We start from the raw sequence: 72,089 nt of genomic DNA, 5'->3' as shown, positions 1-72,089 counted from the left end.
TCTGCCTGGGACCATTGTGAAAAGCTTACGAGTCCACTTAGGCTTACGCAACTGAAAGGCAATCATAGGTGAATTACGTAGATAAGAATGTGGGACTTTGTAAAGGACTTTCTAAAGGACTAAATTGCATATATGTTTGTACATTAGATTGGGTTGATAAATTAATCATCATCTAGGTAAATGCTCAATTTGGAGAACATAAAGAACCGAGAGACAATAAGACATTAAATGCCAAATTGCTTTTCTCAAAACATGAATCCGATGCCATCATTTTCTAATTTGAATAATATTTAATTTCTATGCGTGTGATTGTGAAAAATTCCTTCAATTTCTCTTATGATGGCCAACTTTATTGCTGAACCAAGTAACTAAAACTAATTATTTACTAAAACTTTATTATTCACTCTCACTATTATTAGTTAATGATAATGGGTTTTTGTTGAACCCATGAAATGTTTGGTAGTAACTAAAAAAAATATAGGTATACCTTTTACATTTTTGCCCTTTTTCCTAATTCTTTTTCTTCTAAATTTTATTCACTCTTTCAATTTGTTCTAGTATTTTTTTAAGTTAATATTATACTGGTGTACATGACATTTATAAGCGTATGCAAGTAATTAAAAGGGTTATTATCACTTAACCCCCATAAATAATTCAATTCAACATGTATTTACATTTTTTATATATAATTGGAAATAAAAAGGTTGGAATGGTTATTCTTCATTCTTTTTACTTTAAAAGATCCCAAAACATAAAACTAAAAGGGTTTTTTTCGAATTTATTTTTTCACACTTATTAATACTACGAAAAGGAAAAAAGATAGGAAAGAAAAAAGTAGAAAATTAGATTTTGCAAAGAAAAAATATTAAACAAGATTCTAACATTATTGTATTACTTTAAAGTTGTCAGTATTATGATTGGAATTGAGTGATAAACAGAAAAGTAAAATGATGTTAAAATAATAAAAATATTTAATTCTTTCTTATTTTTATTTTTTGAAGAAAGAATTGACCTATCTTTCTCTCTCTCTCTCTCTCTCTCTCTCTCTCTCTCTCTCTCTCCCCCCTTCTAATCTTTATATATATTTTTCAATATTAATAAGATTACGAAGGAAAAAGAGATTAATACTTGTCACTCTAAATTTTTTATTATTCAAAGATAAGAGTATTTTCTTCTAAAATTTTTGATTATTTTATCTACAATCTCAATTCTAGTTTCTTGAAGTACTATGTTAATTAAATTTATGATTACTCATCTACAAATTTGATATTAATTTAGAAGTCACCATGTTACATATAAGATTACTTATCTAATTTCTAAATTTAAATTAAAATCTACTAGGTCAATTATGTCATGATTCTGGTTTCTTGAAGTACTGTGTTAATTACATTTATAATAAATCATCTATAATTTTGATTCTAATTAAAAAGTTAATATCTATTCAACATATAAAGTTAGAGAGATCACAGTTAGTGTAAACTTTTTTATGTCATTTTTCCAAGTTTACTATTTTATTCCTAAAGAAAAACTATTTTTTGCTCTGACTACTTAATTACATTTTGCCAATATAACTACCGTAACTACTCTAAACAATGTTTGTGTTTTAAATAATGTGTTGGTTCTCACCTTTTTACTTTATCGTCAAGTGCATTTGTTTGGATATGTATATTAGTTTGAATATCAATGGCTGACACAACCCGGCACCTGACATCTTTTTTTTTTAAAAAAAAAGAAATTTGTCAGTCCGTCACCCATAGATTAATACACGGCCTTTGTCAGAGCCGTAACTGTCTGACTTTTCTTTTTTATACCAATATTTTAATCAATTAGCCTTTATAAAGTCCCACATTCTTATCTACGTAATTCACCTATGATTGCCCTTTGGTTGCCTAAGCCTAAGTGGACTCGTAAGCTTTTCACAATGGTCCCAGGCAGAGTTGTTATGATTGTAGTGGTTCTGCCCATGGGAGGAAGAAATTCCCACTTTGCACACTAGAAGCAACCGTCACTTATTACACTTCTTTTTTTTTTTTGGTTTTTCGTGAAAAATTTGGTTAGGTACCGGGCTGACACAGCCCGGCACCTGACAGCTTTAAAAAAAAAAAAAAACACTGACACAGCCCGGCACCCATGGGGCTTTTAAAAAAAAAAAATTGGGTGTCAGGTGCCGGGCTGACAGTAATTTTATACACCCCTTCTGTCAGATCCGCAAGTGTCTGACTTTTTTTTTATACCAATATTCTAATCAATTAGCCGAGATTATCGTCCTCTTAAGTCAACCAAAATTAGGCAATTATTGTTTGCTTCCAGAAACTGTAAAAGTTCTAGGAAAAAGAAATATTTTATTGATTTTGTCAATTCTATGATGAAAGTTCTTTTCACTGGATGAATATCATGAATGTAATTAGTTTTTTTCTTTTTTTTTTTTGGGGTTGGGAAGGGGAGAGGGCAAAAGGTCATCTCTTCATTTAGCTTACTATTGTACATACCTTAAGGGCCTCAAGAGGAAAGTTCCATAACACGAGTTTTGGGATTGCAAATGAGTTGAATTGAATCAAATTTTGATCTAATTAAATCGAGTCTCGACGTAATTGTACCAAATTTAAACTTGATTTCGAGCTTGACGAACTCTCAATTTAAAGTTTAAACTCAAATTCGTGCCAAGTCAAGCTCGAACTCGAATTTAAAAAAATAATTATTTTATTTTTAAAAAATAAATAAAATAGTAATTTTTTTAAACAAATAATAACATATTATAAAATATATGTAATTTCACTATATATATGTATATAATCGAATCAACTCATAAATTAACAAAATTTGAGTTCGAACTCAATTTAATTAGTTCGAGTTTAAATTGAAATTAGTGTTAAACAAGTTCAAAACAAATTTTGACGCGAACTATTCGCGAGTAGCTGGATTTGTATGCAGCTCAAATGAGCTGTCGTTTGCTCTCAACGCTAACGAATGAAAAAAGTTAGGCAATCAAAAAACATTTGCAATTTTTCTTGAAAAGATGATTACTTTGTACTGTATGCGTTACTTTTTCTGTCTGACAAGCTGTCAAGTAAAAAGTACTTTTTCTTTCTAGTTAGCCGATAACTTTTTCTTTCTAGTTAGCGGATAACTTTTTCTTTTTCTTTTGAGACTATCCCAAAACTATTTTTTTTTCCCAATTGTCGCTGAATCAAAATTAATGCTACTCCACACAAATTATGCAAGTTGAGCAGCAGAATAGTGGAACAACCACATTCACAAACCCGTGATGCCGTGACAGAAAATGACAAATAATTTGTCGACAAAGGTGTGCAAAAGTCTCATTGTTGTCCGGACGACGCACCCTGATTTTTACCTTGTCCGCAATTCTCTAGGATTAAAATTAGGGTAACCGCAAGTTGGATGCTCGCTCCATGCATTGTTTTGGGTTCAGTCTTTTTTTTTTTTTTTATCGTCACTCCACCTGTATATTAGCATATATCCGATAACCGAGTACTCGCTCAAAAAGGATCGGGTAAACAGTACCCATTCCATACTCATTTATTATTTAATTTTTTAAAAATAGTTTACACTAATTTAATTTTGTAAATAGTACCTAGTTTAAATATATATTCCACACCAATTAAAATTTTACTAAAAAACATAAGATCATAACCTCTAAAAATGAATTTTATAAACTAAAATTTTACAATTTGTTTAATGAAATTGCTCAATTAGCACTAAAAATATTATTTTGTAGTATATGTATAAAAATAAAAAAAATAAATAATATATATGCGGGACAAGTTGAGTACTCGCAAATTCTTAATCTTGTGACCCTAATTCGTCTCACATATAAGTGGATACCCTACCCTTTTTTGATCCAATCAAATACTGTGGATTTTGGTACCATATTTTTCAGATCCAATCGGATCGAATATGATTGGTTTTCGAGTTAGTGGGTATTTTCGCCCACCCCTAATTAAATGATTAAAATACTTATTTGTGGGTAAAATACTTGGGAGTGTTATTTGAAATAATATTTATAAGAATTGCTATAATAATTTTTATGATGTAATATATATGACTTGAAATTGTAATTAAAAAAGTAAAATAGTATTTGTGATGCGAATACAAATATTATGTCAAATGTTACATATCCAAACAGACCAAAGATGATCAAATCATAATTGCATTAACAAAATCAATCAACCTAACTATAACACTTGTAATAAAAAAAAAATTATAACACTTCCCAATTGGAAGGAAGCATTTTTCCATTTCTAGACTTAAACCATCAAACCATTTGCTTTTCTCTGGCTAAGTAAAATACTATTGCATCAATAATTCCCCCATAACAAGAGTACCTTATTATTTGTAGCATGATGATACCATCTAGCTCGGTGAAGTTATTAAATACTTCTGTAAACGAAAAAAAAATAAAAAATTAGGTAGTAAAACCCGATGAGGGTATTCAATGCCATCCTAAATTGGTATCCCACAGACATCTTATATCTTATCCATAGAGATTACGAATTTTGGTGGCCAAAATGTGGTTTCCTATATATATTTAGATGAGGATGGTTGAGCTACGTATGCTAGTTCGGTAGCAATAACACGCTAGTTAAAGGGCAGGAGCCAGAGGTTAATTCGTCAACAATAAATATTAATAATCTACGAACCAATGCTGCAGAGTAAAAAAAAAAAAAAAAAAATTCTGATCAAACTCTACTGATAATCTCTCCACCCTTAAATTAGTTCCTTGAATCCTATACTAGATTCAAGAATTTATGATATTACTTCAAAAAACCCCAACTAGTGCTTGAAATCAAATAAGCAATAATAAGTTACCCTTCCCTCGATGGGAAATAACTCTACAACTTATATCAATAGAATAAAAAAAAAAAAGAAATTTCATGGGACTAATAGGACAAATTATATCAGTAGTATAGAAAAAAAAAAGATTTCAAGTTTTTTGTTGATCAGACAATTAAGCATTAATAAATAGCACCATTCTTCGCATGAATAATAAGTAGACAAGTTATATCAGTAGGACAGAAAAAAAAAATTTCAAGGTTTTTTTTTATTGATAAGGGGATACTCGAATTTGAACCCGAGATAACGACTTAGATAAGTGCATGTAACTCACAAATGCAAACCACAAAATTTTGAATTGTTACAAAAGTTAAGTTAGAATTTTTTTTCTCTTCCTTTTTGTAGAAAAAAATTAGACTCACTCTATTGTCTTTAAATTTTCCAAATTTCTGATAGGATAATATAAAGAATGAAAGAAATTTGAGAAGATTTAGAAGGAATACATTTAAAAAGGTAAAGGGATTATTAAAAAAATTAAAAGGGCACAAATGTAGGAAAAATTACTAAAGGGATAATTTTAGAAACCTCTCCTAAGGTTTTTGACAATTTCACTGTCTTTCCTTAAGGTTCTAAAATATCACTGACATTCCTTGAAACCAATTTTCTTGTAACAATTTAGCCCAATTAAAAAATACAACAATAAAAAAATGATTTTAGGTGTGAAAAGATTTATTTATACCAAAAGTCCTCTCAACTATTATATTAGTTAGATTAAATATTTGATCTAACGTGTTAATTTACTTATGGGACCATTACTACACATGGTCAATAAAAAAATTTTCATCGTCCATAATAAAAAGTAACAACTTTCAAAATTTAACAAAACAATTTTTTCCATACCTTAAGATTCTTGCTATCACTACAATTATAAGAAAAATTCACCCAATTGAAATCTCTTTATATTTGATTTCTTTTATTTATTAAGTACATAAATTGGAAAAAGGATGCCTAGTATTGGATTCTTTTTTTAGATGCCAAATTAGATTTTCTTTTTAACATTTCAAATTATGGTTAATTTAGTTTGTAAATGTCTTAATTGTTTCTTATGTCTAAGTCCTTCCAATTTATCAAATGCATTACATTCGATTTCTTTTATTTGTCAAGTATATAGGAATTAAAAAAGAAACACCTAACATTGGCTTTATTTTTAGATGGCAAATTAATTAACCTTTTACAATCCAAATTATGGTTAATGTAGCTAGCAAATGTTTAACTCTTTTCCTTCACATGTATGTCTAATTATTCTAAATTATAAGGATAATTGAGTCCTTTAGTCATTAGTGATTGTAAGCATTGGATTCCAAATGACTGATAGGGGTGATTAGTGAAAATTTTAAAGCTTTAGAAGAGGACATTGAAATTGTCAGAAACCTCAAGGGAGGTTTCTGAGATTATCCCTTAATAAAATTAAAAAATTTTGCTAACCCAATATATAATTTTTGAAGTTGATGGACGTCAATGCCCCGCACTGATTGACAACGGCTCCGGCCCGCATCCAAGGGCACTGACATTTTTCACGTGGAAACTTGCAATCGTGCACGACTTGACTTTGTACACCCTTTCCTAAAGGTCGGGTGAAAAATGGTAAAAGATGTGGAAATTATCTTTTGCAATAATTGAGCGGGAATCACGATAACTTGTGGAGCCAAAGTTTAGCACGTGCGTATTAAACAGTGATTAGGTAAGAGCTATGGCTTAAATCGTGATTAAAATTGAAGACGACGTAGGAATTAGGCAATTAGGATTCATTAGCGATGTTTCTTGTGCTCTTTTTGCAGGTAGGCAGAACCCACGGCCTTGCACCTTTCACATGCATGTCATTCATCTGGGTCTAGTAATGTTTGACGTCTTCCAGTTAATTAATGAAAAATGCCATATAAGAGTGATTTTTAAGGACTTTTCTAGCCGGCACTTAAATTATACCTAACATATCATATGCATGCATGCAGAAATAAAATAATTACCTTATATTGCATTTATAAATTTGTCTTATTTAATTTTATATTTTAAAATATTAACACTTGAATTACATTTTAACAAAGATAGTTATGGCAGCTGATGGTCCATTGTAGTAATTTGATTGCCACACCACATTTTCAAATGAAATATCGAATTTATACTTTATAATCAATCAGAAGAGTTGCATGCGTGGCAAAATTCAAAAGTTTAGTGGGATTGGATTGTTACTTGTGAGTCGCGACAATCAAATTACTATTGTGGTATTATCAACAGTGGACGAGTAGACAGTTGTAGCTTTCTGAAAAAAGGAAAAAAGGAAAAGTAGGAGCTAGTTGTTCTGCACAAGTAGTCTAATAATCCAATTGCGTTTTATTGCAGAAGGGCACTAGTACGAAGTATCACATGGCATGGTTCCAAACTTTCAATAGGTAATTATACCATCGTACGAAGAATTTGCCAGGATTAATTTTTTTTTGCCTCGTGGAGATTAAGCTCTCTATTTGCTTGCCAGCCGGCCTTACGGATAGAAAGAGAGAAACTGAAAGAAACAAGGGAAAAGAGTCCACCGACCTTCGACTCTTTCCCAGATAAAGTTTTAGCCTCCGATAAAATTTTAGCCCTCCAATAATTAACAATAAAAGTTTGGCCCTCGATCTAATAAAATAATAGTATATTCGTGGTCCTTTTATCAAATCCAGCAGTTAAATTTAACCGGAAACATCTTTTCGTGAGACACGCGACCAAATATCAAGGGTATTATAGTCTCAATGGTTTACCAAGCACCTCTGCCCCACCGACCCCTCCGGCCTCCACCACCCACTACCTGTGCCACCGCCACGGCTGCCGTTGCTCTTGCTTCTCCTCACGATAATAAGCAGCATGACTACAAGGATGATTTCTTTGTGAGCCTGGGTTTGGTTGTGAGGACTCTAAGGGAAGACCTCCCTCTGTTCTTCGCCAAAGACCTCAATTTTTTTAAAAAAAATAAAAAGGCTAATTACCTGTAAGAAGTATTTAGTGTATTTAGTGGCGGCAGCACTAGCAATCCAAGGCCAGAGATCAACACACTCCTTCCCAATTGGCCCAGTGATAGCATATCCTTGATCCCCTTCACTGAGTTGGAGAGCCTACCCTTGATCCCCTTTCTCTTTGCCTACCTGAATCTGCCATCTTGGACACTGAGAAGGGCTCGCCTATGACGTAGCAATTGATAGCCAGCGCTGGCAACAGAGGCTTAGGAGGCAATTTCCCAGGTGGGTTGCGCAGCGGGGAGGTTTGCTCCTCTCTCGGGGTTGGAATTGGGGAGGACCCATGAGTAAGAGATGTGTGATCTGAGGAAATTGATGATCCCTCGGGTGATTAATCCGGAGAAAAAGCTTAATTGAAACCTAACCTGTATTGTTTAGTGTGAAGAAGCTTCCGAGCACCAAATATATCAGAATTTTCAGTCGGGACCTCATAAAGCCGAACTCCTGGATCAAAATTGACCCCTTTAAAGTGGTTCCTCACAGAAGCCACTATGACTTGAGCAAATCTAGTAAAGGCACTTCCCATTGGCTTTTGGTAACGATATTTTGAGAAGCCCGCGACCAAGATGACGATAGAGCAAAACATTGCCACAGTTGGAACCGCAAATCCCCAGCTCCAGCCCTTCTTCACTTGCACATAAACTAGAAGAGTAATACCCAAGAGTGCACCCATGTTGATGGCAAAGAAAAACCAATTGAAAAATGAATACTTCTTTTGAGGAACTGGGGAGGACCCAAGGCCGAAGACAACGACGGTTTTGGCACTCATGCTCTCGAAGACCACGACAGATAGTAGAAAGGAGCCTGTTGAGCCTACCCTTGATCCCCTTCACCGAAATGATGTAGAGCTTCTTTGCCCTATTGTTATCGGCTCAGTTCACCGTTGCCGTCACCGGAAGACCCAGCGACATCCTGAACTTGTTCCCTGGAAAAGAGATCATAATACCCTTGATATTTGGTCATCCTGTCAATTTTAACTGCTGAATTTGACAGGAGGGCCACAAATATACTATTTTATTAGATCGAGGGTTAAAACTTTACCGTTAATTATTGGATGGCTAAAACTTTACCTAGGAAATAGTTGGAGGGCCATTGGGACTCTTTTCCCAAGAAATAACTTGTATTGTATGCATTGAACATCAGTGCTATAGTGCCTATAGTTATGGTAACGATGTTAGGAAAACCTGTTATTACAGGTTTCTATTACCTTTAGTGACAAATCGAATTTTTTAGCGACTTTTTAAATATTATATTAAAATAATTAATATTAACTTTAGTAAGTTTTTAATTAAAAATAGTAAGTATATGTCTAAAAGATAAGTTTTAGTCAGAAATACAAATTTACGCTTTGAGTAATTTAATTTACTTATTATTTGACAAAATTTACTTTAGTTTAAATTAAACTTACTAATACTAAAAGTAAAAAAATTTCATATTTTAGTAAAACACCACCGATTTCTAAAACGGTTTTGCCTCACCAAAGTTGGTTGCCTCTCCAAACGGTTTCGCACCTTAGGACACGATGGAATAGAAATTTTTTCCTTGCAAAATTTTTCAGTTCACACTTTCCATCTCTACTTCTTGATCGATCGGGCATATGCAGACCCAACAAAAAGGTTGAGAATTTTATTAAGGCTGGGTGGTGGTATCAAGCAAGAGAGCGGATAAAAAATATCAGCCGAAAGGTTAGACTATCATGTTGCTTGAAAATCACTTCATTATATTGCTTTAATTTGTTTATCTTTCATTTGATTTGATTGTCAACTTGAAAAATGTATGGGAAATGACTTAGACCCTGTATGTGAAACATAGTAGGGTGTCGGCATTTATGGCAAAAGCAGTTAATTCTGGAATGTGATTAATTTGGGAATGCATATAAGATGTTTGGTGAAATGTCAAAGAGAAATTTGGGCTAGCTATCAAATGTCCGTTTGCAAAAGAATCAAGAAGTCCAAGTTTTTTTTTGTTTTAAGGCCTTAATTAGACAGCATGTATTGTTTCTAGTTAATTTCCAAGCGTCACCTACAACCTTCATACCCCCATTCAGCTTTGAGGATCATTTTTGTAATTTTACTGCAGATTTTAGCACGAAAACATGGCAAGAAAGCAGAGAAAACTAACTATGAAAAGACCTTACCTATATATATATATATAAGCATCCTTTAACACTTGTCGTGATGAAGTTTCTTGGACTTGCACGTAACTAAATTGATGTAACATGACAGCCCATGAATTGTTCGAATATATATACATATATATGATGTATATAAACATCAAACTCTTGCATGTAGATTATAATTGCTTAAGAAAGAAAATTAATTTCTTGGGTTCAAAAAAAAATTCGTGACAACTCAGTAATTTCTAGGATCAGTAAATGGTACTGATCAATTTTTTTTTTTTAAATCTAGCTAGACTATGATCGCAAAATCTTTTGACTCAACCGTCGGTAGATTCTCTACAGAGGCATCTTGCTTAGAGCTTTACAGAGGTTTAAAAGTAAGTTCTTTTCTGAAAATAGTAAATGGGCACTTCCAACCAAATTACAGAGACTCTAGAAAGCACAAATTTCAGGAAAGTAATAGGTTGTCAGCACAAATGCAGCGTTCTAGGCACTGAATGATCTGTCATCATGTAAAGAGCTGAATAACTCAAGTGAGAAAAAAAAAAGCAAAAGAAACAAAACCAAAATTGGATTAAATTTGGTTTTAGTCCTGCCTTAGATAGGTACCATTCAGAAGTTCACGCACAAAGTGTCCCTGGATGAGAGTCAAATGATGAGATTATACCAGAGAACAGATGTTACTTGTATTTACCAGAAACACGATAAATTAGGAAAATGATATAAAATAAAAGAAATAAACATGTTATGTGTATCCATATAGACAAACAGTAACAAATTTTGCACTGCAAAGTTTTCAGAGGATCCAAGTAGTCAATCCACATCCTCTTACCAGTAAGTTCAGCTTGCCGTCGAAGGTGGAAGAGACGTTCTTTATTAGTTCCTCTCTTTATGGTCTTGAAGCCTTATCGCAAGTTGAACCACAGACTTTGAAACCCTGTGCTCCCCATTCTTGCAGCCTTTCATTAAGTTCCTTTTGGTTTCTTGAACATGTGTATATTGTGGCTCCAAATCCTGCTAATTCTTGAACATTTTTATGATAATTATTGTGTAGCGTTATACTGAGTGATCTCACCTTTAAAGCACAATGATTTTGATGCCAGATTTCAATTTTACTGTTACAAGTAGCGTCTCCTGTTCTGCTCTATGATTTTGAGTGAACTAATTTGTCGTCTCCAATCATCCATTGCACTTATTGCAAATCATTAGTCACTGTCTAATTAGCAAAATTTTGGATGTCAAATCGGTTTTTAAGAGCCAGGGGGCGCACATTAATTGGATCAATATGGAGATTTCTCGGCAGCAAGTTTTCACCACATGTTAGTATAGATTTTTCTATGTAGACTGTATGCCAGAGAGTGATTGTTTTAGTTTGAACTTTCCTCCTCTTGGTGAAATCCTTAGAATCTGTAGTTCGTTTGGCTACAATTACATGACTGGTCGATACACCAGCCCCTTTTTTTTTATGTATCCTATCAGACAACAAGGATTCTCCCTCCAATATAGAGTTGAATTTGTGAGCCAGCTTAATCTGCATCTGCTAACCCACGATTTTGTGCCTCATCCCAGGTGTGGATTTTAAGATCTCACTGTTGGTGGGAAGAAGTTGAAGCTTACAATTTGGGATACCGGTAAGCAGATCCTATCATTTATAGTTTTGCTAACTGTTTATGGCAGCTTTCCGAATTCTCTTTATGAAGTTCTTTTGTGCAAATATTATGATACACCTTTACTTTTATTTGTTTTTTTTTTCTATCATAGGCTCAAGTGGTAAATCTCTTTGGACATAGAACTAGCTGTAATTTCACAAAATACAGCAGGACATTTTGTGCTTTACCTAGTACAAGTCAAATGTTTGTACTTTCTCTACTGTTCTCAACATGCCGTGCCATCGTAATTAACATTTTCCCCAGAAGTTGTTATTATATGTAAATCTTCTTATCTGTCAGAAGGTTTCGTCTTGCCATCGCAGCTGATCATGCAACTTCTTCCTCCTTAAGATTAGAAACTGACAATCAGTACTACTTCACCATGATCAGACCCAATTTGGGTTTGTATTCCTCTTTTTCCTAGTGCTGCTAATGGAAATTTATTGTTGGGATCCTTGATTCATGACTTAAAATAAGCTTAGCCTCCTTTTTCATAAATAATCCAAGCTACTACTTTCTGATGATAGTGCGCCCCTCTGGCTATTTATTTCCACTGTCCTATTACTGTATATTTTGTTCTCCGTGATCTGATGGGCTGATGACACCTTTTGCAGCTGGACAAGAGAGGTTCAGGACCTTGACAAGCTCATACTACAGAGGTGCTCAAGGGATCGTTCTTGGTATGTCATGGATAAATCACTATAGATTCTTTCATGTTTATGAAGCCTTTTTGTCATCCTGCAAAATAAGTTATTCTTTTAAGACGTGATTGATAAGATGAGATTTTGTTTATTTAATTGCATTATCATCGTTCTCGGATTTCTGGTCAATTTATGGACTACTGTTGCTTAGAAAAACAGAATACACATAATCTTTCTTTTAACTTTTTTGCATTGGCCATTTTTTAACATTGCTGAACTCTATGCAAAATTTGCTGTTTCTCTTGTCGGAGAATTTCTTGATCCTTTTCCTTTTGCAACATGGTTGGTAAGGTTCCTTCATGCATGTTTCTTTGTTTGCTTTAAGACCAGACTGCTGCCATCCCAGTCCACAGTCCAGAGTTTTCCCATTTTGTGGGAGACTCTTCCCAGTTGAGTAACTTCCATTTTGTCCATAGTAGGCATTGTCTATGCAGTCAGTTGGTATTCTGCCCAAAATATTGTACGTTACTGTGAACCTGTAGGTTTTTATAGTACTGTTTCACTAAGATGATCATCTATATGTGCTCTTGGCACTTCCTTTTTGTAAAGGAAAGCACTTGTAAGCATTTTTAGAGCTTGAAATTAAAAGAAGCTATGAGTCCTAAATCATGTGAGCATGATAGGACCAGTATATTTGTTGAAACTGAAATTTTTGTACACATAATTTCCAGCTCGAGCATTGTCAATCTGTTTTGGAGAAGTGTCATGCAATTATTGATGAACTTTAGTAACTTTTTAATTAAAACTAGTAAGTATATGCCTGACAGATAAGTTTTAGTCAGAAATACAAATTTACACTTTGAGTAATTTAATTTACTTATTATTTGACAAATTTTACTTATGGTTGAATCAAACTTACTAATACTAAAAGTAAAAAATGTACATATTTAAGTAAAAAAAAATGACCAATTCCTGAAAACGGTTTTGGGTTCCTGAAACACTTTCGGGTATCACCTATCTCTTTAAAGTCATCTGCCTTCTTCTTATTTAGTTCTCAGTTCCAACGATACGATTGAATTCCTAGGCCAAGGTTTCCACTTTGGTCCACACTTTCTCTAGATAGTATATTTCTCCTTCCCCTCTTAAATTCTAGTCGTTCCAAAGGAATTATGCAAAGTCTTTGTGCTCTAAATTCAGTTCTTGGCCATGTAATTTTGGCATGCTAGCATATCTATATCTAGTAACCTGCCGCCTTAATTCTGGTGCGTAAGTATCAGTTATTAAAAGTTAGTAAATTATATAAAATCTGAGGTTGCCATTCTTTGTTTGGGCCAATTTGCATAAGATGGACCTTTGTTTAGTCCAAGTACTAAATAAATTGGTGAGTAGATTATTACTGATGCTCAAAATGAGCCGTTTCATCCTATTTTGAAATACCAGTTTTATATAAAATGTCGTGAGGCATGTAGAATTTTGATGTTTACTTCAAATTGGACTGGCTTACTTGATTTGCAGAACTCGAAAAGCAACATTTGTACTGGTGTTATACAATACTCAGCACACGATTTATTAGGCTTTAAACTGGATAGATCCCGGAAAACTTGAAGATGTGTTGTGGAAGTGTTGTGACTGCTATGCTATACTAATAGTCTGCAATTTCCTTCTAAGAAAAAAGCACGACATGAACTTTCCCGTGGCGTTTTTCGCTCTGTTAACCAAGTATCTGTGTGTTTATAGCCATCTGTATGTCTCCATAAAGCATCTACTTATGATGCTTGAATTTTCATCAAAGGAATCTGCAGGGGGCATTTCCCCTTTTATTGAAGATGGACAAATAATTGTCTGGGATGGTATATTACATGGGATTATCTCCGCCTTCTTTTTGGTTCAAGGGTAACCGAAACAAAATAGGTAACAGTGTTGCAAGATATCTAGGTAAAACTATTCATTTCTCTTCTGTTGATAATATTGACCATCTACTTCAAACTGTTTGTTCTTACTCCTAAAGCTTCAAATTGTTGGTTTACTGGGCAAAGAAGGTTTGGACTCTCTTGGATTCTTGGGATTCTACTTTTGTATGGCAGCCATATGCTTGATCTTTGATATTATTACTTATTAAATCTCAGATCATTCTCCGATATTTGAGAATATTATTAGATAATTATAATATTGTCTTGATGATTGGAGAAGGGTGGTTTGGTGTCTCTGAGTTGTTCTAGTGGCTTTCAGCCTTATTCTTGATTTTTATTCTTATGTTCTCGAATAAATGAATTATCTACTTCGCTTTTTTCGAGCTTTAAAATAGGTAGAGGTGGTTTACTATAGAAATGTTTCTCGCATGGCTTGTTCTGCTACTAAAGCTTAGGGGCTTGGAGCACGCATACGTTTTACTGTTATTCTTGTCATCATTTGGTTATTTCCGTTTCCAGATATGCTAAAACTGAAAGTCATGTTCTTTTTCAGGACTGGATATCTCACCGGGACGGAACAAGTGAAAGGAAGCAGGGAAGCTTAGCATTAATCACGAAATTCCATATGGATGGTTCTAGACTAACATGGGGTGCATCGGACACAGTCTCTCTTTTTGGCTTAGTTGTTATAGGTGTTTTCTGATTGCGCTACTACTTTTGTAGTTGTGACCCTGTCACATTTTGTTCAACTTAGTCAGGGACTATTATGCAGTAGTTGTTCTAAGGCTTAACCATGATAAAACCTCGATAGTTTTATATAAGCAGCTACTTACTACATGCTACATTTTGCTGTAAAATACTATGGAGGATGCCCTTACCACATTAATAGCGGTGTAACATCCATTCTGTTGTAGGAGCACATACTCTTATTTATTTCTGCGAGCATTAGAAGTTTTTACTCCGAAACGAATGTATCGTTTCGTTTCGACCAAAAAAAAGGTTTGTTGCCCTGCAATATATAGAATGATGGCACTTTTATGAGAGAGCATCGGCCTTTGTGAATAACGGGACAAACTTTTAGCTAGGCACCTGCATCATATTAACAGTTAATTCCTGCATCCATGGACATAGAAGAACCAAGCAGCTCAACTTTCCAATCCCGCCCAAAAAAATGACAGTGGATGGATCACTTTTCCTTTTATCACAGGAATATCCCATTTAGTCTCGCAGCATATATAGAAATGTTTGTCATATGCACTCAGGAGAATACCACTTCTCTCTTCAAATATAAAACACATTTAGTAAGATAGGAGAATAGCAAATATAAAGCACGTTCTTCTGCCTTATAAAGTACTTGGTATTCAACTAGAAATATCCAAACTAAATTAGAATTTTTTCCAACTAGGAGTACTTTATTGTTCATCTTCTCTGCAAATGATCTTGTAGAAGAAATCCCCATGCATTTTTACGGTGTAGGACCAATTCCATTGCAATGTTAAAACGTTCAGTCTCGGATTGAAACTGAAAATTCACGACACCATGATAGAATTAGTGAGTTAACCATGCAAGTAAAGATAACAGTTACAATGACATTTAAAATTATTCACTACAAAAAACTCATATTAAAATACAAAACTGTACCATGAGTGAACTCATTTGTTCCACTTTAGATGACTTCATGAAATTAATAACGTATACACCACAATCGTAGCTGCATGTAAATCAATCACCACAATAAATGAGAGAAAGGATTCCAATGCATTGCAACACAGCATAATTAATGAAAGTTACCCATTCGGCTGTTTAGGAATGTTAGGAGATTCGTCAACTTCAAATAGCGATGCCTGAAACTTGTACTTATCCCCAAATTTGAGCTGTAGTACAGTATCAAGATCTTGCACCTATTACCCAAAAATAAAATCACGATTGTAACACAAAATGTCCATATCATTATTTGCTACACAACTTAAAATGATACTTACTAACTTTCTAACCACAACACCTCGTTGCTTTGTTGAATTAGGCAACGAATCCAGTATGTACACTTTCTTTTCAACAAAGTCAACAAGTGTGCAATACCAATGTTGGTTATCTTCATTTATTGGCACAAATATCTACAAGAACATGTAATTACTTAATAAAAATTAGTTTATGTTTCCCAAAAAATATGCATAAATTTTAAACATTATTTAATGAACCTTCTCACACATCTCAATGTCTCCTCCATATCTATCAGCATCAAAATATATTGAAATAGTTGCAAGGTCAGGTTCGGCATTTTGTAATTTGCACTGCACAATTTTACCAAGATTACAAAATTATCAAAAAATTATGAATTAATGACAAACATAATCTGTTAATGATATGTCAACCTACCGTGAAGAAAGTTGGCATGTACCATGTGTTATATGTTTGATCTTTATGGTCCTCCTCAAAATCTATCCGAAGCATGTTTGCAACAACATTGATTGGCTGCAAATATATTACAATTCACCTTTACCCTGTACAATCATCATATGTTGTATAGTATATCTACCTTCAAAAATCAGGTTTTTAAGCATTAGAAAACTCACACTTTCAGTAAGCCAGGTTCTCGGTTTCAAGCATGCCAGATCACTTCTTGAGGCAAACTCTTGTCCAATATGCACAATTGGTTCGCTGCAAGTAATTGTTAATTGAGTCTACAATTAATAACAATGATAATACTAAAATAGTGGTTATGAAAAATCCATTATTATCCTTAAATATATTACTGCTGATTATAATTTTCATTAAATATGTAGTCCAGGATTCGCGCTTTATCATTGGAAAACTGCTGCAATAGATGCTCTTCGGCTAACATTCTTTCTTGCCCTGCAAGCTGTTTAATAAACCATATGAAACGTAAAAAAATAATTTCAAATATGTATCATAAAGATGTAATATGTTAAATGAAACAACCATATTGCATACCTTGTCTTCAATCGGCAAATAATTTTTGAACTCTAACTGTTTATTGAGTTTCCTTTTCTTAGTTGTGTTATTGCTAAGACTTGAATCTGTGTTCTCCATATCATTGGCATTATGTTTGATACCTATATCATCACTTAGTTCCATAAGAGAGGCAAAACTTGAAAATGCTCTTACTTCTTGTTCTTCACACGCAGTGGAAGAGTCTCCCATATCAACTAGTTCTTTTTTATCGCCATCAGAATAATCCCTCAAATGATCAAACAAGTCATCAAGTCGGACGTTTTTATTGCTCTTCACAATCTGCGAGTCACCAAGGGTGTTGTGATTTTTCCTAACCATGCGCATCACTCCTTTTCGAAAGTCTTTTAACACACCATATTTATCTGGAGGGGACCCTAAAGGTGGCACCTTATAATGATTAGGACCAAATAGTGTGTCAAGTGATTCTTCTTTACGTGCAACAGGTGAGCAATGGATTTTCGGATCAATTTCTTCATCCACAGGACCGCCTTTATTTTTAATGCTAGAGTGACTAGCACAAGTCTGCCTGTCATTGCAATATTCCATATTTTGCAAGACATCCTTATTATGCAATGATGTCTCCTTCTTAAATTGACCAGATTGCACATGCAAATCATTTTGCCTCGCAATCATAGTAGACAAATCATATACCACCGTTGCAAGACTGTCAAGTTTGTCGTTAATCTTCTCCAATGTGTCAGCAACCTTGTCAAATTTTTTAGAATAATATTTATCCAAAATGGGCATAATATCTGCTATGTAAGCCATTGGAGAGGGAATAGATGTGTTGCTGTCATCGACCATAACTTGAATCTATACATGTTAAATTAAAGCAAATTATCATTACCAACATATTCAAATAACAAATTATCATTACTAGCAAATGCTAATATAGGCATGAAAACATAAAACAAGAATGAACAAACAAACAATATAAGGATATGGTGAGCCATAAATTCATCATTTTATAATTAATTTTAGCATGAAAACTACATAATCAAACATATGTAAAACCAGAATTTAAGTATATATACACTTAATTTGTACCTTATCTAGGCCATAAATTCCGTAGTACGAAGTAAGTGAATAAACCTTCAGTTTTACTTCTTCATCACTCCAAAATTTAACACGAGGACGTGACTTGTTTGCAAAGGGTTCAAATACCAATCCTTGCGGAGTGACACGATCCAAATAAAAGAGCTTCATAGGTGAAACAATGCATAATAACATTAAGAAGATATAGTAATACTACAAGACATGAGAAAAATTAAAAAATGCTTACCATAAGAAAATAAATACAGCCACGCAACCCAAGCTGATTCTTTTCACGCTTCTTCTTCACAGATGTGATCAACTCTTGAAGAATCATTTTACTCCAATTGATATTGATAAGATTGGAAACATCTTGCACAACTCGAAGAAAACCGCGCTTAACACTTAGTCCGGTAGTTGGACATAGGATAGCTCCCAACATGTACAAAATAAAACATCTTTTAAAATTATCATCACAGCTACCATTACTTGACATCAACCTTGCCTTCAAATTGCTAAGCGTTAAACCAGCCTCTTGAAAACCAAGGTCGACTGTCAATTTTTTAACATCATCTGCTATGCATCGATTTGTACTCACGTCAATCCCCGTACAACTTAGACCTAAGACTATCTCAACATCTTTTGTAGTTATTGGAATGACCTTTTCATGAACATTCAGTGTACAATTTTTATAATCAAATCTATTTATTAACCATTCACATAAAGCATTATGAATGTTCTTGCACCTAATTTCAAGTAAGCTTCCCATGCCAATTCCCGTGATTAAGGTTCTTTGTTCCGGAACTAGATTTTGTATGATGTCATGTACACCTCGGAGTGATGTTCTGGTTGGAATAGTTAACTGAAAATACACAGCACAACTATGATTAATCTCTAACATCAGATATTATGGAAACATAGCAATAAGTGATATCTTTAAATTCCATCACCAATGCCATATATTTCAAAGAAACATTAATTTACTAGTTTAGTAGATTGTATTACAAATTTCTAGAACAATAAGTAATTTTATAATTCATATCATTACATTACCTTGGCATGGTCATCTCTATTGTTTGCAATGTAGTCAACTTTAGTTTTTCGATGACACTCTTTGTACATTGATTTCTTTGTAGGGGATAGCGAATTCCACTTAATTCGTAGAACTTTAGCCTACATAAAAAACAATAATAGTTATCAACATAGTTCCATATTAATCAATAGACAGTACAAGAAATAAGATTGTCGATGATACTATTGAGGCACTTATACCTAATTTCATGTAAGAAAATATTATTGAGACACTTATACTATTTAGGCACTTTTTTAGTTATACACGTACATAAAAATGACGAGAAAAGTGAAAAAGTTTGGGCGATCCATGCTATTAACAAAACTTAACATAGATTGTGTCCATATCATTATTAACAAAACTTAAGCAAGGTACCATAAATTCTTCATGGTAGAAACTGCATTTATTAAAGTCCATTTGATATTTTTAACAACTTCCCCCCAAAACCCAGAAATAAAATCTATTTAATCATGTAGTACTATAACTATGGGTACTTGGCCACGAGAAGTCAAGTGATTATATATTTATTATAAGTAGTGCTAAGTCTTTCTGCCTTTCTGTTTACGTTTCATCCATAAATTAATATTATCATATTACCATTGTCAAAAGATTCCATACTACAATTGAATGGTCACTCAAGGAAAAGTAATCACAAGAATATTATCAGCAAATTAAGGAAACATGCAGATACGACAATAATTATTAAACTCTTTATGGGGTGCGTTACCATGTTATATTCTAAGCCAATCAATATTTTCTTTGTTTGCAATTATGGGGTGCATTACCATGAACGACATCAATTATGCTACAATTCTAACCTCAGTGTTCTATTACAAAAAAATAATTCTATCTTTAAAGTAGTTTGTTTGCTTCACCTTGCTTCCAAAAGAAATAGAATGAAAAAAACTTTTAGCAATCCTAGCATTAAATATTCACTAAATATGGTGAATATAAAACAATACCTATAATAGAACATGCCTATAAGAGGGAATAAAATATACAAAAGATCTTACCAGCATAAAATCTCACACCATAATTTACTTACATCATTTATTTGTTGCTCATCCATGATTCACAAATTGTCAACCCAAATAAGTAGGAGTGGTGGCACAGAAGAGGAGGAGACTTTCATATGATGTATTTTCAACATCATAGAGTCGGATGAGGCAGCAGCTTTAAATACCTTCATCGTAACCGAGGAAACATGAATTGTGGGGATCTCAAAAATACCTTCAATGAATCCGGATTAAGGCTACCAGCTTTAGGTACTGTGAATTCTTTGGCATAAAGAAATCCAGGCGTTACTAGTGCATCAACCTTTCCTACTCTAACTAAAATTAATGGCTAATAAAAGTCACCTTGGTACTTATCTCTTGAATTCTTAACTGTTTCAAAATTTAATAAAGAATTTTATCACAACCACACCACTTTTGAATTCAAAACTACAAAAAAAGCCTATCCTTTTTTTTTAATTTTGGGTTAAAGTTAGCAAAAGTTCTACTTATTTGCACCTTTCCTGTTAAAATTATTTTTTGTTGCAATTTCCTATTTTAGTTATCCATTCGACACTAGTACGGGCATAGATACGGATTAATCAACCAGTTTGAGGAATAATATTTTTTATTAAAAAAATTAATTTGAATTGAATATTCAATTTGATATTTTCACAAAAAAGTGTCATTCTTTTGTCCTTTTTCAAAAAAATTTAAGAAAACTATATTTTAGCAATTGTTGTCATTGACACTTAATTGAAGTTCATTAAGAATAATTGAAGTTCCGATATCAATACTCTATTCAAATGTAAATATTCAACCTAAGTAACAAAATAAATGATAGCTAGACAAACGAAATATGCGTTCAATTGATCGTGTTCAAACTACATATTCTGTTAATAGTTAGTATATATGAAATTGTATTTTCCATTTGTAGAAAATTATTATGCATTTTATATCTACTAACGAATAAATTACCTATATATGTTTTGAACAAATCAAACCTAAACTTATGGTGTGATATGTATATAGTTGCTCACATTTATACGTATGCCATCATCCTTTCTTCCACAAGCACAATTAGTAGTGCAAATTTCTTTTGATTATATTTAGGGGTGGCAATTTTCGATACGACCTAAAAATATGATATGAACCTAGTACGAAATTAATTGATTCGGATTGAGGTTTCGCGGGTTCGGGTCAAAATCGAGTCGAATCCGACGAAATCGAAAAGAAAACGGGTCGAATTCGGGTAAAACCGTGGGTGATCCGATACGACCCGATCACCTGTTTATGAATTACAAATTATTTTACCTAACTAAACTAAGTTATTCTTTTTTTTTCAAAGGCATTAATCACTTAATTCTAAATGAATTTATTTAACTTATTTGAAGTAGAAATCATTATATTTGGACAAATAATGTATTATATTATTTTTTACTTTTATACTGCTTTTATTTATTTTATATTTGGTTTGGAACAAAACACTTTTACGATGTTTTTAATTTATTTTAGATTTGGTTTGGGATTATTTATTTAAATTTTTATTGCTTGATTATGTAATTAGTCTTGTGTGAATTAGAAATTGCAGTGGTAAATTAATAAATTAAAATTAAGTTTTGGGTCATTCGGGTCGTCCCACCAATCCGACAACCTGAAATTTTCAAATTCAGGTCAGATATCCTGACCCGTTTCGGGTTGGGGCCTGAGGTTCGGGTCAGCCAGTTTTCTATTACACCTGGGTTTCAACCCGACCCGTCACTCCGATTTGGACCCGATTGCCACCCCTAATTATATTGTTAAAAAAATAACATATTTTACAAATTATTCCAATTTATTTAGAAATAGTTACTAATTTCATTAGAAATTATGAAATGTAATCATGGTTTATTAATTTTTTACTAAAGATAAATACAACATACAAAAGGAAAATATATTTGACTTTGTTTTGCTTTGATCAGAAAAACTTGTGGTAGAAATAATTAAATAGTGACAAGGGTGCAAATTTCAAATCAACAACCAACGTACACTTAATTACGCTAATTTTTTAGTTGACCAAACTAATATATGCCATAAAGTAACTAGATTTGATCATTTATAAATTGGCAATTTTAGCAGTTTATATACCATTCACCTATAAAAATTATGATTATTATAAAATGACATTTTATAATAATTTACATACTATTTGCCAATTAAAAGTAAGTTTGAAAAAAAAATGCATATAAATCCATATTGTAAATGATACAAAATATATTTGAATCTCACGAAACTTAATATATGGGTAAATTTACTATAGTTTTCAAAGATTATGCCACATTAGTACATATTTAACTTTTATACTTGTGACCTAGAAAATAAATTTATTAGAACACATAACCTTTGTAAATGATACATACATTTATTAAAATGCTTAAAACACATAACATTGATGAATGATACATACAATCATATATTATACATTTACGTTACCAACAATTACTAACTATAATATTAAGTTTCAATCATTAATAAAAAAATCTTAGCATTATTTTAAATAAACTTCCTAATACTTGTTTCATATAAGTTTCTTTAAGTAAAATAGTAAATTTATGCCACAAACTAGTAAGTCTTGATGATTAACCAAATTTACTATTCTATCAACAGGATTTACTATTAATCTGTGAAAACTTACTACTACTTGAACTAAACTTACTCTCCAAAAAGTAAGTTTCGAATATAGAGTAGTAATTTATTTTTTTTAAAAAAGTAACTTTCATTTTTATTTCAATTTACTTTTTAAGACATAAATAGGATAACAGATTTCGTTACCATTTTCGATTTATTTTTTATTAGCTTTTAGCGACCATTTGATTATTTGATCGGTCTATCCACCTAAATAGGATAACACTTAAAAATAAGAAAGTAAGTTTTCTATCTAAAATAATAAGTTAACAGTAATAAATTAGTAACTTTTATACTTCAAAAGGTAAGTTGGAATAAATATTAAACTTACTTTTTAAATAAATAAATTACTACTTTATTTCCCAAACTTACTTTTTAGAGAGTAAGTTTAATTCAGGTAATAGTAAGTTTTTATTCATAAATAGTAACTCTTACTAATAACATGGTAAATTGATTAATAATCAAAACTTACTGATTTATGGGACACATGTGCTATTTTATTTTAAAACATATTTCAAACTAGTATTAGGAAATTCATTTGAAATAACGATAAGATGTTTTATTAATGATTAATTCTTAGTACCTTAGTTAGTAAGTACTCATAATATACCTGTATAATACATGATTATAGGTATAATTTAAAAAAATTATTTAGATATTTTAAAATACTATGAAAAATAGTTTGACTTTTCACATAATCTTGTAAAATATGTAATAAAATTTTGTCGTATTGTAACCTTTTAATCATTTTCAATTTTTGAAAGGTTTGAAAGTTCGAATAACAATAACAACAAATCTTCCTAGTTATATATAGAATATTACTTGTTTATATATCAAAATTTTTATAATTTAACACCTATGAATATAATAGGATGATAAAGTTTTAATAAATTTACATTTGAGACACAAGAAATAATAAGAGTAAAAGCCTAAACAAAATGAGAAATAATATAATAATAAAAATGACAAAATTAGTATAACAATTAATATAAGAAAATCAGTATGATCTTGATTTTTTTCCTTAGGAGATTGTTCATAAGAATAGGATCCAATAATTATAAATGAAAATCACATGCATGTATAATCTATTGTATAATTTTAATTAAATTTAGTTCACCTATAAAATGGTCCTAAAATAATTAGTACACTATGATATATGTTATTTTAACAACAAAAATTTTTTTATACTAAAAGTCTAAAATATCCTTGACATATGTATGAGGGATATTTTACCATATTTGTATCTCACATCTAATCATGAAAGTTAATTTGAGAAAAAGTAGTTTTGACAATAGAATTATTTTGAATTTAACCAACAAGTTGAGATTTTTTTAACAATAAAAGTGAAATATTTTGGGAACTTAGTTGTTTATTTTTCCCTAATTAAAAATTTAAAATATGACAAATTATTCTTACATATTTTATAAGGTCATATGCAAAAAAAAAAAAAGTTTTCATAGTATATTTAAAATGTTTCAAACATATAACATTTATAAATGATACGTACAATTGTAAGTTTCTTTAAGTAAAATAGTAAATTTATGCCACAAACTATTAAGTTTTGATGATTAACCAAATTTACTATTCTATCAACAATATTTACTATTAATCTATAAAAACTTATTATTACTTGAACTAAACTTACTCTCCAAAAACTAGGTTTCAGATATAGAGTAGTATTTTACTTCAAAAAAAAGAGTTAGTTCCATATTTATTCAAGTTTACTTTTTGAGACATAAAAGTTACTAATATATCGAGTTAACTTACTATTTTTTATGCAAAACTTACTAACCAACATTTTAGGTACTATTTCATTTAGATGACCAGTACAACAGGTCATCAAATGGTCGCTAAAAGTATTTTTACCTGTTATATTAGGTAAAAGTAGTTTCGTTACCATAACTATCGTTACTTCAGACTTTTCCCTTACTGACATAGATAATGAATAAGTAGAAATTAATATCATTCATTTCAAAAGCAATTAATATTTTTGGCTAATAATGATTCTAAAACATACTATCAATTTGCCCAAGAAATCACTTGTACCTGGTAATACAAAAGATGCCATGGAAAATACCTAGTAACGCAAAGGACGCCATGGAAAAGGTATTAAATATCGTGAATATATTTGACATTAGAATAGCTATCCCACCCATTTTGATAAGATAAACAAGAAGTATATTATAAAAAAAAAAAGGAAGAAGAAGAAGAATAATCTCAACTCTTATGTGTGCTTGAGAAGGGTGTTTTTTAGAGAGTTTTTAACATGCAAGTTTTTTTTTTTAATGATTTTGTCTATAGGAGCCCCTTAAAAATATTCCCAAATTTTAAAATACACACCCTAAAATAAATATGGATAGGGGCAGGATGAAGGGAGAGGGGAAGAAGGAAATAGGAGGGAGAGGAGAGGACGGGAAAGAGGGTAGAGGAGAGAGAGAGAGAGAGATGGCGACCAGCGTGGTGATAGTGGAGAAGGAGGAGGAAGATCAAAATAAGAGTGGAGAGGAAGAAAAAAGAGGAAAGAAGGGAAAAAAAAAGAGAAAAATTTCAGTTTACTCAAATCTTATATATACAAAAAAATTTCACAATTTTTACAATAAATTATAGTAAAATTTTATACAAACACCAAAAAAACACACCTTACAAATAGACCCCTTGATCAAGGCAGGGACAAGAAATTGATTATCTGGCTCGGAAATATCCTAAGTTCACCTCGTTTGTTTCAATTATTGAACAAGTTTTTGGCCTATCAAATATCTTTTTCTTATAAACTGAAATTTTCATTTCCAATGGTGTGTGTTCATGGTAAATTTGGACTGGAATACGTAGTTTTGCATTCACATTCGAGTTGCAAAAGTGGAGCTCAAAAATGGGGAGTTAATGTTGCCTTTTGCCTTCACATTGTATGGTATCATGCTTCTTGAGTTCAATTGTTTTCTTATCAATCTCAGCAACTGCTAAGACCGTAACCCATACGGCATCATTCTATCGCAGTTGCACTAAAGAACAATAGAAGGAAGATTTGATGGCAGTCCATTAGTATTATTTCCTTGGTGGTAGGTAATGTCTGAAATCTTTTCCGTCGGCCCTTTCTTTCTTTAATGTGAGACTTGTGTTGCCATTCCCACAAAATGGGAGAGAGAGTTAGGAATGATGAATTTAGAAGCCCGATTGAAAGCCATTTGTAAAGGTCTATTGAAAAGTTTACAAGGACACCAGTTATCATCGTTGTTGAAATTATTTAGTAAAACATCTTCCCAAAGTTTGTAGTACTTGCGATTGATTACAATATTACACAAACACACAATATTGTGCACGTAGTATTTGCAATGCTATTAATGCATTTAAGGTTTAGGAACAAAGGTAATCTCGACACCACCTATGGTCACAACACCTCTTCTGGGGACCAAAATGACCAAAATGCTGTCAAAATCATCAGCTCCCAATTCCTCCAACACCTCTGAAATCGCAAAACTACGGGAAGTGGTAGATTTCTTGCCATGTCCGTGGGCCAAGGTGTGGAAGCTTCCTAGAGACTCAGCCTTGCACGGATTACACTTACTCGTATCGTCTTCGTTCACAAACACATCGAACACCACAGTTTCTCCTTTATCAAATTCGATTCCCTTAATCTTAAGCACCTCTTCTGCCTCTGCTTTTTCTTGTCCACTCCTTGACTTCTTAGGCCGCTCAACCACGAAGCTGATGGGTTTCTCTAATTTTATTGGCAGCACTTCACTAGCCTTAGGTGCGGACACCTTTGTCAGGTTCAGGCCCTTTCTACGCGCTTTTGGCTTACGATCTAACCAAGAAAGTGGCAAGTCAGGATAGGTATATCCAAGCTTGGCGAGATTTGTGGAATCCTTAACAGTCACTCTAACGGGTCTTCCCGCTTCATTGAAGAAAATAAAAGAGGAATTTAACCAATCTGGGTCTTCAATATTTTTGCGTTTCAAAACATTGTTATAAATGTACCACATTCTATCAACGTTGGCATGGTGAGCATAGAATATAGGGTCTCGGCCGGCTGAATATAGGACTCCCATGTCCTCGTTGTTAGGCTCGGAAGGGTCGCCAACCCAATCGTGCACATTATTGTGGGGTTCAGTTTCTATGGAACCAGCTCCTGGATCGGGATCACCACCCCCCAACAGTGGGTGTCCGAAGAAAAGCGGAGGCGCGGACGAGTGAGTGATCATTTGAGTGTACATTGTGCAACAATTGTACTGGATTTGAGTCTTGGGGTCGATGCCCGAATCGGTGCCTTTGTAAGCTAAATCCACCACTTTAGGAGGCAAGTGTTTTGGGTTGCGGATGCAATTGTATAGGGACAATTTGCTGTCGTTAAACATGGGTGGAATTTGCATGCCTGAAGAATCGTCCCATTGCCAGAATGGCAAAGTAAACGTATCATCATCGAGCAAGTTTTTACAAATTCTTTCAAAGAAATAAAGGAACCATCTGTGCCACGGAAAAAATAGCCATGAGCTATGAACGTCCAATTTTTTGTCTGGAAAGCCTGATTGAGAGTACCCTTCGTCACAATACACGCAATGGACGTTTGCTTGTTGGTAAAAATTACGCGGATCGCTCAGAGAAAGGTTCTTCATTTTTGCAATGGCAGATGAATATTTTTTGACGTAGTCATGGCTGACCGTGTGAGCCGGCATTCTTGTGTAGACTTCGCGAGCAGAAGGTGTATAATCACTGTAACTCGCGGCGGAGGGAGGGCAACAGTTGATCGGTATGCCATTTGGAGTCTCCCTGGCATCGGTACAGTTGGAAATATCGGGTGAAACTGGCAGCGCAAGGCTTGATTGTTTGGTGCCAAGTGTGGTTGCACCATATAGCCCTCCGAGGCCAAGAAGGACATCCCTTCTTTCAAACTGCCCTGCTGAAGTTTTACTGCTATTGGATTTGGATGAACTAATACTGTCATCAGTACTAGGGTTTTGATGATGGTCTGCATTTTGGGCTTTGCATGTACTAGCTTCTGCATGGGTTTTGTGGTTTGTTACACGAGTTGGTCGAAATGCGTGAGAAAAGAAGCCAGGAGAAGATGAGTAAATTAAAGGTTTTAAGGAGGAAGAGCGAACTTGGGCAGGATGGATAGGGTGAGTCGAGGAAGGAAGGGAAAAGAAAGCCATGGCTAGATTTGAAGTTTGGGTGCAATTTGAGTAATTGGCCAGGTCCCTTGCGTCCTTTTATACAAGGTTTAATCGATGTTTGCGTGATGCAAGAACAATTGCACCCAAAAAAGTGATGTAAGAATGATCCATGAAAATTTCATTTTACCGTGAAAGAAAGATCAGCAATGCTGCCAAAGATTGAAAAGTCTGGGTGCACAGTGTCGGCAAGGTAATTAGCATCTGCTATAATATCATGTACAAACAAATCTATCTACCTATCTATCTATCTATCATGTACAAACAAATCTATCTATCTATCTATCTATCTCCTCTAACTGTCTATCTATCATGTACAAACAAATCTATCTATCTATCTATCTACCTATATATCTATCTATACTCCTTAGAGTGTAAGTTAAAATTTGTTATTAGTTTTCTATTATGCCCGAAATAGCTTTCTCTCTAATTATTAATTATTAGATTTATTGTATTCTAATAGTAGTCAATAATTGTAGCAGTTTGAATTATAAAGATGATAAATAAAATAAAACAATCCAACCTAATATGTCATTTTGCATTCCATCTTCCATTTTTATTTCAATCTAAAAATTTTGATTAATCATAGTCTAATTCAATTTGTAAATCGTCAAAATTATTGCTATTGATACCAAATCAAGGTGCTTTTTTTTTTCCAGTGAAGTCTTTGTCATTAGTGCTTTACATTAGATTTGCCAAAAAATGAAAAAAAATAAAGCAAAATAACAAAAAAAATCAATTATCTATACTATTGAAATTTTAGTTATAAAAAAATGAATAGTCAGATAGGCAAAAAATTTTATATGTGGTGGACCATCAACACTCTATTATTAATAGAAATAACACACAGAAGAATGCAAAGAATTCAACTTCAAAGTATATACATCTCTTCACCCGTAAAATGATCTCCACCTCTACTTTTATACATCATGTGCTCCAATCTATTTTGAATGAATTATAGTTATGTGAATCAAAACAAAAAAATAGAACAAAAATTAATGCCCAATTTAAAAATTAGTAGTATTTTAATTGAAATAGCACTAATGATCATTGACATCTAACTGAAATAGAAAAATCAATCATTTACACCTATCATTAATACCAGAAAAAACTGAAAAAATAACTATAATGGAATATAAAATTAGATGAAGGAGAACAGTGAACTAAAAAAATGGAAAATTTTGCTTAAATGACATCAAAGAGAACATTCACATTAGTGAAAAAGAGTATATAAACACATTAATATAATACTTAGAAACCATAAAAAAAAAAAAGAAATTACATCTTAGAACTTCAGTATTTTAGAAATTTTATATTTTGAAAAATATATACACATACAAAACACCCGAGGGATTACTAGGTGATAATAAGTACGTGTTACAATTTACCAAAACATTTTTCCTCATTTCCCAAAATTAACTACCGAGTCGTATGTTATTGTATTGAGTAAAATCCTATTGGGACTAACAAAAGTTGGTGCCTAAACTTACCTCCCTAATATCTGAGCACCATTTTTCCCCCACAAGAACGAGTAGCGTATTAAGGTTTTCTCCTAGTCTCGTTTTATATCACTTTTATTTATCTCTATAGTTACCACAAAAGTACTGAAAATCCGAATTCAGGAAGTCAAATTGACCTTGTTTGGATGATGATATCTTTGTCATTGCTATTAATTAGATGATGATATCTTTGTCATTTGATCAAACAGATCCTTTACTGTGGGTCGAATCATTTCTTTATGTCACCTCTGACATTTAATCCACTATTAGAAGTTTTGTTTTAGGTGTTCATTGATTTAAAATTTTTTACAATTTTGGGGCATGTCAAGCTCAAATAAGAGGATCCTTGTGCACATCGGAATAGGATCATTTTCAATTCTTTCCTTTCAGTTTATAATTCTTCAAACAAATCAAATCGCTCAGATTTCAGCCTTAATACTTACTGTTCATTTGTTTCGGCTCGAACGGATTGAAAGCTTCAAGGGCTGCTGGGAGAATTTTCTCCCATTTTGCTGTAAATGCCATTCTTCCTTGTGCGGTAAACGACCCTGATATCGATGATAGCCTTCAACACACATGAAAGAGTCAGTCCAAGAACGAGGCTTCATGGTTCATTATCAACAGTTGTTTATCCGAAAATTTACCTTCTTTTCCTCCATAATCTGTACAAGGTTCCCAGAAAGGGGGAAAAAAGGTACTGTAATTAATTGAACACACATAAATGATAGTACTGTGATATTGAATAAAACAACACAAAAGTCATTGTACAACAAATTTATTGGACCATTTAATTAAGACACACAGGACAACATATCAAGAAAAAGATGAACTGCCGTACGTCCCAACATTAAGAAGAAGACCACAAGGCTGTTGCCACAAATTTTTTTTTCTTAGTTATTTTGACTGTTGCTATAATTACTGTAACACTTTTTATGATATGATATATATATAAATTAAAAATATAATTAAAATTTATGAAGCAACTTATTTTATCTCAAATCATCTCAATCCAAACACACGGTTTTTGAGGAGCAATCATGGTCAACCTTGGTAGTCGGCATTCTAGATATAGGGATTGCAGCTAATTATTTGTTTGTTCGATAATCCTATGGGACAATTTCCATCCCAAGTCTCCTTCAATCTTTCTCATGGTGAAGTCTTTGTAGAAAAGGATGGTGCATGTGAAACCAGTGGCGGAGCTATGTGAAAACAAGTGGAGTCAATTGATCCCACTTAATTTTGGAAAAATCTAGGTTTAGAGAAATTTTAAAGTTACCTCTTATTTGAACTCACTAAATTTTAACAAATTCTTTTTTCTATATATATTGACCCCCAAATAATTGAAAATTCATAATTGTTACCATCACAAATCACAATACAGATAGTTTAGCCTTTCATTAACTTTTAAAGCCATTGATTTCACTTTGTGGATCCCCAAGTTGGTGAAGTTCATATTTCCTCAGCGTCTAAGCGATCAATTGATTTCAAGCCCTCGCGAAGGCTGCAATTTTGCACAGGTATTTGAGTGCGCTGTCAAGAAATACGAGAGACATGGATGTCTTACTAAAGATCGAGAGGTAAACATGATATAGCCTCAATTCAGTCCATGGAATCTGGATTGTCTGATGCTGTGATTTTGACCTGCTGCTGCTGAAATCATGCACATTGCAGAGGTTATTGCACAGTGAAAAAAAAAAAAACTGTGACTCAAATAATCGACTTAGGCCATTGCACGCTTTAGACGAAACAGAGGGACTCTCATGGTAGTCCCATGCGGCTTACTGGTCACATACAACTACTGTACTGCCTGACAACTACTGTACTGACTACTACGTACAAGGGACTGTATCTCATGTGGTCATCATAATAACTTACTCTACGAATGACACCTGGCTCTCTACTAACTTAACATATACTAATACTAAAGCATAAAAGCGTAATAAGGCTTGATTTAATAATTTCTTTACCGAGTTTCAAACTAAAGTTTGATGTTGTTCTTTTAATAAGTAATAATCTTGTGTTTGAGTATAAATAGTATTAATCTTGTAGTTGGATATTAGAGCTGAGGTTTGTTCTGTAGAAAGGTGTGTAGTAAATTTAAGGAGTTTTGAGAAATAAATAAAAAAAAAGAAATCTTTACTATAAAAGCGGGAGTTCGGATTGCTACAGTGAAATTGGGCTGGTTATAGTGCGATTTTTGTGAGCTTGAGGGGCGGTTTGGTCTTTTGCCATTCAGTGGTGGTGGCTTTGCTGGAAATTCACTACTGTCCGCGTGGCTCTCTTGGATGGAAACATTTCCTCTTGGTCAGCAATTTCCTCTTCATGTGATTAGCATTAGCCTTAGTGGTGCTTCATTTTTCGATAATGCCATTTGCTGTTTCTCTCTTGCTCAGGACACCGGAAGATGCATGCTATAGTATTGTGGTTCCTTTGTAATTTATTTGTTTTTTGTACCCCTTTTGTTTGAGTCATTGTTGCCCCTTGTGATCTGCAGAGATGGGTCACCTTAGCTATTTATGAGTATTAGTTTCGCCTTAGGTGTTTGCCATATTTTCCAATCATGCCATTTATTTTTCCCTTCATTCAGCATGTATGTTATATTTGCTTGGTTGTTTTGTAATTTTGTTATTTTTTGACCCTAATCTTTGTTGACTTATTGTTCTCTTTTGTGGACAACACAGATAGTGTTTGAACTTTTACAATAGTCCCAATTTTTTCTTTCAAGTATGAAAAAATGATTCTATAAATACATATTTTTTAATTTTAAACACGAGTTTGTCACCCTATTTGTAAAACAGATCCATCCTTTATTTCTTAGCATTTTATTTCAATCTATCCGTAAACACAAGTCGATTTGGAATTCACCATTTAAAGATTCCAACTATCTCTTGATTTTGAATACCACTTTTATTAAAAAAGAAAAAGAAACAAAGAAACTCTCCTATTTTAGCACATGATTTAAGAATACAAAATAACCTATAATTTTGCAGCTTATGATACAGATTACAACAAAAAAAAATCAACCAAGTTACCGAAAAAATCATCAAAAGTATAAGAATTATAGATCCAAAGAACCTAGAAAATAGAAAGGAAAAATTTTTAACTCAAGAAATCGTTGGATATTATATATATCTAAGCCATTATCTTAGTGAAAATTCAAAGAGCTTCTTCCATGCTTCTCGTACTCACCACATAAAGTGCTGCCTCCTATACAAATTATCAAAACCAAAATCATTAAAATCTCCAAAAATAAACAAAGAATAGACAACCAAAAAAAGGGAAGAAAGAAAGAAAAATAAGAAAATATGTATATTTATCCCTGCAAGTTGAAGTCATTCAATATTGAGAGTCCGAGACTCATTTTCAATAGATGATGTCTTGTCCAAAGAAACCATTGTTGCTCCCTTCATTCTTAAACACTTTTAATCTATCAATCAAACAATCATCTGAATTGCAACAAAAAAAAGGATCCAATATGAAATCTTGATTAGGAGAAATTATAGTATATATAAACCGAGCTTATGGTGGGATAGAGTTGAATAAAAATTATATGTCATGCATCCAGACCTATTAATGTAAAAGAAAAAAGCCATTGAATATACAAAAAATTTAATTTAATTTTACATTGGTCTAAAAATATTTTTAAATATGTTTGAAAGCTCATTCAAGTATAGCAAACAATAGAAAATGATAAACCCATTTTATAATTTTAGGCATTATTTAGTGATTAATGCTACATTAAAAAAGTTAGATAACCATGCCTTATAATTCTACCTAATTTTAGTCATTATTTACTGATTAATGCTACATTAAGAATGTTAGATAACCTAATTTCAAGGTCTTATTTATCAGTGCAATTAGGAAAAAATACACACTCACACACACGACGATTGTTAGATCGTTGATAATTTATTGCAGATATGAAACACTAATATATCGTATCGATATCTCACATTAAGTCAACTAGTAGTCCAAGTCCACAGAAATCTCTTCAACTTCATAAATAAATTGAGTAAGACAATAACCAATTTACCTAAAGTTAAATTGCCCATAGTTAGTAGCACCCATCATGTATTTAATATATAACTATTTTCTATTAATTTACTTGTCTTCATTTGAACTTGTTTAGCACAGACCCAGGACATCCTCACACATTGCGTGAGGCTGAAAAAACTAGTTGATAAGAAAAGGCATGGGTAAAGTCCTGCCGGCTGCGGAGATGATATCTTCTCTGCTTGCACATGCAAGCTACCAAGATACACTTAAAAAATAGATTAAAAAGGTTAAAAAATTTTATGAACAATTAAAAAGATGTACGAATTATCTGACCTATGGCCGTCCAAGAATCAAATGTGTAGTACCAACGAGCATTATAGTACGAACTACAAACTGCATGAGAAATGTGTGGTACCAATTGTCTATTTTCTTATAAGTTTTCCGTCTGTATAGTATCGTAGTACAGCCAAGTAGTACAAACAATTGAAAGATATTGGCCCCAACGATCAACAAGCCTACTTATAGGGGTATGCCAAGTTTATACTGATTAGTACTAGTTTGGATGTGGGCTCTCAGGAAAGAATAATTATCCTTTCGAAAGGCGAAAGATGAGAATGATTCATTTGAAGATTATCAAAGTGTGTTGGTGACTTTGGTGCGGAGAGTGGTGCTGTAACCATTGGTGCTATTGAAACTCACCTTGCTCCCAAATTCGGGTTTTTGGTTTTTTTTTTTTCGAATTTTCTGTCGAGGTTCAAAATTTCTTGCAACTTTCTTTCCATTTCCAATATGCCGTAAATTGTAACAGCAGATGGTTTGCTATTTCAGTATGAGACTGTGTATTATGGTCACAGCACCTCTCTTTGGACCAAAGTCACCAACACACTTTCGTGGTCGTCAGCCCTACTCAAATTCTCTCAACTCCTCATCCATTCTGAAGTTGGAGGATGTTTTCTCTGTGTCCAGCACAAGCAGGTAAAATTTCCGAATTGCCATGTGTTAATTTGTTGCACGAATATATAGTTTACTTGCTTGGATCTGTCATTTGGAAGCAGGAACAGGGAATGGACAAAAGAATTCAGGGGCGCAACGGATCTTCTGTCTCACACCTGTACCACTCTTTATCTCACTTTTTATTATATTGCTATTTTTCCTACATAAACATCATATTTTAGTTCTTTTTTATTTCTTAAAGATCCAATAACTATTAATTGAGTAATACACAAAATTTAACAAACTTAAAATATTAAAAAATAAATACAGCAACTTCAATAACCATTAATTGACTAAAAAATAAATACAACTGCTTCAAAAAAGCAATATATATAATAGAAAATTAAAAAATACAGCAAAAAATTCATAAAAAATCTCATTTAATAGTTATTGAAAAATCATGATAGCATTGAATTGTGGTCCTAAATATCAATTAGTAAAAGTCACGGGGCTGTGTGTGTTGTCCAGAGGTAAGACTGTGACATTGCCTACATTCACAATAAAGAAAAATATTTAAGAACAATAAATTGTGACATTAAATGTGAAACCGAGATAGGTAGCTGGATTAGTTAATGTTTGGAGGAAAACATCGCATGTGAAAGCTTAAATGTGAATCTAACCACTCCAACAACGAACTACTGGTTGGTCGGTCATTGCCCGGTTACACCACAGAAGATCCATCTCTAGCCTAATTCTTGGAGCACAGCATATTTATTGTACTCAAGATTAATTTGTGAGACTGGAATGTTGCCCCATTTCATATGCAATAAGGCCATTCTGGACAAGGAATTGGTACTTGATCATTGGACACGATCATGGGGTTAATTCCACTTTGTCCCCCCAAACTTTGGATGATTATCCACTTAAGTCCCTAAACTTCAAAATGGGACACTTAAGTCCCTAAACTTATAAATACCTCCCACTTAAGTCCCTGAACTTATAAAATGGGACACTTAAATCCCTAAATCCTTATAAAATGGGACACTTCGACCACCAAAGACATTCAGGATTTGTTAACAATTTTCCTTAAGTGGGAGGTATTTATAAGTTTAGGGACTTAAGTGTCCCATTTTGAAGTTTAGGGACTTAAGTGGATAATCGTCCAAAGTTTGGGGGGACAAAGTGGAATTAACCCCACGATCATGTCATTATTGTATTTTTCAATTCTCAATATTCCTTGTATCAATGATCAGAAACCACAAATGATAGGGTTTACGGACATTTCCAACCTAAAAGTATGTTAACAATATATACACGAGAACGGGCTAGAAAATATTTTTGTTTTTTGAAAAACCCGCTTTAGGTAGATGCTTACCAACGTATAAGATACCAGCTAGTTATTAAAACTCTCATATGTGCAATTAAATCAAGAAGATGTCTAGTAGTACAGCATTTGTAGTCTAGATATGGATTTCTCTTTCTCAAATTTTCTTGACCAGTTGAGCTCTCCTTTAATATAAGTGGACGTGCGAGTAATGTAAATATTTGCCGATCGATTAATTAAAAAAAAATGCAAAAAAAGATTGTTCGCGGTCTGCAATCATAGAAGACTAAAGAGAGTACAACAGCTCAACTCAAACAATTTAAGGAAAATTGGATTGCTCCACTTGTTGGGTAGTCAATGCGAATTGGGAAACAACTTCATGGTCACAACAATACTGCATAAAGAATGAAAGAAAAGAACCTCTTTTTCACGTCCTTGAATATTGGTGCTATTACCTAACCAGCTTAGCTGGGCTGAGTTGGCCATCACGATGGGACTTAAGTCCCTCCATGGATATGAGTCAGAAGGATCAAATTTTTCGATTTGTATTCTCATTTGGAAAATTTTGCTCATTGGGTAGTCAATATGAATTGGGAAAGAACTTCATGGTAACAACAATACCGCAAAAAGAATGAAAGAACCTGTAATTGTTAGGAAAACCACCTCAAGAGAGTCCACCAAAGAATCCAATATATAAGTCAGGAACCCAATTCTGACCTAAAAGCTAAGCTATTAGATCTTGGACCCTTATTTACATATTAACTGCTCTTTCTCCATCTCTCGGACCAATGTGGGACACAACCCTTTACTCATGAACCTAACAAATCTCCCCCTTCATGAGTAACCCCCACATTAAATCCAAATTTACAAGCCCCTTTTCGAACCCACTCAACACAAGCCCACCTTATCACCTAAGGTCACATCTTCTCCCAATCATGGACCCACTCTTCTTCAACATCCAATCTGCAGACCCTTGCTAGCCCTTGGCTCCTTGGTCTAACCCCAACCGGACCCCCAGTCAAATCCATGGCACACCTAATCCAACACTAGCCAAACTTTTTAGCACTTTGGTCCACCACCCAGAAGAGAATTTTCACTGGTCAAACTCCAAGAAGAATCCACTTTCCTATGAGTAGCCCAGTCTCGCAACCTGAAATTCTGATACTAATTTGTTAGGGAGAAACATCTCGAAAGAGTCCACCAAAGAGCCTAATATGTAATTCAGGAACCCAACTCTGACCCAAAAACTTAAACTATTAGGTTTTGGACCCTTATTTACATATTAACCGCTCTTTCTCCATCTTTCGGACCAATGTGGGACACAACCTTTTACTCATGAACCTAACAGTAATAATGAAAGTTATGCAACAATTGTTTCTTCTTTTTGGTCCATTTTTAGGCTACACAGGAAGAATCTCTTTTTCACGTCTTTGAATATTGTTACTATTACCTAACTAGCTTAGCTGGGTTGAGTTGCCATCAGGAAGGGAATTAAGTCCCTCCTTGAATGTAAGTCAAAGGATCAAATTTTTTGATTTGTATTCTCATCTAAAAATTTCGCCGACAGATGAATAGGCATTTATTTGATTCAGTAGCGATTTAGTCTTCTTTGAATTCCCCGTCAACCCCAAAAAAAAAAAAAAAATCTATCAACGATTCAATCCCACCAAAATCCCTCATTTGGTATTACGTAATGCCCATCTGGAATTTGGTGTTAGGCCCAAAGTATAATTTAATCCAAAAAAATAAAATGTTTGGGCCGATCTCAGAGAAAGCCTACATGAGAAAAGGGCTGAAATGCAGGAAGAAAATGCCCAACCTATTTTAAAATTATCTAAATTGTTTCGCCGGCCTTCTATGGCCCGTACCCAATCTTCATGGATTTGCAAATGTTTCATGGATAATTTCATATTTCTCTATTAAATAAATAAATATATAAATAAATGTCATATTTCTTGTATCACTACTGGCAAATGATTTTTTTGTTTGATTTTCCTTAGATGTCAAGAGTTGAGCAAATTTTATTTATCTCCAATTAAACAAATTTTTGGTTGGGGCGGCAATGTTCCTTCAAAATTTCACCTCAAAAAAACATATTTAAATACTGATTATTTGATTTGAATTTTTCCTTCATGAAGCTAGACAATAATTGTACAAAAAAACTGCGTTCTGTATTTTTCCTCCCCACCTCCAAAAACATGAAGGACCCAATGAGATGGGACTGGGCTACCGATAAAATGTCGAGTATGTCTTCCATTGCACGTAACCAGCCCGTGATACAGATGGTCTCAAAAAAGTTTTTATATTTTTCTTGAATACATTTCTCGATTACTTTTTTATCTCTTATATATCATATTGTTACAATACATTTTTTTAAAAAAAAATTCTAAAAATAGCAATCCAAATGTGCTAATAAAATCTGTTAGAACTTGGTTAAAACTTAAAACGGTTTCACTTAACGTGACTGAAATTTTTTTTTAAAAAAAATTAAAATAAGGCTTTTTTTTTTGGGTGGGGGAATGAAAGTGGTGTACTACTACCTAATAAAATTTATGTAGTACAGATTTGAAAGTACAAACATATTTTGCTTTGCGCCTCATGCTGATTGTGTAGTACATATCCAAATGGCATATAAATGGCTGTGACAGATCAATCTCAATTCTGAGGGAGTAGGGCAATGTTTGAAGAACATAATTGGAACAATTAATGGGCTCGTCCATTAGAGACTGCAAAGAAGGTAACTTCTCCACTGGTTTCTTTCTTTTCTTTAGAAAATTTCCAGAGGTACATCATCCATGCATGGAACGAGTCAAATATTAAGTGGAAAAAGATCTATACTCCATAGCCTTCAGCCCTGAGGGGCTTCTTATTCTTTATTTATCATCCCAAAACATTTGTCGAAATTTTCACCTTCTTTTTCTCTTCTTAAATGCAAATTGGAATAGCTTTACTAGTCCTTTTTCAGCCGTTGGCATCTGGTGAAATCCATCTGGAAATGCAGGTGTTGTACGTGTTTTTTGTCTTTGTATTTGCATCGCCAGGGCTGATCAGTAATGGCCTTATCCTTTACTAGTTGGATGGATTTTATCCGTAAGAGCTCGTGGGTGGCCAGAATGGCTGCGGGACCAGAGTATCGTTGTCTGTACACGTGATAAATGAGATTATAAGGATGTAGCCATTCAAGTTTCAGAGTCAAGAACATGATACAATGAATTACTTTGGTTCTACGAATGCAAAAGGCAAAAGAAGAAGGAAAAAATAGTGAAAGGAAAGAGGGAAAAGGACAAGAATTGTAGAAATTGTTAAGGATATGTATATATTTTCTGGTTTGGCATAAAGATTTTAGTGTTACAAATAGATAATTAGAAGTAATATAAGGTTGAGATGATATGGCTACCTGATATTTGGGACTGGGAGGAGTAGTTAGCGATTGGATTGTTCTTTAGAAATCAAAGGGCCCGTAATGGAATCCTGGCCATTTGGTCCAGTGGTCATCACCATTAAAGGCGATGCTGGGGATCAGGGGTTCAATTTGTGGCGGTCTTAATTGACTTTCATCGATGGAGTCTGTACTCACATCGAACCCCCTCCCCTTCCCTTTAGATTAGGCTAGATTAGATTATAGGACATCTATGATTGCGACAAAAAAAAAAAAAAAAAGTAATGAAACGCTACGTACAAGTGAAAACGAATCCAACCAGGTCCTTTTCCAGACAGAAAATATCTATCGTATCAAATGGAATCTAGCATACTCTCACTTTTCCTGCTCACCTCTATTCAAGCGTTGAAACAACTAACGTTTGTCTGCACAAAATAGGGGAAAAGTCTTAATCATGCCAACTCCCACGAGAACTAGAGCTACAATAGTCCCCCGCATATGACCGGTAGAAGACAGAAAAACTGACCGGTAGAGGAAAATCAACAGCCTCTGGTCATGGATTCCATTACACCTGTTTGATTGACATTGACCCCACTACTATGTCTAAGTCCAGATACAAGAAAGAAAAACCAATACCTATCTATTATTTGGATAGAGAGGAACGTTTTATAACATGGGAGCTTTTGTGCCTTTTTCAATCTCGTCGGTTTATTCTTTTTTCCTTTGGTAATTTCCTTTTCATATTTGTTCTTTTTGGGGTCTTCCAAATGTAGGGCCAAACTACAACCATTCAATTGATTTTAGTGGCAGTGACAGATGTACACCATTCGACATTCAGATATTTCAATTTTCTACAAATTCCAAATGTATAATTCATTGGAGAGAAATTAGGTTTCTGTTAACCATAATTAATTTGCAAGTATACAAACCAAAAATTAGTTTTTTTTATCATTGTAGATTTCACTTGGTCCCACAAGACTGCAATATATGCGAACCTCGTAAATTTGACCGATAGCTATTTAATGCAGAGTGAGAGAGCCAAGTTTGTCAAACATTTCGAATGGTACAAGAACTTCAAAAGTAGGGAGGGGGAAAGGAACAGAGAATTCACTTATATTATGATATATTAATCTTTATCTGTCCTTATTCAACTTTTCTTTTAATTGTTCAAAGAAAATTTCAAGCATTATAAGGGAAAAGCGAAGAAAACCGTTTAAGAAATTTATAAGGACTTTTCTGTCTTCACAAATTAATAAAGTTGCACATGAAATCAAAAGTGGTATACGAAATAGTTGCATATGAAATGAAATGTGGGATCGCACAAATTTAAGAAATCACCTCTTTCCTCAACACACAAAAAACAAGGATCATTATTGTAGAATTCCCTCACTTTTTGTAGCATCTCCTATATTCTTTTTTTTTTTAAAAAAAAAAACTCTCCTATATTTTGCTAAATTAAATGTATAGTCTATCTCACTACCTTGAAATGGCGAATCGGAAGCTAACACTTGTAAGCTTTGCCAAACGTGGGAGTTGAGGATCACTTTTTGTTTTCCTTTTGGATACGAACAGAAAATTTTAATTTTGATTGAGGAAGAATTGTCTTTTTCTATTTCTTTTTTTTTCCTTTTTTTTTTTTTGAGTGGAGAAAGTTAGATAGATAGCGTCATAAGATCTTAAACTTTAATGTAAATTAAACTTTTCAAAAAGAAAAACCAAAAGGGACGTTGTCAGATAGGTGGCAAGAAAACAAGAACCTGAAATATATTTTTATTAACTGGTGACAAGCACACCAGAAGTATTTTATTCATGGTGCTGAAACATGCATAGGTCAAAATCAAAGCATTCGATGAAATCTAATGCCAGATTTTTTCCCAGGGAGGAGATTAAAAAAAAAAAAAAAAAAAGTACTAGCAGGTGAATCAAGCAGCAACCTCAATCTTGATGCTATCAATGGTAAGAGCAGTTTTGGACTTTGGCACCAAAGTCACCAACAGGGCATCGTCTTCTTCAACATCTAAGTCCTCCAAAATCTCAGTCAACTCAAAGGTTTGAGTAGTCTTAACTTTCATGTCACCTTTAACCTTGTGTGGCAAATGTGCAAAGCTCCCAACATACTCGGACTTAGCAAAATCGTTTGGATTATCATCTTCATCATTAATGAAAACATCAAACTTAACATACTTGTCCATGGAAAACTCGATCCCGGACACCACCAATCTCTCTTCCTCCTCCTCCTTTTGCTTCTTGCTTCTTGATAATTTGGGCCTCTTGACCAACACTTTCACGGTCTTGTTAAGGGGTCCCGGGAATACCTTATCGGCTGGTGGTGCCCCGGAAGTGAAAGCCACTCTAGATTTTGTCACCCGGGCCACGGGCTTATTCTTAACCCAAGGAATATCCACCTTTTGGTAAATATATCCCATTTTATCATTGCTAAAACAATCACCAACTTTCACGCGGACAGGCTGAGCATTTTCATCGTAGAAAATGAAGGAAGAATTCAGCCAATCTGGATCGGCGACCTCCTTCCTTTTACCTCCCAATTGTTGCCAAATTGTCCACATCCGGTCCACATTTGCATGATGGCTATAGAACACAATATCTCTTCCAGCTGAGTAGAAATTACCCATATCTTCACCATTTGTCTGCCTTGGATCGCCGACCCACCTGTGGATTGGGATATGGGGAATGGCCTCGATGGACCCTGCACCAGGGCTGGGCGCATCGCCGGCCCGGTATTCCTTTCCAAAGAAATCTTTGGCAGTGGTGGAATTAGTGACCATTTGACGGTACATGATCGCCAAATTGTTTTTTATCCTTTCTATGTCTGTTGCATCTGTATCCGTACCATTATACCCCAAGTCCACGACTGTTGGTGGCAGATGACTTTGGTTACGATTTTGGTTATACAGTGCTGACGATTGGTCCTGAAATATGGACGGTAGGGTCATACCACCAATGTTGTCCCAGTTCCAAAAGGGCAGTCCAAAACTGGGATCGCCTATTAGCTTTCCCAAGATTCTTTCATAGAAGTACAAATACCATCTATGAAAAGGAAAGAATAGCCACGAGTTATGGACTTGAATTTCTTGATCAGAGCCTGATTGGACGTAGGCACCGTTGCAATAAGCGCAATGAACATTTGCTTGTTGGGTAAAATTACGGGGATCATCAGCTGGCAGAGCTTTCATGAGCTCGACCGCCTTGTTAAGTTTTTCAATGTAGTCTTTCTTGACCAAATGAGCAGCTGGCCTAAAACGGTTCACCTTAGGTGGTGGAGGGAGTTTGTAGTCAATGACTTTGCCGGGCACCGGCGGACAGCAATTGTCAGTGACAACTGCTCCTGAAGGTAAGTCCGCCGGTGGACCGCATTTGGTGATTTCTGGGGCGGCTATAGGAGCTGCCATGGCAAAAGGGTTGATGATGAGGTTTGAGGCGCCATAAAGGCCACCCAAGCCCAAAAGCACATCCCTCCTATCAAGATTGTTAACTTGTTCATGGCTTTCATTGTTTTTGCATGAAACCGTGAACTGATGATAGTTACGTTTGGCACTGAGGTAAAACTGTGATGGCTTGATAGAGAAAGGGCAGGAGGACAGAGTGGAGGAGGAGGAGTAGGCAGTGGAGCTTTGAAGGGGAGTTGAAAGAGATGCCATTGGCCGCTTTTCTTTAGGGGAATGTGGTAGCAAAGAAGCTAAGGGAAGCTCCTATTCTTATACTGAAGCAATTGGCGACCCCGTGTCACCGATGTTAAACACGTGATTGTGGCTAGTGGTGTTTTTCTTCTTCTTTTTTTTTTTTTTCTAGGTTGGTTATTGGTGTTCTTTGGTGGATGTAAATGAAGAAGGATGCAAGGTCAGTCGCAAAGTCTATGATGACTGCTGCATTAATTCAATAGGATCAATAACATTCTACACAATTTGAAGGGAATTGGAGCAAGTACAATTGAGGTTTGATACTTTTTGGGAGATCTTATTGGCACTTTAAAAAAAAAAAAAAAAGAGAGTCCCCAGCATTCTATCCTCCATTCCGTCCCTTTTTTGTGCTCTTCCTGCAATCCATCCTCTCTATATGTTTTAAAGGGAGGATGGAGTGTTAGAAACTTTTTTGGAAGTGTTAATATCATTTTTCTGTTTTTTTATTAGATGTTGGTGTATGTTTATCAATGTAGTTTTATTCATATATTAAATTAATAATATTAGTGTATGTCAGATTGTGTAAAATATACACAATCAAATAATTGCATAGAAATCTTTAAAAGTCTTGGTGGTGCGGGAAATCAAGGGTTCGATCCTTGCCTCTCATCAAAAAATTATTATAATTTGTGACGATTTTAATTGGTCATATTCGATGGAGTCACATCGAGTCCCCCTCCCCCTCCTCCCTTAGATTAGACTATATTAGGTTCTAGAAATCCTATTGTTGCTACAAAAAAAAAAATTGCATAGAAACCTAAAAGCACCTGTCCAAACCCATTCGAGAATGATGGTCTAATTAATGCGGATAGTGGAGAGCAGAAAGAAATCTTTCGATAATGTATAAATGCATAAATGCTGAGTCTGGACAGCAGAACTCTACAAATGCATGGATAAGTTCGTGTGGTGTTATAGCCCATAGGATCCCTTTTTTCTCTTATCAATTATTTGGATTTACCTATTTTTCAAAAACAAATTTTTTAAATATAATATTATAGTAATATACAAACCAAAATAATTCAAAAAATATTTCATTTATACAATATATTAAATATTTCAAAAAACATTTATAATAAAAGTTTTTCATATACAATACTATAGTAAAATATTTCAAAAATACTTCCAAAAATAGTTAATCCAATGGAGCGTATGTTTTTTAATATGTTGTTGGAGAATAAAGGACCACAAGCAAAGTAATTATAGTGCTTTGAGTAATAGTAAAAAAATTCAATTCGCCAATTTTGTATTGTTTGGATTATTTTGATACAATATGATATTTTTCGTTCGAATTATTAAGTTAAAAACTTTTTCAATACCTTTGAGAAGAAAAGGAAAATAGATAATATAGTTTTGATATTTAAGTGCAATCTTTCGATCGAATATAAATGCGGTGAATAAAAAAGCAAAACTCGTTCAACGACGGTCTACTTGGATATTGTAGGTCTGCTTGGATTAGTTATTTTTTAGAATATTTTTGAAGTATTTTACTGTAGTAGTGTGTTTGAAAAACTTACTATAAAATGTTTTTTGTGATATTTTTGGAGGAAGTTTTGAAATATATTTTGAGATACCTTTTAAAATTAAAATATTTTTAGAATACTTTTTAAAAATTGATACTACCACCTACAACCACAATCACCACCACTCCCTCTCTCCTCCTTTCTTCTTCCCCCTCCCTCTTCCTCATCCCCTCCCCTTCCCCTCCTCCCTGGATCTGGTCGAGGAGAGGAGGAAGAGGGAAGAAGGAAAGGAAGAAGGAGGAGGAAGAGGGCGGCGGTGGGTGGGTGGTGATAGGTGGAAAAATATTGTAGATTTTTTTTAAAAGTTTTTTTGTTTATATTTGTGAGTTATTTTTTATTTATTATATGGATGAAATGTTTTTGTTTTTATATTACTGTAACATTGCATTTGAGAAATAGACCAATCGAAACGAATGTGTTTATTTAAAATTGTACTATACTTATTTTTAAAAAATATTAATATTAATTCAAAATTAATATTTTCCCCTCCCCCACCACGCATCACCCTCCACGACAAACTCCACCTACCACCAATACCTACCCCCACTATCAGTGTTTTCTTTTATATTTTTCAAAATGTGTGATTGTTTTAAAGTGTTATCGTAAATGATATTTTTTAAAAAAATATTTTCTAAAACAAGCAAAAAAAAAAGAAGTTATCTAAAGAGATTTGCCACCTGGGCCTAGCCGAGGGTTTAATGGAAAAAAAGTTATCTAAAGAGATCCATTGATTGGACAAATGCATGCACATACGTGGATGAGTTGGCGCCATATTACGGCCTACGGACACCGTTTCTACTGTCTATTGTAGATTTTGAATAATTGGGTTAAGAATCAAGGACCACAAGTAAAGTGATCATTAGTATGATGACATTTTGACCAAAAAAAAAAAAAGAGTAAAGTGATCATTAGTGTCATTTCAATAATGGATGTAAAATTCATCCCACAATTTGATATTGTCTGGATGTACCCTGATATTGTATGATTCATTGAAATAATTAGACCCCATTTGGATTGCATTTTTTGGAGAATTTTTGAAAAAAAATTATTTAGCATTTTTTAAGGATGTGATATATGTAAGATAAAAAAAAAGATTATAAATTGTGTAGAAAGAGCATTCATAAAAAATGTAAAAATATATGTCCAAAAGATCACAATCCAAATTTTTCAGTAACTTTGGGACAGTAACTTTGGGAAGAAAATGAAAATAATTCAAATAATTTCCCTCATATTCTTATTTTACTACTATTTGTACACTAGAAGAAAATTCTTTTCTAATGACGTTAAAAAATGGCAATTTATGCATACTATAGTGATATTTTTTTGATTTAATGGCATCCCTTGTTGGCGAAACCAATGCCACTACTGTCCAGTGGCACTTAAAAGGTGGCACAAAATAATACTACATTTTTTTTATTTTATTAGACGACAATAGTTAGTCTAGTTTATTCCTATTCTAATCTACACTAAGACGAGGAAAGGCCCAATGAAACCTAGAGAAACCAACGGAAACTGAACCATCCTCAAATCGTATGAATTTAAAAGAAATCACATATAATGGCACATTGATGGGAGGCAAAATTTGAACTCATGATCTCTTATCCTACCAAAGTTGACTAACAATCTAAATGGCCATTGGTTCCAAAATAATAGTACATGGTATGTGAAGATGCCACTTTATGAAATTTTAATGGCACCTGCAAGCGGCATGCGTTGAGTTGCCATCGCACTTCAAATGCCACTATATAAAGCTATTCTAACACTTTCGAATGCCACTAAAAAAAATTAATCGCATTAAAAAAGTAATTTGAATATTAACAATCCAATTGATCATGTTCATCTATGCAATTAATTATAATATTGCAAAAATGCTACAAATAAAAAGAATTCACAAGTGACTATTAAATAAAGTAAGAAATGAAATAACAAACACATCAATATTTCTTACAAATTTAATACATTTTGGTGAACGAACCATGTCTAAAAACAAATCTTTTAAGCTAATGACTAAATAAGTTTATCTCTATGTCATTTTAAGTAGTTTTTTCCCGGTGGCGTCATCCTTTGGTAATCCTTCAGCTGCATTGTGGCCTGTATCTAAAAAAAAAAATAAAGTAGACATATTACCTCTTCTCATTATTAACATATCTAGTCTATTGGGGAATGCCCTTGTTTTCAATTGGACTTCAATTGCTGACGTGGCTCGCTTTCATTGGTTGATTGGTGGTCATCCGGCCCGTGGGAATTCTCAATTGATGGTCGTCCAGCCCGTTTGCCAATTGGACGTCTGCCTTTTCGTTTGCTTGGACGCCTATCAATTGCTTTTGTTGTTTGCTGGGGAGTGTTCCGGTAAAACTTGGTCTCACGTTGCCGGCTAAATCGCAATTATTAATTGTTATCTTTTATTGTAATTATTGCTTTAACTGTATTCATTATTATTAGTTACTTACTAATTAGTTGTTAGTAACTAATTAATGATGTCATTTTTTTATTGTCACTTTTTTTATCCAATAAATCGCATTTAATTCATAACTTTTTTGCAATTATTAACAAAAATTTTTTTTTTTTGGTTGTCCAAAAAATTCTCATTTGGTTACCTTTTTTCCCACATTCTTTTAAGAAAATGTCCTCTTTTTTTTTTGGGGTATTTTTTATTAATTAACTTCTGGTTTCACGTTTTTTAGTCGGACAAATCGCATTTAATTAACCCAACTTTATAATTATTATTATTTTTTTTTACCTAACAAATCACATTGAATTATCAGTTGTATGTAGTTATTAGCCAAAAATTAGTCTCTTTTTTTTTGTTGCCAATCAAATCATATTTGGTTGCCCTTTTTAACAATTAGTAATTGCTAATTAATTAATTAGTATTGTTACTTTTTTGTTGCATAGAGAATCGCAATTAATTACCAAATTGTTGCTGTTAATTGTTAATCAATTAATATGTCTACATTGCTCCGCTTGAGAAAAACGTTTCTCGTTAGTCTTTTCTTCTTTGCTTTTGGCCATCTTAATAATTAATTGACTCATAATTAACTAATCTTATAAATTAACATGCTTTAATTATTAACATATCTAGTCTATTGGGGAATGCCCTTGTTTTCAATTGGACTTCAATTGCTGACGTGGCTCGCTTTCATTGGTTGATTGGTGGTCATCCGGCCCGTGGGAATTCTCAATTGATGGTCGTCCAGCCCGTTTGCCAATTGGACGTCTGCCTTTTCGTTTGCTTGGACGCCTATCAATTGCTTTTGTTGTTTGCTGGGGAGTGTTCCGGTAAAACTTGGTCTCACGTTGCCGGCTAAATCGCAATTATTAATTGTTATCTTTTATTGTAATTATTGCTTTAACTGTATTCATTATTATTAGTTACTTACTAATTAGTTGTTAGTAACTAATTAATGATGTCATTTTTTTATTGTCACTTTTTTTATCCAATAAATCGCATTTAATTCATAACTTTTTTGCAATTATTAACAAAAAAATTTTTTTTTTGGTTGTCCAAAAAATTCTCATTTGGTTACCTTTTTTCCCACATTCTTTTAAGAAAATGTCCTCTTTTTTTTTGGGGTATTTTTTATTAATTAACTTCTGGTTTCACGTTTTTTAGTCGGACAAATCGCATTTAATTAACCCAACTTTATAATTATTATTATATTTTTTTTACCTAACAAATCACATTGAATTATCAGTTGTATGTAGTTATTAGCCAAAAATTAGTCTCTTTTTTTTTGTTGCCAATCAAATCATATTTGGTTGCCCTTTTTAACAATTAGTAATTGCTAATTAATTAATTAGTATTGTTACTTTTTTGTTGCATAGAGAATCGCAATTAATTACCAAATTGTTGCTGTTAATTGTTAATCAATTAATATGTCTACATTGCTCCGCTTGAGAAAAACGTTTCTCGTTAGTCTTTTCTTCTTTGCTTTTGGCCATCTTAATAATTAATTGACTCATAATTAACTAATCTTATAAATTAACATGCTTTAATTACCAATTCTTTGCAATTAATTATGGACAAATTTTATTTGTTTAGTTTAAATCCGTACTTTCTCGATTTCTTCATCCACCGTTTCGCATTACTTGTCATCAACCTCCTTTTGTTGACAGGTTATTGTACCTTGGCTGAATAATGCCTGTCTTATTTTTATTATGTTGCCCATCCGTTGTACAATTATCAGTGCTTTCTTTTGGTTGCCGAATAAATCACGGCTATTAATTATTATTATTTTATTGTAATTATTGCTTTACCTGTGTTCGTTATTACTAGCTATTAATTAATTATTAATAACTAATTAATCACGCTTTTTTTTATTGACATTTTTTTTTACCCAACAAATCGTATTTACTTCATAACTTTTTTGCAATTATTAACAAAAAAAAAAATTTGTCCAAAAATCTCATTTAATTACCTTTTTTCTTTTCAAATTTTATTAAGAAAATGTCCTCTTTTAGCCAAAATTTAAATTACCAACTTTTTACAATTATTGAACACTTTGTTTTTAAAGCACAATTAATTATCAATTTTTTGTAATTGATGATATATATTAACCATTAAACACCCACGTGGCGCGTGAAGATTGGCTGGTCCTGATGATGTGGAAATGCTTATTAACCATATATTGAGGGTCTTTTCTTTCCCCTGGTAAACCGACGGCAGCTTCTCTTCTTTCTTCTTTCTCTGTCTTTCAAAACATAGCAGCATCAATCGATGTCAAGAGCTTTTCTTTGCTTTTGTCCTCTGGACAAAACTCCATTTTTTTTATGAGACCCAGAGGTCTCCCCTCAATTTCTGGCATTTGATTGTAGTAATCTCAATTGGAGGGTCCGGATTTTTCCTCCTGCAGAGTGGTTGCTTAGGATTTGATGGACGATGGGCTCGAGACAGAAAAGGGCTGGTAATCTTCTTCCCCTTCCACTCCCGGTTTCTCCCAGTTCTCCCTCTTGTTCTTCTTCATCTTCCTCCCTCCCTCGAGTAGTTAGGGCTAATTTTTTCTGTTTTCCTATCATTTTCCTGATATTTCTATTTCATTGGCTAAAAGCAGCAAATCTTTTTTTTTTATCATCTCTGTCGTGTCCTTTTGTGAAACAGTAAGGATGGGGAAGGTCAATATTTCATCTCCACTATCTGATGTGAATTTCTAGAATGCAGATATATGGTACTTTTCTTCCCCTTTCTTTCCATGATTAATGTCTCTGTTTCATTTCTGTTTTATCATTGATTTTTTATTTTTAATCAGAAGAAAAACTTTTAATATGGTCTGAGATGATGAATAATTGATGATTAGCTAGCTTTTAGATATTTATTTACTTTCTTTTTTGTATCTATTTGGTGATTTATTGTTCCATTTTTCGTTTTTGTCTTGGATTTCTTCTGGAGTTCGGAGTAAAAATGGCCACTTGTGAAAAACAACTGGTGAGTGAAAATGTAAGTTTGCTGCATCAATCTGATTTAATTTTTCCCTCTTCCACGCCTGGTTTAGGATTTGATGGATGATTTTTTTTCCTTTTTTTTTTTTTTGTTCTTTTGGTGCTACTTTTCCAAGTATATTATTGGTTGTTGTTACAGGAAGGAATATGAAAACTTGAAGTTGACATCTCTAAGAAGTAGTTAAAGCTGGTAATATTTATTTGTGTTCTACTATTTATACTATAAACCAATGTCTTTTTCTATAAATGGTTTCTCTCACCTAATTTAGCCTATTTTTGTTTATTGAGGTTGTTGTCAGAGAAAGGATAAAGGTAAAAGTGATTGGAAGAATGAGCAAATTTCTTCCAGTGTTTTGTGTTTTATTGTGTTTGTCAGAGAAAATTAGATACGAGTATCTTTTTCTTCTGTATCTTCTTTTTTTCCCTTGGCTGGCAAACATAATGAATCTGTTATATAAACTACTTGGTATTCTTCGTAATGTCAAGATTTGGGAAGCTGTATGATGAAATCTTTATTTCATAGTCGATTTTTCTGGTTTTGTGGTTTTAACGTGCAAAGTGAAATCATTATTATGACTAACTTCCTTGAAGATGTTTTGATCAGTTCATGATTCATGAGATACATAGTTATATGAATTACATAAATGGAGTTTCAAAAGCAAAATCCATTTAATCTACTATGAAGATACCATCTTTCCTCTTTTAAATTACTAAAAAAACTTGGCTCGATCTTTGACTGGAAAAATTATGTTCAGAAAATAGTATTCCTGTGCGTCACACAATTGACATTTGATGTTGGACCCAATATTGCATTTTTTTTAAAAAAAAAAGAAAAATTGAAAAATAATGCATAGGAACTTCTCTAGAATTTGCTTCCACATATATGTACAATGTTTTGTTCCCTTTGGGGAAATTTCATCAGTGACATTATTTTTATTGATTGATTTCTGTTGGTAAGACTAGCTTTTATACTCTCTCAATAGATTTCTTCTCTTGTTTCTGTTATCGCCATTTTTTTTTGTGGATTCTTGTTTCTTCTAAGCAACTTTAAAGGTTCTTTTCTTTATATGAATATGTTATTATTGGGGTACATCTAATCCTAATCCTACTTCTGTAGCAGGAAATGACCATACATTGGGTTTTGTTACTGGTGGGTCTGCTCATGTGCAAATGCAATTTAGCACCAAAGAGTGTGAGAGTCTGGGATTAACTGATCTGGCTCTCTGCTTAGACTGCAACACCTTTGCTGAGTATGTCAAGGACCAAGGTTGTACCTTTATTATATGAATTTTGTTGATTCTCAGATATTTATGGTTTTTGGTGGATTTTACTTCTGGGTTTTGATGGGTTTTTTGAATTGATTACTTGCTGGTAAGTACATGGGTTGTAAAATGGTAATATTTGGGATTCTTGTTTCTGTACTATAGCTGATTGGTTGTCAAAATTAACGAATAGTGGGAGATAGTTGCAATTCTTATTGCTTTTAGTTGATTTAAGGTCTGGGTTTTTTTTTTTGTTTGGATTTATGAATTGCTTATTTATATGTGAGATGTCAATGGTGATAATTTGGAAGGAGAACTTGAAAAAGGTTATGTTTTTATACAAATCAGATCGAGAGACTATGCTTATAACAGTAAATAAGTGTATTTTGACTTTTGTTGTTTTCACTATAATTTTTTGTGATTAAGTTTTGTCAAAATATGGATGGGTAAATAGTATTTTGGAAGATTTCTCTTTTTTCTTTTTGTGCCTCAGATAGCTTAAGGATAATCGCAGAAATCGAAATAAGATCCTCATTGGGATTCTTAAATTATCTCATGCAATTAGTAGCGTTAAATTGTAATCTGTAGAATTCCAAGTAACTAGCCTGGATTATGGTAATGGTTCAGTTTTGTTGCTCTTGAGGATTATGGTAATTGCACTTGAGCTGACGATGATCAAGACATGCAAGAACAATAGTTCTACGATCATGATTTCCTAAGTTATGACTTGTAGTTCATTATATTTGATGATTAGCACCATACGCATTAAATTGGAATATTCTATTGGCATCCTTTATTGTACCAAATGAAGTACTATCAAGACAAATTCTGAATGGAAATATGTCATTTTTTGAAACCTATACCGGAGAACCCTTATTCTTCAACCCTTTTACATCCATTCTGGTGAATTTGAAAAATTTAAATAGCTGAAACTTGTGTAACAGAATTCATCAATTATATAATGACTTAGATTTGTTAAAGAATTTTGGATTGTAAGATTACAATAAACTTTTTGAACATTCTGCAATAATTTACTTAAGAGGAAGAAAATTGCTCATGTCGTCAAGAAATCCTGGATGTTTGACAAGATCTGCATTTAACATATCCAGTTTAGATGGCAACTTATATAGATTTCTGTATAATATTGGAATGATCTTTTTGAGCATTCCGCAAATAATATACTCAAGTAGAATATGATAATCTGGAAAACCCGATGTTTGAAAAGACTCCGGATGCAGTTTAGATTTGTCAGTGCCTCTCAGAAATCTGCCCCTTGGCTTTACCTTAGGCTTAGAGATGGCTTGCTGGATTGGTCTATTTTTATCTATTGATTTTCATTGTGAATTTTTGTGTCCAAAGCTTGGTTTTGACTTTCTTGGTTTTGCATCTGCATCACCGCATGAAGCTGCAGCCGGGGAAAACTTCATTGACAGAGTTTTCATTATGGGTCTATAGAGACTGCATTTTGGAGATCTCTTTTGTATGTGGATAGGATTATATGTTATTTTAAAGTTTCTTTTATGCAAAAAAAAAAAGGAAAAAGAAAAAGAAAAAAAGATGTTAAATTTGTTGTATGTTGTTGACGTAAAACATATCTTGCATCTGCAATATTTTCATTGTGTAATTATTTGATTTGGTTTTTCAAAACTCATTCATTGTCGTAATAAGATTTTAGACACGAGATAATGGCTTGTTTCTCTTATCAGTTATATGTAGATCTTTAGTCCATATTGTGTTGAATCATGTATCTCTTGCTATTATGTAGTCATCTTTATCGTGTTGAATCCTATTTCTCTTGCTATTATGTGGTCGTTTCTATATTTTACAATTAAATAGGCTTCTTATCCGACATATTTGAGTATTGCTCTCAAAAAGTTGAGCTTCCTCTTGAATTTGTTCATGAGTGGCACATTTTTTATGCACATCAAATCATGGCAAATACAGTTAGTCGATGCAAGATGACGTTACATGGTATATATTACTTTGAAATTTATGACATTGCCAATCCTATTCAATTAGTAGGTAAAGCAAAAAATGACTTTTCGTCACTTAGTCACTAAGTTAAAATTATGGCTTATTTTCGCTGCTTAATAAAATTACAAAAACCTAATCCTAAAGATTTTGGTGCACCTTTATATAACTTTTCATGCTTATTATCTAAATTTGAATAATTGGACATTTCTGGGCAAGTCTAAAAGTTACACCGCGCATCGCGCGGTGTTATCCTCCTAGTCTCAACATAACATACAATGAACCAAAGAGTACACCAAAGAGGGTTACTATTCACTTTTCGTCGTCATCACGTGCTGCTCATGTGAGTTATCTAAATTGGTTCTTCTCGGTGCTCCAACATCGCCCATGGATTTCTGATGGGATCAGAGGCTCATGTGATTTTCTTTCTTCTTTCGTCTCTCGCTGCTGCGATGTCTTGAGCTACCCGAAGAACCTTGCCTAAAATGATGATTGGCCTGATTTACCATCTTTATCTGCTGGATATTGGCAATGAACGCTGCTCTAAATTTCAACATAACATATTTTCGCTTCCTACCGGCTCGGAGATCTTCACCCTTTCTTCACCTTGGTTTTCAGATTGGTTTCTCTTTCTAGGGTTTTCACATTTTGTTTCTGTCTAGCTTCTCTTTTCTCCCCATCCTTTCCTTGCAGGCTCTAATTGTGGCTTCCTTTCTTGCGTACTTCCATCTTCGACCCTAAAACCTCAACCCTTCTTATTGTGATATCATTATGTGATGATATTATTATTCGATTTTGGGGGTGTTCATATGTGATTTTTGGGGGTTGTTCTTTGTTTTTCGTTTCCTATTCTTTTGGTTTTGGGTGTTTGTGTCTTTTTATTTCCTTGATTTTTCATGTATCTGCTTTTCCACTTTTAGTAGGTCTCCCTGTATTTGGATTTGGCCATTGCTCTATCTACATGAAACTTAGGCGTATGGAATTATTATGTGATTTTTAGGGATTGTTTCTTGTTTTTCCATTTCCTTTTCTTTTGTTTCTGGATGTTTGCTTGTATCTTTTTACTTGCTTTCTTTCTGATCTGGCCATTGCTTTGTCTTTTCTTTATTTTGTCCTGGTTACTATCAGTTTGCTTCAAGTAGAACGGGTTCTCAGAGCTGCACCGCCTCCGTAGCTGACCACACACAAGGTAACTCACGACTCTGCCTTCCTTACTTTCCTTTTTTTTTTGGTCTATTTTTGAGTGATCCGAACATTTTTTTTTGCTTAGAGATTACATAAAAAGCAATTATTACATCAATGGCTGGCCATAGCCAACAACATATTTTGTCATTGGTTATTCCACGACCTTACCCCTCCTTCCTTCACTTTTATATTCTTAGTGGTCTCTCGATGCTCTGTGGTTTGTTTTTGCCCTTTATACCCAAACGACATATTTTGATTTCTCCTGGCTGCTAAGGACTCTTGAAAAACAAAGCTAATGATTAAGTGTTTTCCATTTCATTATAGGAGAAATAATTGCAGGAACAAAACAACTTCTTGTCAAAGCAGGTACATTGGATAGACTTAATTTTTTGCATCTTTAGATGCATTTTTCCCCTTATTTTTACTGTTCCAACTCTCATCCTAAGTGCAAAGAAAGTAATCATTTGTTCATTATTCGCACCTCCAATTTGAGTTAAAGGAAAATGAGAACATAGTCACGGTATGCTGCTCATCTGCAATATGAGCCGCTGCCTGAATTAGTGTCCTTTTCTTCCTTAAAATTAGGTACTGTCTCTGTAAATCTCTTGCCACTATTCTGTGTAAATAGACACATGTCGATCCCAGTAATTCTCATGCAACTTTTGATCTACTGCTATTGCAGAAAGACCAGTGAACGCTAGGCTGCAACCCACCAAATTTAAAAGATCTTTGTCACTGTGCTTCTGAAAATTATGATATTAAGAGATATTCTTCACCTTGAAGAAAAATCCGTTTCGTGTTTTCAAGACAATTATAGATGCATATGACTAAACATTCTCCAATTGCCACTGAAACTGAATATTTGAATCACTTCCTCAACTGATGTTGTTAGATTATTTATTTTATATTCTTCCAATTTTAGTTGTATTTTATTAGCAATATTGATGTGATTAAGGAATTTTTTACACTTTTCCTGTGTATTTTCCTTGCAGGCAAATGGACCCTTAGGCAAAGTGGATGGAGGAGATGGTGGTGATGCGAACTTGTTCATACCATCTTGGCTGGTTTATCTCATGAGTAAATAATGACTAAGGATGGGAAACTTCTTTTTGCTTTCAAGCCAGAAAAGTTACTTGTCAAAATAATTATGTTTTTAATTATGTTTTATTCAGTGCCAAACATGCCTATCTTAATGAGGTAGGTATTATGTGCATGATACTATGTATTTCATGTTTGCGATCGTTGATAAGAAAATACTTGACACTTTCATATAGTACTTTAATACCAAAAGAAAAAGAAAGTGTCTTATGTGAGTTCTGTTTTTGGCTGGTGTGTAAGTCTTATTTTAAGGCCAACATATGAGGCTGTTTATTTGTATGTTTCATTCGAAAGCTTACTTCTGCATTTTGGTTGATGACCTTGGAGTAAAGCAAATACATGGATTTCTTTCTGAAGACTTTTATTCAAAGAAAAACTAGGAGCAGTGAGTTCTTGCTATGTATGTGTGTTCGTTATTTACTTAAAGCATTTGGATTAATAGTGAGTATTTTACACATTGAATTCAGAACTCCCATGTAACATTTTTATGTCAATTTTAGTTCTGGTGCTATGTCAACCTTGATTTGATATGTGAAGCCCATGCCCAGACCTATGTAATGACCAAAGTCATGAAATTGATGCAAAATAGGTAAAAAGGGGAACTAAATGAGTTGAAGAGATGTGAGAGTTTGGTCTATAATGGATTGGAAGAAGTATAAGGAGGCAAGTGAAAGGAACAGGGGTTATTGGCTTGAGGATGCAGTGGAAATCTCATGTAGTAAGAGCTTTAGTTATTAGTATAGATTCTATTTAATAGGAACTTCGGTCGGTTATTGAAATTAATGACCTTACAAGGATAAAATGGTATCCTTTGCAAACTTATCTTAACAGATTTATAAATATGTCTTCACAGTTTTTCGTCTCAATTATGTGCTTGCCTTTTTTTTTTTTTATGGGTTAAAAAGAACCATTCCCGAGAGGGGGAAAGAATGATCGATGCCTTGTATATTTTGCAAAGAAAGACACTGGGACTTGCATTTTGATATGTCATATGAATGATTTAGCAGTCATTTATTGTGCTGATGCTTGTTGTTTCATTTTGCTTACATGGGGTTTGCCCTATGCAACTACCATGATAATCCTGCAGAGCTGTCTAATGAGTTGTCCAGGTCCATTTGTGCTCCTTCCATCCATTGCTAATATTTGCCATTCATTTAACAGGTTAGCAAATTTGATATATAGTTAATCTTTTTCTACAATTTCTTGGCTATTTGGACAATCTGTTCTGCTTCTTTTCTTTTTATTTGAAGAATTTATTTTTCAGTAATTTTATTACTGTGTGCTGTTTGGATTGTATTTTGTAATTTTGGCTATCAAAAATAGTTTTTAAGTAGTAATTGTTTTTGCTTCTTTTGCTCAAGCATCATTACACTGAGAGGGTTAAGCATCGTTTGTTATTTTCTATAAGGTTCTGATGGTAGCTTACTTGGATCTATTTGTAATTGTTTTTGAATTTCTTTATGTTGCATTCTGTCCTGGGGAATTCATACACTATATATACCTGTCCTAGAAGATTATTTCTTGAATTTTCGTCTTCCTCTATTTTGCAACATAATTACTTTATATTCTTATGTCTCGTAGAAAATTTCGGATCACACTGATTAAAAATTAGTTGAGCATCGGACTCCGGTCATTGTTCTTACAAGCGGAACTAGAGTTTACAGTATTGGAAACAAGAAAGATAGATTTCATTGGAAATGGAGCGACTTTGTTGCAGATCATAACCTCCAAGAAGGAGACGTTCTACTATTTCTTCCTCAATCTCACACTTTGTTTGCTTTGTTAATCTTTGAAACCAATGGAGTAGAAATTATTTACCCCTGGCATCACACGTTCATGATTTAAATATTATGTTCGTAGATTCTGAATTATCAATGAAATTGGTCGTCCGATGTAATGAAATGATTTGTGGTTCGTACTTAAGAATGACTTCAGTAGATTTAACCTTTTTCCACTTCCACTTTTATCCCCCTTGTTGTCTCTGTGATGAACTTGGAATTTGCACTCTTGGTCTCGGAAGTCCTATTCCCTTCTATTCATTCCTTTATTCTGTTATTAATTTTTTTACTAGGATCAAATGGTTAACTTTCCTCCTACTGTGTATTATGCATGCAATAAATTTCCATTTACGGTTTTGCTTTTGGACTGTAAGCAATTCCAATTCCTTCCGGAGCATAAATATAATATTGTCTAATTCATGAGGTTTATGTATTCCAATCAGTAAAGAACACGTACCGCGACCACAAGGTACCTAATTCAATGGCAATATCGCCATTCATGTATTGTCTACTTATCCAAGGGTTGACGGCAGAAGCGCTATCTATTCCACCGCTGCGGTTATGCCTCCTAGTACTTTAGAATTGGACATGGCAAAGGACTAAGTCAAAAACTACATAGAATACACGCGCAAAGTAAATTAAATGAAACCATAGAGTCTTGCTATAACACATTTCCCTAAAATCTTGTATAGTGCCACTAATTCCATCTTTTCTTATAGTGGTACTCCAGTTACGGGCTACTGATTTTTGTCATTTTCGTTTTTGGTCCATAGGAGGGGCTCTCTTGAATAAAGTATATTGCTTGTGCGTCTACTTTTTCTCAGGCACCTACTACAGTTGAATTTTATTCTTCTCTTCCACGTAGTTATTCAGCAAGAAAGAATAGCTGTCACGTTCACCTTTCGCTTGGAGTCCGAGGATATTTTTGGTTGAGACTTATTAGAGAGATTATCTTCCTCTTAAGTCAACCAAAATTAGGCAATTATTGTTCGCTTCCAGAAACTGTAAAAGTTCTAGGAAAAAGAAATATGTTATTGATTTTGTCAATTCTATGATGAAAGTTCTTTTCACTGGATGAATATCATGAATGTAATTAGTTTTTTTTCTTTTTCTTTTTTTTTGGGTTGGGAAGAGGAGAGGGCAAAAGGTCATCTCTTCATTTAGCTTACTATTGTCCATACCTTAAGGGCCTCAAGAGGAAAATTCCATAACACGAGTTTTGGGATTGCAAATAAGTCGAATTGAGTCAAATTTTGATCTAATTAAATCTAGTCTCGACGAAATTGTACCAAATTTAAACTTGATTTCGAGCTTGACAAATTCTCAATTTAAAGTTTAAACTCAAATTCGAGTTAAGTCGAGTTCGAACTCCAGTTTTAAAAAATAATTATTTTATTTTTTAAAAATAAATAAAATAGTAATTTTTTAAAACAAATAATAACATATTATGAAATGTATGTAATTTCACTATATATACATATAATCGAATTAACTCATGAGTTAACAAAACTTGAGTTCTAACTCGATTTGATCAGTTCGAGTTCAAATTGAAATTAGTGTTAAATAATTTCAAATTGAATTTTGACTCGAACTATGGGCGAGTAGCTAGACTTGCATATAGCTCAAATGAGCTGTCATTTGCTCTCAATGCTAACGAATGAAAAAAGTTAGGCAATCAAAAAATATTGGGAAAAACGTCAATTTAGTCCTCAAACTATTTCACTAAAGCCGATTTGGTCTCTTAACCTTTTGTCGTATGAATTAAATCCTTTAATTAAAATTCTTATATCAATTGAGGACCTATACGGTGTCACCGTCCAAAACACATGTTTCTGTACACAAACCAACGGCGACAGAGGCAGGGTCTTTTTTGAAAGTAAAAAGATACGATTTTCTACGGAAAGCCCCATGCTAAAGACCCGATACAGTATCTGTCACAGTTTCATTCCCTTCCATTCTATCTTCCTTGGTGAAATTTTGGAAATCATTTTCATTATTCCTAAAACCAGAAGAGAAAAAGGAAAATCTTTCTGTCAAAATTAAGAAAATTCAACACCAGCATGATTAGTCCTTAAGTTCACAAAACCCAGATGTTTAATTGCTACCACAATAACAAAGCAAACTTCACTGAGGCATTTCATCGAACACCTTTGCCGCATTTAATCATTACTAGCAATTTTTATCATCCGTTGCAAGTATGTCAGAATTAATTGGAATCGATTTGGACCCTGAGGACTTCGCCTCCTCACTTCCCTTAAAAAAGGTCCCATACGGCGATGTTTATGAGCCTTCCAGGGCCGGCGACGTTGATCGGTTGAAGTACTTGTTGGAGTCCTGCATCAACGTAAATGCTTGGGACCAATGGGATTCGGTGGCCCTTTACTAGCCTTGCCTTGTGGGGCATACGGATACAGCTAGGATGCTTTTGGAAAGCGTGGCCATTTGCTCCGAGCACATGTTTGATGGCGATCGCTGTCATTATGTCGCACTTAATCTTAAAGTTAGGAAGCTATTGAAAGCATTTGAAGCTCGCCCGCCTCCTTTGGGGCCTTCGCAGGCTGCAGTGAGGGAGACCTTCTGGGGTGTTCGGCTAATAAGGCTTATTTGGAGCAACTGGATGGCCAAGCTCAATTTCCAATTCCAGGTCTGATTTGAATGTTTTGTTTTTGTTCTTGCCTATTTCCAATTCCTGTTTTTGAAGATTAATCCTAATTTTGCTCACCTATTTCGCTTGCAAAGGTTTCTCCAAATTTGGATACAAAATGATTGGTGTCTTGCTTCCCATAAAAATCATATTTTTTTACTTCCAAAATAGTTCCTGTCTCGCCGTTGGTTTGTGTACAAAAACATGTGTTTTGGGGAGTGACACGGTATAGGTCCTCAATTGACACAAAAATTTTAGTTAAGGGACTTAATTCATGCGATAAAAAATTAAGGGACCAAATCGGCTTTAGTGAAATAATTTGAGGATTAAATTGGCATATTTCCCAAAAACATTTGCAATTTTTCTTGAAAAGATGATTACTTCGTACTGTATGCAAGTTGAGCAGCAGAATAGTGGAACAACCACATTCACAAACCCGTGATGCCGTGACAGAAAATGACAAATAATTTGTCGACAAAGGTCTGCAAAAGTCACATTGTTGTCCGGACGACGCACCCTACCTTGTCCACAATTCTTTAGGATTAAAATTAGGGTAAGCGCAAGTTGGATGCTCGCTCCATGCATTGTTTTGCGATCAGTCATTTTTTTTTTTAATCTTTACTCGACCTGTATATTAGCATATATCCAATAATTGAGTACTTGCTCAAAAAGGGTCGGGTAAACAGTATCCATTCTATACTCATTTATTATTTATTTTTTAAAAAATAATTTATACTAATTTAATTTTGTAAATAGTACCTTGTTTAAATATATATTCCACACCAATTAAAATTTTTCTAAAAAACATAAGATCATAACCTCTAAAAATGAATATTATAAACTAACCATAGTCTCTCATATTTATAGTACAATTTGTTTAATGAAATTGCTCAATTAGCACTAAAAATATTATTTTGTAGTATATGTATAAAAATTAAAAAAATAAATAATATATATGCGGGACAAATTGAATACCCACAAATTTTTAATCTTGTGACCCTAATTCGTCTCACATATAAGTGGATACCCTACCCTTTTTTGATCCGATTAAATACTATGGATTTTGGTACCATATTTTTCAGATCGAATCGGATTGAATATGATTGGTTTTCGAGTTAGCGGGTGTTTTTGCCCACCCCTAGTTAAATGATTAAAATACCTATTTGTGGGTAAAATACTTGGGAGTGTTATTTGAAATAATATTTATAATAATTGCTATAATAATTTTTATGATGTAATATATATGACTTGAAATTGTAATTAAAAAAGTAAAATAGTATTTGTAATGCGAATACAAATATTATGTCAAATGTTACGTATCCAAACAGACCAAAGATGATCAAATCATAATTGCATTAACAAAATCAATCAACCTAACTATAACACTTGTAATAAAAAAAATTATAACACTTCCCAATTGGAAGGAAGCATTTTTCCATTTCTAGACTTAAACCATCAAACCATTTGCTTTTCTCTGGCTAAGTAAAATACTATTGCATCAATAATTCCCCCATAACAAGAGTACCTTATTATTTGTAGCATGATGATACCATCTAGCTCGGTGAAGTTATTAAATACTTATGTAAACGAAAAAAAAATAAATTAGGTAGTAAAACCCGATGAGGGTATTCAATGCCATCCTAAATTAGTATCCCACAGACATCTTATATCTTATCCATAGAGATTACGAATTTTGGTGGCCAAAATGTGGTTTCCTACATCTATTTAGATGAGGATGGTTGAGCTACGTATGCTAGTTCGGTAGCAATTAAGGGTGCAAACGAATCGAATCTCTCGCGAGTGGCTCGATTCAAGCTCGATATTGATCGAGCTCGAGTCAAGCTCGAGCTGGTCGAATCAAAATCGAGCTCGAACTCGAGCTCAAAATATTAAACTCGTTAGCTCGCGAGTTCGAGTATATATATATATTTTTTATTTTTTTATTTTAATAGTAAAATTACATAAATATTCTTAATATTTTTATTATTTATTAAGAAAAAATATTATTTTATTTATTTTTTAAAAAATAAAATAATTATTTTTATTATTTCGAACTTGAGCTGAATCGAGTCGAGCTCGAGCTCGAGTTTCAAAATTGTCAGCTCGTCGAGCTCGAGTTCGAGTTCCAAAAAATTAAGTCAAGCTTGGCTCAATTGGGCCAAAACTCGACTCGATTCGACTCGTTTGCAACCCTAGTAGCAATAACACGCTAGTTAAAGGGCAAAAGCCAGAGGTTAATTCCTCAACAATAAATATTAATAATCTATGAACCAATGGTGCAGAGTTAAAAAAAAAAAGTTCTAATCAAACTCTACTGATAATCTCTCCACCATTAAATTAGTTCCTTGAATCCTATACTAGATTCAAGAATTTATGATATTACTTCAAAAAACACGAACTAGTGCTTGAAATCAAATAAGCATTAATAAGTTACACCTTCCCTCGATGGGAAATAACTCTACAAATTATATCAATAGAATGAAAAAAAAAAAGAAATTTCATGGGACTAATTGAACAAATTATATCAGTAGTATAGGAAAAAAAAGATTTCAAGTTTTTTGTTGATCAGACAATTAAGCATTAATAAATAGCACCATTCGTCGCATGAATGATAAGTGGACAAGTTATATCAGTAGGATAGAAAAAAAAATTTCAAGGTTTTTTTTATTGATAAGGGGATACTCGAATTTGAACTGGAGATAATGACTTAGATAAGTGCATGTAACTCACAAATGCGAACCACAAAATTTTTAATTGTTACAAAAGTTAAGTTAGAATTTTTTTTCTCTTCCTTTTTGTAGAAAACAATTAGACTCACTCTAATGTCTTTAAACATTCCAATTTCTGATAGGATAATGTAAAGAATGAAAGAAATTTGAGAAGATTTAGAAGGAATAAATTTAAAAAGGTAAAGGGATTATTAAAAAAAAATTAAAAGGGCACAAATGTAGGAAAAATTACTAAAGGGATAATTTTAGAAATCTCTCCTAAGGTTTTTGACAATTTCACTGTCTTTCCTTAAGGTTCTAAAAATATCACTGACCTTCCTTGAAACCAATTTTCTTGTAACAATTTAGCCCAATTAAAAAAAACAACAATAAAAAAATGATTTCAGGTGTGAAAAGATTTATTTATACCAAAAGTGCCTCTCAACTATTATCTTAGTTAGATTAAATATTTGATCTAACGTGTTAATTTACTTATGGGACCATTACTACACATGGTCAATAAAAAAATTTTCATCCATAATAAAAAGTAACAACTTTCAAAATTTAACAAAACAATTTTTTCCATACCTTAAGATTCTTGCTGTCATTACAATTATAAGAAAAATTCACCCAACTGAAATCTCTTTATATTTGATTTCTTTTATTTATTAAGTACATAAATTGGAAAAAGGATGCCTAGTATTGGATTCTTTTTTTAGATGCCAAATTAGATTTTCTTTATAACATTTCAAATTATGGTTAATTTAGTTTGTAAATGTCTTAATTGTTTCTTATGTCTAAATCCTTCAAATTTATCAAATGCATTACATTCAATTTCTTTTATTTGTCAAGTATATAAGAATTAAAAAAGAAACACCTAATATTGGCTTTATTTTTAGATGGCAAATTAATTAACTTTTTACAATCCAAATTATGGTTAATGTAGCTAGCAAATGTTTAACTCTTCTTCCTTCGCATGTATGTCTAATTATTCTAAATTATAAGGATAATTGAGTCCTTTAGTCATTAGTGATTGTAAGCATTGAATCCCAAATGACTGATAGGGGTGATTAGTGAAAATTTTAAAGCTTTAGAAGAGGACAGTGAAATTGTCACAAAACCTCAAGAGAGGTTTCTGAGATTATCCCTTAATAAAATTAAAAAATTGCTAACCCAATATATAATTTTTGAAGTTGATGGAGGTCAATGCCCTGCCCTGATTGACAATGGCTCCGCCCCGGACCCAGGGGCACTGACATTTTTCACGTGGAAACTTGCAATCGTGCACGACTTGACTTTTTTTTTTTTTGATCAATGAAACTGCATTCATGTCAAATCTTGAAGAGCAGCATCAGTAACAGCCTTGGGGAAGTCCACAAACCACACTCGACTTCCCTCAAGAGACAGAGACATTTTAGACACGATGTGGGCAGGAACATTGTTGGTCCTCCTCACATAATTAACCTTTACAAAATCAAAAGTAGCCAGTAGTGATCTTATTCCGTGAACTATGTTACCTATCAATGACAGATCTGGCTCATTGCTATTAATCCTCTCTACAATATTCAAAGCATCCCCTTCCAGCAAGAAATGTGTTATTCCAAAATCTCTGGCAAACTCCAAAGCACTAAGAAATGCCAAACATTCCACATGTTCTGCATTTAGAGCAGTAGTCACTCGTGTTGCCAGTATAGCCTCCACTTGGCCCAGGTGATTCCTTACCACCACTCCAACTCCAGCTGCAGCTTCAGAAAAAGCGCCATCCACATTAAGTTTCAGAAGGTGCTCCGCAGGTGCTACCCATTTGTGGTATTCTATACTCCTTCGTGTCCCCTTCGTATTGTGGATATTCCAAAACTCATGTAAGAAGGCCTTGGCAAATTCACCCACTTGTTTTGCAACTCCATCCTTATCTTCAAATATTTTTTGGTTCCGGCATCTCCAAATCATCCACATGATCACCGCAATGAGAGCTGTTGTTTTTTTGCCTCTAAGCTTCAAAAAGCAGTCAAACCAGTCCTTAAAGCTTGAGGCAACAAGCTTGCAAACTGCTTTTAGCATTCCTAATCCTAACCAAACTTGCTGAGCAACTCGCACTCAAAAAATATATGTTTATCAGACTCTTGATCACAACCACACCACCTACAACTTATTATCCCTTTCCGCAGTCTAACTGATAAATTCTGTCCAGTAGGCAGAATGCCAGAACAAGCTCTCCAAACAAAGACTTTGACTTTTGGGGGAACGCCCAAGTCCCAGATTTTATACCAGAAAGACTTCTCATTAGTATTGGATGATGCACCCTCCCCACCTTTCTTCAACCTCTGCAAGGTTCTCCGTAGATGATACGCTGACCGTACATCAAAACGGCCATCCTTATGATAAAACCACACTAGCTCATCCTTAAACCCCCATGGGGAGTGCTCTGTATTTCATGATTCAAAAATAGAGCACTTAGCAAGTCCATTCTCCAGCCGCCAGAGTGGTTGTCAAATAAGTCACAAACTCTAGCATCTGGCCACAACATTTTAGCATGTTGCGACACCCTGAAAGAGGGAGGACACGATATCCACGGATCATCCCAAACCTTGATGTCGGTGCCATTACCCACTCTCCACACAATGCCTTTGTTGAGTAAACGCCTTCCTTCTAATAAACTTCTCAATAAATAAGACGGATTGCTCCTTAATTTGGCATTAAGAAAATTTGTCCTACCAAAATATTTGGTCTTCAAAACTCTGGCTGCCAAGGATTCAGGGTCCTTAATTAGCCTCCAACCTTGTTTTGCTAATAACGCAAGGTTAAAGGCTTCCATGTCTCTGAAACCCAAACCTCCTTCTGATTTTGGCTGGCATAACTTATTCCACCTCACCCAACACATTTTCTTTTCCGTCCCTCTCTGTCCCCACCAAAAGTTTCGGATGAGAGCCTTAATGTCATCACACAGAGTTTTAGTGAGCTTGTAACAAGACATCACATATGTGGGAATAGCTTGGACCACTGCCTTGATTAATACCTCCCTTCCAGCCTGTGATAAGGCTTTTTCCTTCCACTCTTGAAGTTTCTTCCAGACTCTTTCTTTAACAAAATCAAAAATTTCGTTTTTAGACCTGCCAATCATGTATGGTAATCCCAGATAGACTCCCTTCCCATCATCTTCTTGTACTCCTAGCATTCCATGGAGTTGAGTTTGTGCTTCTTTAGGCATGTTGTTGATGCAATATAGTCGAGATTTTTGAAAGTTCACCTTTTAGCCTGAAGCTCTTCCATAAATTTGCAATACCTCCATGATAGCTCGTATACTGCTCTCATCTGCTTTAGCAAAAAACAAGCTGTCATCCGCAAACAAGAGATGAGAAATTGAAAGACCTCCCCTCCCCAGTTTGATCCTACTCCATAGACCTTGTCTTTCTATCTTTCGGATAAGGGACGAGAGTCCTTCTGCACACAGAATAAAAAGGTAAGGCGAGAGAGGATCGCCTTGACGCAATCCTCTTCTCGGCTCAAAAAACTCAGTGTTACCACCATTAATGACAATAGAGTAAGAGACTGAACGTACGCACTCCATAATTAAATTGCACCATTTTGGAGGAAAACCAATAGCATATAACATGTATTCAAGAAACTTCCATTCAACACTATCATACGCTTTGCTCATGTCAAGTTTTAAAGCCAAAAATCTCTCATGCCACTCACTTCTATGCTCCAGTCAATGAAACATCTCAATAGCTGTCATCACATTATCCGTAATCAAACACCCTTTAACAAAAGCATATTGATTAGCACTAATAATGTGTGGCATCACATTTTTCAATCGATTAGTCATGGTTTTTGTGATCAGTTTATAAGCTACATTGCACAAACTTATGGGCCGATAATCAGATATCATAGAAGGGCTTTTGACTTTGGGGATTAGCACAATATGGGTCAGATTCAATTTACCTGGGCTTACACTATCATTAAGGACTGAGAGTGCCATTTCCTTCACCTCCTTCCCAATTATCTCCTAAAATCTCTGGTAAAAACCAGCATGGAGCCCGTCAGGTCTTGGCGCTTTCCATGGATGCATTTGCCCCAAAGCATCAAAGATCTCTTGTTTCGAAAAATCCTTCATGAGCTCCGACTTCATCTGATCGTCCAATCTTTGATCAATAATATCTGCAAATAACTCCACCTCCGCCCCATCTGATGAGAAAAGTTTTTTATAAAACTCCTTAATATGTTGCTCAATTTGGCCATCTGTGTTGATCCATTCTCCATTTTCCAGTTGAAGGCTCTTTATAGCATTCCTCCGTCTTCGCTGACTAGCTTTGTGATGGAAATAAGAAGTATTTCGGTCTTCTTCTTTTAGCCAAGAAACTCTTGACCGTTGCTTCCAATAAATTTCTTCCTGCTCCAAAGTGAGTCGAGTTCCTTCTGATATGGATCTCATCTGCTATCCGATAAGAGGAGTTAAATTGAATAGCTTGAAGCTTGTTCGAAAGCTTTTTAATTTTTGCCTTCAAATTTCTAAACTTCCTACTTTCCCACGACTTTAAAGCTTGTAAGGCCTTCTGTGTACATAAAGCCAATGAAGCAACTGGGTCTCCTGCACCAACCTCATGCCAATTTTCAGATAATATTTTTTCACATTCCTCATCACCTATCCATATCTGCTCAAACTTGTAGGACGTTCTCCTTCGCCTCTTATTATTGAAAGGTCTTAAACTATAGTTAATGGCTATGCGAAGTGGAACATGGTCCGACCAAGAAGATGAGAGATGGCTGACAGTGGCCGCTGGAAAGAGAGTTCACCACTCAGGTGAAGCCACAGCCCTATCCAACCTTTCACAAATACGATGACTAGGATCCCTGCCTCGTGCCCATGTGTATCTGGAACCTTTGAAACCCAAATCATACAAGTTTGCCTCGCTAAGTGCATCCCGAAAAGCTGCCATCTGGGATTGGCTTCTATCCCGACCCCCACATTTTTCTCCAGAAGACAGGATTTCATTGAAATTGCATGCACATAACCACAACATTGAGTACTAACGAGCTAATCGTTTCAATAGCTGCCATGAGTGCTTCCTTTGGCTTAGTTTTGGATGTTCATAAAAATCAGTAAATCTCCATTGCTGCCCCATTCTACTATCTTGAATCACAGCATCAATATGACCGCTGGAGTCTCATGATTGAAAGCTGGACGTCATCTCTCCATAATAATGCTAGACCCCCACCTCTGTTCTGGCAGTCTACATAAAAGCCGTTCACAAAGCCAAGCCGTCTCTTAAGTGCCTCCATTTCCCCTCTTAAGAGTTTCGTTTCCGAAAGAAAAACAAAATCGAGAACTTGTTCCCTCAATATGTTATTGAGGGCTCGAATTGCATGGGGGTTCCCAAGCCCCCGGCAATTCCAGACCAAAGCGATCATTGGCTTCGGCGGTGCTGCAGTGCAGACACCGCCGTTTGACCTGTGTTGAAGTCAGAACCATCCTGCAGCCTTGCTCTCTTTCCTTCCCCAACCTCTTGCAAAGTATCACACTCCTCATGTAGGTGCCGCTTTTCCCACCTTCGTACTTCATCAATAGCTGTTAGGACCAAATCAGGAGTTTCTGTTGTTAGGTCACCCTCATGTCCGTCCCGCGTAGCCAACTCGTTACATGTAATGGGTGGAAGGGTAGCCCTACACACCTCTCCCATGTTGGCTCTCGTTGGGCCTTTAATAGTGAGGTCTAGACCCACTTCTGAAGGTCCACTAGTTTGGGCCCCTCCTGCTTCACCAAGTTGGTCCACTTGGTTAATATATTTGGTATAAGCTTGGAGCTGCTTCCTAGCTGGAGTCCATCTTTGTGTCTCCGTACTCAAGACCCCGTCCCTCATGCTTCGAAAACTGCGGGGAAAATGATTACCATCCGTCTCATGACAGTCTCAAGCCCTACACTGCGTTTGTGATGGTGAAGCACGATGATGACCTCTTCCATCTTCTTCTAGAGCCATGGGTCCCGAGGGGTTTTCCGGCATCCCTTCCGCGGACAGTATCTGTTGCCAGATCTGCCTAGCTATGATAGTATCCGTTATCAACCAAAAGCCATATTGAGAGTCTTGACTGGAATTGGCTTCTGCAACCATTGCTTTGGCACAGACCTTTGCTGTATGCCCCATGACTCCACATTGATAGCAGAACGACGATAAGCGTTCATAACGTAATATCCCTCTGGCTTCACTGTTGTCACCCCATTTCAACCTAACCACCCTCCGCAACGGGGTTTTCGTGTTCACCAAAATTCTGAGTCTGAAGAACCGTTCGTCACTATCAGATTTCTCCTTTAACTGGACACAAGAACAGTCCCTAAAGCTGGAGGCCACTTTCATAGCAACCTCTTGAGTATAAAACTCCCAGGGCAGACCACAAATATTGACCCCAAAAAACACATTTTCAAAATCAAGTTCATTCACCCTTACTCCCGAAAACCAACTTTTGACTACTAGTAGGTTGTTGTCGATGTTCCATGGACCTTTACTCAGGACAAACTGCAGGTCTTTCTTGGATGCAAAGAAAAGTTGACAAACATCTGGTTGGACTCGGAAGATTCTGAAACCTTGTCGCTTCCATGCTCGCTCCAGTGCCCCTTTTAACCCCTTCAGATTCATTTCCTTACGTGCTACGAACTTCTCTAAACAGCTATTTGAGCAATCTTCTATTCCCTGCTTGATTTCTTCCTCTGTCACTTCAATGACTGTACACTCTTCTTCATCAAGTTGGACAGATGATAACTGTTGGAGTATATCTTGCATCGAACTCATGATAAGCTTCTTGACAGGAAATGTTGCGTGGAAGAATGTAAAACACTAGTGGAAACCAGGACTGAAAATAAAGTAATTTAGAACCCTACAGCCGGAGGAGATGAGACTCTCAAAGAGAGAGAGAAGTTAATTTTATATCATGTTACTCAAACTCAACTTTTATCTTCCCTTGCACACAAGAAATGATATGACCCTGGTAATTCTTCTTGATAGTTCAATATATTAGACGTTACATTCTCAGATTGAAGGTCTTACCTTTCAATTTGATTGGCCCAAACTGTGCACGACTTGACTTTGTACCCCCTTTCCTAAAGGTCGGGTGAAAAATGGTAAAAGATGTGGAAATGATCTTTTGCAATAATTGAGCGGGAATCACGACAACTTGTGTAGCCAAAGTTTAGCAGGTGCGTATTTACCAGTGATTAGGTAAGAGCTATGGCTTTAAATCGTGATTAAAATTGAAGACGACATAGGAATTAGCCAATTAGGATTTCTTGTGCCCTTTTTGCTGGTAGGTAGAACCCACGGCCTTGCACCTCTCACATGCATGCCATTCATCTCGGTCTAGTAATGTTTGACGTCTTCTAGTTAATTAATGAAAAATGTCATATAAGAGTGATTTTTAAGGACTTTTCTAGCCGGCACTTAAATCTTACATAACATATCATATGCATGCATGCAGAAATAAAATAATTACCTTATATTGCATTTATAAATTTGTCTTATTTAATTTTATATTTTAAAATATTAACACTTGAATTACATTTTAACGAAGATAGTTATGGCAGCTGATGGTCCTATTGTAGTAATTTGATTGCCACACCACATTTTCAAATGAAATTTCGAATTTATGCTTTATAATCAATAAGAGTTGCATGTGTGGCAAAATTCAAAAGTTTAGTGGGATTGGATTGTGACCTGTGAGTCGCGACAATCAAATTACTATTGTGGTAGACCTTAAACCCAGGATAAATACCCCACAATCTTCCGATGTGGGATGGTGACTCAACCCCCCCCCCCCGAGCACACCCTCACCAACTAATTGGTATTTTTTGTCAAAGATAGGCAATTAATTAGATTTGAAACACTTGGAGAGTTAACGGAAATAATGGCCTAAGCAATCTAAGAGGGACCCACCAAACTTCCACGTTCAGCCAATTGGTGACAGAACGAGGAGCTTGGGGACCTTAAACCTAGGATAAATACCCCACAATCTTCCGATGTGGGATGGATGAGTAGATAGTCGTAGTTTTCTGAAAAATGAAAAAAAGGAAAAGTAGGAGCTAGTTGTTCTGCACAAGTATTCTAATAATCCAATTGTGTCTTATTGCAGAAGAGCACTAGTACGAAGTATCACATGGCATGGTTCCAAACTTTCACTAGGTAATTATACCATCGTACGAAGAATTTGCCAGGATTAATTTTTTTGCCTCCTAGAGATTAAGCTCTATTTGCTTGCCACCCGGCTGCACGGATAAAAAGAGAGAAACTGAAAGAAATAACTTGTATTGTATGCATTGAACATCTTACTGTCATAGATGATGAATAAATAGGAGTTAATATCATTCTGATTGTCATTACAAAGCAATTAATATTTTTGGCTAATAATTAACTCAGTGAGTGTGTTTGGATTGTAAATTATTTGAGATAATTTTGTGAAAAAAGTATTGTAACACTTTTTTGATATAACATATGAGAGATAAAAAGTGATTGAAAAATGTGTTGATGATCCAAGTAAGTCAATGTGTGTAAATAAAGTGTAATAATTTACAATCCAAACACATTGAACTATTAATTTGCCCAAGAGGTCACTCGTACCTGGTAATACAAAAGATGCCATGGAAAATACCTAGTAATGCAAAGGACGCCATGGAAAAGGTACTAAATATCGTGAATATATCTAGCACTAGAATAGCTATCCCACCCATTTTGTTAAGATAAACAAGACGTATATCATCAAAAATAAAAAGGAGTGTGTTTGAGAGGGGTGTTTTTTAGGAAGTTTTTAATATGCAAGTTTTTTTTTATGATTTTGTCTATATGAACCTTGTAAAAATATTCTAAAATTTTAAAATACACACCCTAAAATAAATATGGATGGGGGTAGGATGAAGGGAGAGAGGAAGAAGGAGAAAGAAGGGAGAGAGGAGGATGGGAGAGAGAGAGAGAGAGCGAGATGGTGACTACCGGTAGCGATAGTGGATAGGGAGGAGGAAAATCAAAATAGGAGTGGAGAGAAAGAAGAAAGAGGAAAGAAAGAGAAAGAAAATGAAGAAGAAAAGGAAAAAAAAGAAGAGAAATTTTTCAGTTTTCTCAAATCTTATATATACAAAAAAATTTCTACAATTTTTACATTAAATTACAATAAAAATTTTTACAAATACCAAAAAACACGCCTTATAAATAGACCCCTTGATCAAGGTAGGGACTAGAAATCCATCAACTAGGCTTGAATTGTGGTACTAATGGACAAGAAGAAATTGTTGTACCCATATTTGGTCGGAAATATCCTAAGTTCACCTCGTTTGTTCCAATTATTGAACAAGTTTTTGGCCTATCAAATATATTTTTCTTATAAACTGAAATCTTCATTTCCAATGGTATGTGTTCAGGGTTTGGACTGGAATATGTAGCTTTGCATTCATATTCGAGTTGCAAAAGTGGAACTCAAAACTGAGGAATTAATGTTGCCTTTTGCATTCACATCGTATGATATCATACTCTTGCTTATTGAGTTCAATTGTTTTCTTATTGTTAGATTCATGAGTAAAGAATTATATCACACATTGGTTCGAGAGATAAATAAAGAGTGGTTAATATG

General features: G+C 34.2%; 7 protein-coding genes and 2 long non-coding RNA genes across 11 annotated transcripts; 3 read left to right on the top strand and 6 right to left on the bottom strand.

Moving 5' to 3' along the window:
* Window positions 1-26,234: 26,234 nt before the first annotated feature.
* On the bottom strand, window positions 26,235-28,037 carry LOC113716075 (polyphenol oxidase I, chloroplastic-like). The gene has a single exon (XM_072049809.1). The coding sequence runs from the start codon at window positions 28,035-28,037 to the stop codon at window positions 26,235-26,237; it is 1,803 nt and encodes a 600-aa protein (XP_071905910.1).
* Window positions 28,038-40,925: 12,888 nt separating this feature from the next.
* On the bottom strand, window positions 40,926-42,949 carry LOC113690569 (polyphenol oxidase I, chloroplastic-like). The gene has a single exon (XM_027208537.2). The coding sequence runs from the start codon at window positions 42,843-42,845 to the stop codon at window positions 41,109-41,111; it is 1,737 nt and encodes a 578-aa protein (XP_027064338.1). The 5' UTR covers window positions 42,846-42,949; the 3' UTR covers window positions 40,926-41,108.
* Window positions 42,950-49,038: 6,089 nt separating this feature from the next.
* Window positions 49,039-50,034, top strand: LOC140006697 (uncharacterized). Its single transcript, XR_011814398.1, has 4 exons — window positions 49,039-49,308; window positions 49,503-49,569; window positions 49,791-49,838; window positions 49,980-50,034. It is a non-coding gene; the product is annotated as an uncharacterized lncRNA (long non-coding RNA).
* Window positions 50,035-53,422: 3,388 nt separating this feature from the next.
* LOC113690461 (uncharacterized) lies at window positions 53,423-57,310 on the top strand. 2 transcript variants are annotated; one of them, XR_003448445.2, is made up of 4 exons: window positions 53,423-54,262; window positions 54,583-54,624; window positions 55,251-56,517; window positions 56,938-57,310. It is a non-coding gene; the product is annotated as an uncharacterized lncRNA (long non-coding RNA). The 2 variants fall into 2 exon arrangements; XR_011814397.1 differs by lacking the exon at window positions 54,583-54,624.
* A 2,021-nt stretch (window positions 57,311-59,331) lies between these two features.
* LOC113689566 (BTB/POZ domain-containing protein At2g04740-like) lies at window positions 59,332-59,784 on the top strand. The gene is made up of 2 exons (XM_027207327.1): window positions 59,332-59,478; window positions 59,521-59,784. The coding sequence occupies exons 1-2, from the start codon at window positions 59,332-59,334 to the stop codon at window positions 59,782-59,784; spliced, it is 411 nt and encodes a 136-aa protein (XP_027063128.1).
* A 4,028-nt stretch (window positions 59,785-63,812) lies between these two features.
* Window positions 63,813-64,547, bottom strand: LOC113689565 (uncharacterized). Its single transcript, XM_027207326.1, has one exon. The coding sequence runs from the start codon at window positions 64,545-64,547 to the stop codon at window positions 63,813-63,815; it is 735 nt and encodes a 244-aa protein (XP_027063127.1).
* LOC113688975 (uncharacterized) lies at window positions 63,899-69,470 on the bottom strand. Of its 2 annotated transcripts, none has more exons than XM_027206805.2 (2): window positions 66,429-69,470; window positions 63,899-65,927 (listed from the first exon to the last, which is right to left on the bottom strand). In XM_027206805.2, the coding sequence occupies exon 1, from the start codon at window positions 69,266-69,268 to the stop codon at window positions 68,393-68,395; it is 876 nt and encodes a 291-aa protein (XP_027062606.1). In that variant the 5' UTR covers window positions 69,269-69,470; the 3' UTR covers window positions 63,899-65,927; window positions 66,429-68,392. The 2 variants fall into 2 exon arrangements, with proteins under 2 accessions (XP_027062606.1, XP_027062607.1); XM_027206806.2 differs by having other exon boundaries at window positions 63,899-65,798.
* LOC113689564 (uncharacterized mitochondrial protein AtMg00310) lies at window positions 64,879-65,694 on the bottom strand. Its single transcript, XM_027207325.1, has one exon. It carries the CDS (start codon window positions 65,692-65,694, stop codon window positions 64,879-64,881), a length of 816 nt encoding a protein of 271 aa, XP_027063126.1.
* Window positions 66,493-67,423, bottom strand: LOC140007096 (uncharacterized). Its single transcript, XM_072049808.1, has 3 exons — window positions 67,366-67,423; window positions 67,085-67,263; window positions 66,493-66,918 (listed from the first exon to the last, which is right to left on the bottom strand). Exons 1-3 carry the CDS (start codon window positions 67,421-67,423, stop codon window positions 66,493-66,495), a joined length of 663 nt encoding a protein of 220 aa, XP_071905909.1.
* Window positions 69,471-72,089: the final 2,619 nt, after the last annotated feature.

The sequence above is a fragment of the Coffea arabica genome, chromosome 5e, assembly GCF_036785885.1.
Source record: "Coffea arabica cultivar ET-39 chromosome 5e, Coffea Arabica ET-39 HiFi, whole genome shotgun sequence".
In the NCBI taxonomy this organism is placed as follows: domain Eukaryota; kingdom Viridiplantae; phylum Streptophyta; class Magnoliopsida; order Gentianales; family Rubiaceae; genus Coffea; species Coffea arabica.
The sequence above is the reverse complement of the archived record's forward strand: the minus strand, read 5'-3'. Positions and strand labels throughout refer to the sequence as shown.

Coding starts and splice junctions, on each gene's coding strand:
- LOC113716075 (XM_072049809.1), bottom strand. CDS start 28,037: ATGGCTTTCTTTTCCCTTCCTTCCTCGACTCACCCTATCCATCCTGCC.
- LOC113690569 (XM_027208537.2), bottom strand. CDS start 42,845: ATGGCATCTCTTTCAACTCCCCTTCAAAGCTCCACTGCCTACTCCTCC.
- LOC113689566 (XM_027207327.1), top strand. CDS start 59,332: ATGTCAGAATTAATTGGAATCGATTTGGACCCTGAGGACTTCGCCTCC. Junction 59,479..59,520: donor TGTTGGAGTCCTGCATCAAC/GTAAATGCTTGG, acceptor GCCCTTTACTAG/CCTTGCCTTGTGGGGCATAC.
- LOC113689565 (XM_027207326.1), bottom strand. CDS start 64,547: ATGCTAAAAGCAGTTTGCAAGCTTGTTGCCTCAAGCTTTAAGGACTGG.
- LOC113689564 (XM_027207325.1), bottom strand. CDS start 65,694: ATGCCTAAAGAAGCACAAACTCAACTCCATGGAATGCTAGGAGTACAA.
- LOC140007096 (XM_072049808.1), bottom strand. CDS start 67,423: ATGGCAGCTTTTCGGGATGCACTTAGCGAGGCAAACTTGTATGATTTG. Junction 67,264..67,365: donor GTATGATTTGGGTTTCAAAG/GTTCCAGATACA, acceptor CTCTCTTTCCAG/CGGCCACTGTCAGCCATCTC. Junction 66,919..67,084: donor TATCTGAAAATTGGCATGAG/GTTGGTGCAGGA, acceptor ATCGGATAGCAG/ATGAGATCCATATCAGAAGG.
- LOC113688975 (XM_027206805.2), bottom strand. CDS start 69,268: ATGAGTTCGATGCAAGATATACTCCAACAGTTATCATCTGTCCAACTT.